This window comes from Podarcis bocagei, assembly GCF_964188305.1.
Source record: "Podarcis bocagei genome assembly, chromosome: W".
In the NCBI taxonomy this organism is placed as follows: Eukaryota; Metazoa; Chordata; class Lepidosauria; order Squamata; family Lacertidae; genus Podarcis; species Podarcis bocagei.
The window spans coordinates 23,147,822-23,219,681 of NC_138131.1; the positions used below are offsets into that span (position 1 = coordinate 23,147,822).

Genomic DNA, 71,860 nt, shown 5'->3' on the forward strand with positions numbered 1-71,860 from the left:
CGCAACCTTACAATCCTCTTTGGCATATTCAAAGGCCAATTGTTTGATAATTATTTGTTTGGCTTCAGGATTTTCAATTTGTCTACTCACTGCTGTAATCAGCCTGTCCATAAAGGAAGAATATGATTCTCTTGCCTCTTGCCTGATTGAACCCCACCTTGATTGAATACTGGTGGGTTCTGGGATTTTTCTCATTGCTTGTTGAGCAGCAAGAGCAGTATCCCTCAATAAAATCTGCAGCAGTGTGGCTTGTACTGAAGCCTGAGCAAAGGGCCCACGCCCCATCATAGCATCCATCACATCTGCGAGGGTAATATTAGGATTATTCCCTCTTGCTTGTTGCAGTAAGGCAGGAGCATAACCACGACAGGCGATTTCCCATTCATGAGCAAATAATACACCAGCTGATGGAGGTAAAACTGTACGTGCCAAAAGCTTGATGTCATCTGGAACCAACAGCTGGGCTAATGTGGCTTCCAAAAGAGCCTGTGTGAATGGTGCTTGCAGTCCATTTGTCCTGACTGACAATTGGAGCTCTTTCAAGATTTTAAAGTCAAAAGGTTGGTGCTGGGCTTGAGTTCCTGCTGGAGCACCAGCAGGGGGCACAATAACAGGGAATGCCATGGTATCCTGAGATAAGGAACAGGCAAGGGCTGCACGTTGAAAGGGGGTAGCTGGTTCTGCTGCTGAAAGAGCAGGGTCATTTCCAGCCAGACCACGATATTTTTGCAGGATTGGGTCCTCTAGTGAGGAACTATAATCTGGAGGCTTGGGTTCTGGAGCTGCTGGCAGGGCAAGGATTGGAACAAACTCTAACACAGCAGACTGGATTAAAGAAGCTGGAGGTTGTGATGGCAATGCAGCCAGGGAGATATTTTTTGGTGATAAAGAGCCCATAGCGTAATGAACCTTGCACCATGCATTTAAAATCCGAGTACTGATGCTGGGGAGCTCATGAAAATGTTCACCAATCTTGTCCCAAAGTTTCAGTTCCCAAGTCCCATTTGCAATTACACCCAAGTCCCAGGGAGAATGTTCATCAATGGCCAGAATGAGCTGTATCAAATCACCCTCGGGAACTTCCAGTTTGTTGGAGGAGAGGAGAAATTTTAAGTCTTTTAAAAATTTCTGTTGGGGAGTAGTCAAAGAGCTGCCCATTTTTCAAAAATCAATATAATAGAAGGGATCGAACTCACCGGGATCTTTTTTAAAGATGTAGAGCGCTTTGCAATCCTTGCCGGACGTAGTGAGTCGATGATAACCACTGCTTGGATCAAAAATCCTCTCACAGTTTCTTTTAAAATCCTCTTAGTCTGCCTCAGACTGTTTGCTTCCAGTTGCTTCTTTTTTCCCTTTTAAAAACCTCAGCCGTATCCTTTTATTCTGCCTCAGAGAGGGCACCACTTGTGGGAACCAGTTGACGGAAACCAGCCGTCATTTTGGGGTGCAAGGCAAAGAAAAAACACACACAAAGGCAAATGTCTCCATGGACGGAGGGCAAAAAAGCTCCTTCCTCTCTCTCCTCCGATTTTATTATCCTTTGTTCTCTCCAGCCGCATGGCTGCATTCCAATGTCTCACGTTACCTCATCCGGTCAAGCTTTAACCCACCCACAAACCATATAGGGTTACAGTGCCCAGAGGGGGGAACCTAACTCCTTATAGGGTCAATACATTCTAATACATTGTAAGCTCAGAGTGCTGGTCACCGAGGTCAGCAAGGCACCAGGTGGCACTACAAGCCTTTTCCATGACTTCCTGGCTCCCACAATTAAATAAGAAAAAAACCAAAGTAATGATTAAGAATATGGACCAAAGTGCAATAGAAGTAATGCAACGAGAATCAGGGATTGAAGTGGCGAAGAAGGTAAAATATCTGGGAATATGGTTAACTCCAAGAAATATTGATTTATTTCAAAACAACTATATACCGGTGTGGAACAGAATCAAAAAAGTTTTGTAAGTTTGGGGAAGGATGAAACTTTCTTTTGGGGGTAGAATCTCAACGATCAAAATGAGTGTGCTTCCAAAGATGTTATTTTTGTTCCAAATGATTCCTATAATTAGGGGGACAACGACTTTCAAAGAGTGGCAAATTCAAGATATATCTGGCAGGGCAAAAAGCCAAGAATACAATGTAAGTTATTGACAGATGCAAAGGAAAGAGGAGGCTTTGCGCTGCCAGATTTGAAATTATATTATGAAGCGTCTTGTCTCTGCTGGTTAAGGGAATGGATAAAATTAAAAAACAATAAACTGTTAGAGTTAGAAGGATTTGATAATAGATTTGGGTGGCACGTGTATTTGTGGTTGGAGAAGAAGAAAAGTCACAAGGGTTTTGAGAATCACATTTTCAGGAGCTCCATAATAGAAATATGGGATAGGTATAAAAATATATTAGAACCCAAAGTTCCACACTGGTTGTCTCCATTAGAGGTTATGAGTGTAAAGAAAATCAATATGAGAGGGAATTGGATCACTTACGGAGAGCTAATAATTAAAGAAGGGGGGAAATGGAAAATGAAGCCATATGAACAAGTAAAAGAACATGTGTTTGATTGGTTGCATTATTTTCAGGTAAATGAAATGTTTAAAAAGGATTTAAAAGAGTGGATATACGGAAAAAGAATCGAAATTTCAAATAGAGGTGATAAACAATGATTATAAGATATTGTCAAAAATGTATAAAATGTTGTTGGATTGGCAAACGATGGATGAGGAGGTAAAGTCGGTTATGATACATTGGGCCAGAGACTTTGGTTATAATATACAATTGGCTGACTGGGAAAAATATTATGAAAATGGAAAAAGGAAAATATTATGAAAATGGTATATAGATGGTACATAACACCGGTTAAGTTAGCAAAAATGTTCAAAACATGTAATAAGTGTTGGAAATGTAAAGAAAAAGAAGGATCTTTTTTCCATATGTGGTGGGAATGTAAGAAGGTAAAGGGTTTCTGGGAAATGATATATAATGAGTTGAAGAAGATGCTTAAATACACATTTGTAAGGAAACCAGAAGCCTTTTTGTTAGGAATAACTGGAAGAGAGATAAATAGAAAGGATTACAAACTTTTCCAATACGCAGTAACAGCGGCAAGAATATTAATGGCCCAAAAATGGAAACAAGAGGAGCTACCGACCCTTGAAGAGTGGAGAATGAAACTTATGGACTATGCAGAACTGGATAAACTGACTGGGAAGATTAGATATCAATGGGATCACAAGTTCATCGAGGACTCGGGAAAGTTTACAGATTATCGGAAAAGCATATGTGACGAACAGACAACGCTAGTGGGATTTAAAGAGGCTTTGTGAAAGTTAAAGATGTATTGTAAAAAAGAAATAGAACTGAAAGGATAATATTAAATGGCAATATAAATTTAGAGAATGCATAAAAATAGAAAATATGGATTGGTGGAAAAGCTCGTGGAAGTCCAAAAAGTTGAAATTTGTGAATACTGTTTGGGATGGCGAATTTGTAAATAGGAAAATTTAATAAAAATTATTATTATTATTTTAAAAAAGAACAATTTCAGGTTAAGAACAGACCTCCGGAACGAATTAAGTACTTAACCCAAGCTACCACTGTATAATTTTTTTTAGTTTTCACAAAAAACCAAATCATTAAATTAAATAATATTTTTTTAAAAAACAACTGTATACACAATCAATGTTAATCCCACATTATGGGATTATTTGACTTGCCTCCCCTGGTTCCTTTGTATTATCATCATTCATTATCATCACTGGAGAGCCAGTGTGGTGTAGTGGTTAAGAGCGGTAGACTCATAATCTGGGGAACCGGGTTCGCGTCTCCACTCCTCCACATGCAGCTGCTGGGTGACCTTGGGCCAGTCACACTTCTCTGACGTCTCTCAGCCCCACTCACCTCACAGAGTGTTTGTTGTGGGGAAGGAAGGGAAAGGAGAATGTTAGCCGCTTTGAGATTCCTTAAAGGGAGTGAAAGGCGGGATATCAAATCCAAACTCTTCTTCTTCTTCAATAAAATCATCATCACTAATTTAAGGTTATCAGATTTTTTTTCAATGAGTCCGGGGATACTTTTCAACTTAAATGGATTTTGTATGGGGACTGATTTGTAAATCCGGGGACTGTCCTTACTCCAGAGGAGGGCAACCAAAATGGTCAAAGGCCTGGAAACGATGCCTTATGAGGAACGGCTAAGGGAGCTGGGCATGTTTAGCCTGGAGAAGAGGAGGTTAAGGGGTGATATGATAGCCATGTTCAAATATAGAAAAGTATGTCACATAGAGGAGGGAGAAAGGTTGTTTTCTGCTGCTCCAGAGAAGCGGACACGGAGCAATGGATCCAAACTACAAGAAAGAAGATTCCACCTAAACATTAGGAAGAACTTCCTGACAGTAAGAGCTGTTTGACAGTGGAATTTGCTGCCAAGGAGTGTGGTGGAGTCTCCTACTTTGGAGGTCTTTAAGCAGAGGCTTGACAACCATATGTCAGGAGTGCTCTGATGGTGTTTCCTGCTTGGCAGGGGGTTGGACTCGATGGCCCTTGTGGTCTATTCCAGCTGTATGATTCTATGATTCTACTTTAAATTTAACCATTACAGGTGGGGTTTTTTAAAAAAATTAATCCTGCTAATGTATTAACCTGTGTGCACTGCTTTTGTCAATATGCAATAAACGTTTCCCATTCTTTTTTATATTAAAACTGGAGGCATTTTTTCAGCTGCAATGGGCCTCCGGTGTCCTGTTAGTACCATTAGTTGGTACCATTTCTCGTACAGTTGATATTCCTTGCATAGATAGATTAGATAGATGATAGATAGTTAGATTAGATTAGATTAGATAGATAGATTAGGTAGGTAGATTAGATAGATACATATATAAGAAAGGTTGGTAGATGGATAGATAGATTAGTTAGATTGATTGATTGAGTAGGTAGATAGATTCAGGCATGGCCAAACCTGGCCCTCCAGCTGTTTTGGGACTACAACTCACATTGTCCCTGACCACTGGTCCTGTTAGGTAGGGATGATGGGGGTTGGAGGGCCAAGTTGGGCCACACCTGGATTAGATGGTAGGTAGGTAGATAGATTTGATAGATAGGGTAGGTAGATAGATAGATAAGATAGGTAGGCAAGTAGATAGATAATAAGATAAAGTCGGTAGATTGATAAGGTAGGAAGGTAGGTAGGAGGCAGCCTAGGTCAAAGTTGACCCACTTATTTAAAAGTAACCATGCTGTTATACAGTGGTACCTCTGGATGCGAACGGGATCCGTTCCGGGGCCCCGTTCGCATCCTGAAGCGAACATGCTCGGGTCACAATTTGCTGCTTCCGTAGATGCGTGTGGCATCATTTTGAGTGTCTGCACGTGCGCAAGCTGCAGAACCCGGAAGTAACGCGCTCTGTTACTTCTAGGTCGCCACGGAGCACAACCCGAAAATGCTTAACCCGCAGCTACTTCAACCTGAGGTATGACTGTATTAGTAACAAAAATCTATTATCTTAAATATTTTCAGGCGGTGACCCTGGACCCCAACTTCCTGGATGCTTACATTAATCTGGGGAACGTCTTGAAGGAGGCGCGTATATTTGACAGGTAAGCAAATAGGCATAGAGCTTATATTCTCTTTTTTATATAAATGTTTTTTATTGGTTTTGCGTATAATCACATTACGTCTTATATTCTCAGTTTAGTGGTTGCACCCATACCCAAACTAACTCCCATTGTTGCCTAGAGGGTTGATTTTATTTAAAGCAAATTGATTTAAATCCCAAATCCATAAGACTTGATTTAAATCCCCCTTTTACCGGAAGGTTCAGCCTTGCTGGCATCCTCTTAATATTGACAATCGGAGGCAGGTTTCCTTTTTGGAATCCTAACTTCAGAGTCTTTTCTACAGTTATATCAAAATGATTTGGTTCTGCTATATACAGCCCGATTGTGACGAAATGATGGTGAGTTTTAATAAGTGAACACTTTTTATTTGAACAACTTTTCTGCTGTACTTGATTGGAAGGAGAAAAGAAACATTTGCGTGGACAGGCGGAGTCCCCAGATCTTGCACGGTCCCCCCGTCATGTGAATAACGACTCAAGACAACGTGCTATGGGATTAAATTGGCCACAACTTTATTAAATTTCAAATGTGGGTAGACCTTGGCTCAGGCATTGGGCGTTCTCCCTCCCCGGTCCCCAGCCGGGGACCTAGGGAGCATCAGGGTTATCCAGTGTGTGTGGGGGGGATGGGCCGGCTCTGGAGAACATATGTTCAAGCAGAGATGGCCGCCCCCGTAACGCCGCCGCAGGAGGGAGCAATGACGACCTTTCGGTGTACGGCCAAAGCCTCCCTCCAGAAAACCCCTTTAACGGGGAACCCTGGTATCGCCGCCGCAAGAGGAAGATGGACAAAAGGATTCCGCCCAAGGCCTGATACCGCCAAAGTTGTGACGTTTTGCTACGGGAAAGGCGAAACCTGCCAATGCAGGGAAATTCCTTTCCGGCCCTTTAACAGCGACCTTAACGTAGCAGCGCCCGCATACCTGTGAAGAAAAGTTAACCTGCAAAACCTGTGAAGAAAAGTTAACCTGCAAAATAAGACCTTAACTGAGGGTGGGTAGGGTGGGAGAAGCTCTGGAGCCAAGTGTGGATTCCTAGGTAAGATCCTCCCTCTATTGTGTGGGCAGGTAATCCCTCCCCTACCTGGCCTGGTCTCCTTGGCAACGCTTCCCCCAGGTGGGATTGGACAACTGACTGAGGTAGGTGGAGACCTCCAGGTATCCCACCTGAGGGAAGGCAAAGCCAAGCCTATGCTGTTGGAGCCGCTCCAGATCTAGGGGCTGCACGCGTCCACGCAAAGGGCGCCCCCCATTTTAAGCGGGGAGCGGTCATTCCTTCATAACAATTTAAGCAATTTATTTCACTAAAACAGTAACATGGTAGCATATGTATCCATGTTGCTTAACTGATGTGCTGAAACATTTTTTCCCCAAGAAAAACTTGGACTGAGTTTTCGCACACATGAAAAACTTAAAACAAATAATTCTTCCCCGAATTATTTATTTATTTATTTATTTCTACCCCGCTCTCACTGGCCAGGGCCGGGCTCAGGGCGGCTAACACCAAATATAAATTACAATAAAATAGAATAGAAAAAAACCCCAGTTAATTAAAATACAGCTTAAAATGCAGCCTCATCAAGACTACAAAGGGAGGAAACATCAGCTATTCACCCAAGCCAGCTATCCATGCTGGTGCTACATGGGCCAGCAAAAAAAGCCACGGGAAAATTTATATACCAAATCCCATATAGGGTGTCAGAGTGAGTCTAAGCATAGAGCGAGTTAAAATAATCAAGCCTGGAGGTGACCATCACATGGATCACTGGCCAGATCAGGGCGAGAAAGGTAAGGAACCAATTCCTTAATACGGCGGAGGTGGAAAAATGCCACCTTTGCTGTGGCTGCAACCTGTGCCTCCATGGAAAGAGAGGCATCGAAGGTTACACCCAAGCTCTTGACAGAAGGCTCTGGCACTAATTGCGCCCCCACAAGAGATGGGAGTTGGCCCCCCAACCCCATGTTGTCCTGACCCAGCCAGAGGACCTCTGTCTTCGAAGGATTTAACTTCAACTGGCTCCCACGCAGCCACCCAGCCACGGCTTCCAAGCATCTGGTCAGTGTGTCTGGGGCCGAGTCCATTGACAGATAAAGTTGGGTGTCATCAGCATATTGACGACAACTCAGCCCTAAACTCCGGACAATCTGGGCAAGGGGGCGCATAAAGATATTGAAAAGCATCTGGGAAAGGATTGTGCCCTGCGGCACTCCACACAACAAGGAGTGCCGCAGCGACAACTCCCTCCCTAGCGCCACCCTCTGTCCCCGACCTGAGATAAAGGAGCACAGCCATTGTCTGACTGTGCCCTGAATCCCCACGTTGGCAAGGCGGTGGTCCAAAAGTTTGTGATCGACCATGTCGAAGGCCGCTAACAAATCTAAAAGAATCAGCAGTCCCGGCCCGCCTCGATCCTCTTAATCGTCCTCCCAAAGCATTTTATTTTTTAAAAAACAGATTTTTATCCACCCTGGTGACAATGAAACTGAACCAGTCCTTGATCTCATTTCAGAGCCGTTGCAGCCTACCTACGGGCCCTGAGCCCGAGTCCCAACCACGCTGTTGTCCACGGCAACCTGGCATGTGTGTATTACGAACAGGGGCTGATCGATCTGGCAATCGATACCTACAAGAGGGCCATTGAGCTCCAGCCCCACTTCCCTGACGCCTACTGCAACCTGGCCAACGCGCTGAAAGAGAAAGGCAGCGTAAGAAACTGGTCCCTTTTGCCTTGGGGTGGGGGGAACATCTATATAAAAGATGTTTTATAGATGGTACTTAACACCTGCCAAAATAGCTAAAATGTATAAAACAAAAAAACTGTGCTGGAGGTGCAGTAAAGAAGAAGGGACACTTATACATTTCTGGTGGGCCTGTGAAAAAAAAATACAGAAACTTTCCTATTAGGCAGTGGTGTCCAAACTTTTTTCAAAGAGGGCCAGATTTGATGAAGTGAAGGGCCATAAGGGCCGACCAAAGTTGTTTACTTTTTTTAAGGATTGAAGTTGTTGAGCTCTTTTCTTAGGGTTTAAATTGTTGAACTTTTTTTAGGATTGAAGTTGTTTAGCTTTTTCTTAGGCTTTTACCCCATGCTGAATTGGCCAGATTAACAGAGACAATTAGGGCACAACCCAGACAAGAATTCCAAAAGGAATGGGGAAAATGCAGAGAATACTTTACCAAACAGTGCCCCAAAATATACACTTGGACTTGTTTCAATTAATTTCTACAGGAGACTTTGTGGTGTAAGTCATAATTAGGAAAAATTGTAATAATCCCATACAAAAGAAATAGTATACAAGAGGTAAATAAGGCGGCCATTTAACAGAATAAAGTCTTTTATTTTTATGTTATGTTTTCTTTGTGTAAGGGGATAGGAGTTTAATTTTGATAATTAGTCAATGGTGGTGGGTCTGTTTGTATGTATGAGTTGTTGTGGACTATGTTATAAATAAAATAAAAATTAAAAAAAGAAAATGAAACCGGTCCCTTTTGCTTTCTGTATGTCAGAGGGTTTGCTGAAAAAAGCCTTCCGGATGATGGTGACCTCGAAATTGGGCTCTTTGGGGGGGGATTTGGGGTACAGAACCTAGAAGAAGTCCTCTTTTATTTTTTCCTTTGTCATATCGTCACATACAACTTTGCTCATACCAAGCGTCGACTCCCCTCCCCCCTCCCCCGCTCCCACTCCCTGGCTTTCTTAAGCAGTCACGATCCTCTTAGCATTTCTATATCACCCTTTAAAAATTGTCCAGTAGCACCTGATGATGATGATGATGATGATGATGATGATGATGATAATAATAATAATAATAATAATAATAATAATAATAATAATAATAATAATAATAATAATAATAAATTTATACCCCGCCTATCTGGCTGGGTTTCCCCAGCCACTCTTGGCGACAAAATATTAAAATACAATAGTCCGTCAAACATTAAAAGCTTCCCTAAACAGGGCTTGCTAAACTTGGCTTCTTCTTGGTATAATTTTTTGTATGCAGGTCCACTTCTTCAGATACAAAAGCTTCTACCAAGACCAAACTGAGTTGGTCTGCAATGTGCTACTGGACAATTTATATATTTTTTATATATTTCAACTGCGTTAGACCACCACAGCTGCCTACCTGAACATATATCGCCCTATTTACCTTCTTACTCTACTTAAAACAATTTACTTTAGCATTTGTAAATCACTTTCAAAAATTAGCCTCTGGTTTTTTTAATAACAGTATATTTAAAGATCTTTTTCAATTCTTTGTAAATCATATCCCAGTAGACTTTGACTTTAGTGCACATCCACCACCTATGGACGAAATTCCCTTCCTTCTCCTTGCATTTCTAGCGTGCCTTATCTTGAGTTATATATATTTTAGCAAGTTTAGTCGGCGTCAAATACCACCTATACGTAAATCTTCATTAAATTTTTAATTAGTGCTGTACATTCAATAAATTGTTTTTGCCCATAATCTTTCCCACTTATCTAATTCAATGTTATGACCAAAATCTTGAGCCCATTTAATCATAACCGACTTAACTTCTTCATCCTTTGTATGCCATTCTTATACGTTTTTGGCAATGATTTTCTTTTACTATCTAGCAACTCTGTCTCTTAATTTTGATTTAGTATGACCAAAACCATTTCCCTTACTGTCTTCCTTAAATACATCTTGCAAAAGACGGTAAGTGTGCGGGAAAGAGAGTTTGAATCGGATTAGTCTGCTCTTGTATTTATGTTCCCCTAAACCAAGCATGTCCAAAGTCCACTTTGGGGGCCTTCCACCCATCTCTCCTAGATCTCAAAATGCATTGGTTTTGTCATATTTCCTGCTATCCTGCCAAAGAATTTAAATTTTCCCAATGTTCTTTTAGACCAGGCATGTCCAAAGTCCAGTTCAGGGGCCTAATCTGGCCCTCTGGTCGATTTAATCCGGCCCTCGTGGCGGTTTATTTACTAGGGCAAAACTTCCCCCCAAAAAGCTCAAGAACTTTAATCCTAAAAAAAGGTCAGCACCTCTGGGGTCAAATCCTTAAAAAAGGCTCAACAATTGTGGGGTTTTACTGTTAATATGCTTCTTCTTAATTGCATTTCACTATTAATATACTTCTTAATTGTATTTCAGTTCAACAATGACTTTGATAAAATACATCTTTTGTGACGTGCAGAAGGCTTGAGTTACCTATGAGGTGCAACAGTTACCATATAGCATATATTCAATATAAAAAACAGCAACAATTGGTTGTTGACAAAGGACAGCTGGCATATATATATAAAAGATATTAACTGATATGCATGCCATTCCAGATATAGCTATATAATCTCTACTGTTGGTAAGAGAAGAACTTTGGAGCAGGCATTTTCAAAAAAAGAGTTTTTTATGAACCGCTCTAATACCAAGTTACCGTCAGGAGCTGAGGGGCCGTATCAAACCTCAATCCAGCCATCACATCACAGAGCAGCCTTTTGGGCTCCTGTGAAAGACATACTAATATTCGTGTAAAAACTCTGTTTTGTGTTTCGAAGGTTGCCGAAGCCGAGGAATGCTACAATACAGCTCTCCGTTTATGTCCGACTCACGCGGATTCTCTTAATAACCTGGCGAACATCAAGCGAGAACAAGGGAATATCGAGAAGGCTGTCCGCCTCTACCGGAAAGCTCTTGAGGTACGTGCGTGGAGAATTACAACAATTAAATTGACATATAAGGGTTAGGCATGCGTACCCTGGACTCCTAGTCTGGGTCTTTTTAAAAATCGCCGATCAAATTTTTCTTGATCAATAACGGAAATAATGGTGAAGAAGTGAAAGTGAAGTAGCATTTTGAGGCTCGACAAAGCATGGTCCGATAAGTCCCTTTTGGAAGGAAGAGGGCCTGTCCCCCTTTTTATATTCCTAGGCCTCCTGGAATGACCAAAAATCTGCTTTTTCATCAGAAGAACAATGCAAGGTGTTAAGGAACGGTACAGAAATTGAAATAAAAGCTGGGCACATGCTGTTCTCTGTGTCGGCTGAGCTTGACCCCTGACAGTCTTATTTTCTAACAGTATTTCCTATGCATACGAAAAAGGCAGTTCATAGGCCCATTATTATTATTATTATTATTATTATTATTATTATTATTATTATCATTACCACAAATCATTCCAAACGGTGATTTATTTTGCAGCCAGCCCCTGCCACATTTGAGCATCAAAGAGGGGCTCTTTAAAATACGGCATTGGTCATTTGACAGTCTGATCTCCCAACAGTATTTCCTATGCATGCTAAAAAGGCAGTCCATAGGTTCCTCCTCCTCCTTAATTTTTGCAAGTCAATCCAAATGAGGATTTATTTCACGCCCACAACCTTTGAGCCTCAAAGAGCGGCCTCCGTCTCTTTAGAATGCTTCTCAGGGAAACTAAGAGTGAGCTTCTTCCCCGCAGGTCTTCCCGGAGTTTGCAGCTGCGCATTCAAATTTAGCCAGTGTTTTGCAACAGCAGGGGAAGCTCCAGGAGGCCCTCATGCACTACAAGGAGGCCATCAGGTGAGCTTCCAAAGCCATGGGGAAAATAGATTGAAAGAGCTCCTCCTTACTGTATTTTAATCTTTTGCTGGAAGCCGCCCAGAGTGGCTGGGTATAAATAATAAATTATTGTTGTTGTTAATAATAATTATTATTACTCCTCATGCGCTGGTCTGGTGCCTGTGGGAAAGCTCTCCTCTTGTGGATAAAGCACTTTCTCTTTTTCTTTTAGGTTTTTTATTTTTTATTTTTATTTTTATTTTATTTTTTGTCCCTTGAAGGACAGCCAAATTTAAATAACAATTCGACACACAGCTGCGAGGCATTTGCGAGCTTTTTTGCGGAGAAGGTCCTGTTGCTCCGCCATGACCTCCCTGCCAATTTGGATACAATAAAGGAACTGGAGGCCCCTCGACTGTCCTCGGGTCCAGTATTGGACCACTTTGACCGGATATCCCCAGCCGATGTGGACAGACTCCTCCGAGCTGGAAAGCCCACCACCTGTCCTCTTGACCCGTGCCCGTCCTGGCTGATTAGAGCGTGTCCAGACGAGGTGCGGGCCCCCCTGGGGGATATCATCAATTTGTCCCTTGGCACTGGGATATTCCCAGGGGAACTGAAGGAGGCAGTGGTGTGTCTGCTCTTAAAGAAAACATCATTAGATCCTTTAGATCTATCCAATTACCGCCCGGTTTCGAATCTTCCATTCCTGGGTAAGGTGATTGAGAGAGCGGTTGCTGAACAGCTTGGTAGGTTTCTGGATGAAACATCTGCTCTCGATCCATTCCAGTCCGGCTTCCGCGCTGGTCATGGGACCGAGACGGCTCTGGTCGCCCTAACAGATGATCTCCGCAGGCAGCTGGATCGAGGCGGGTCGGGGCTGCTGATTCTTCTAGACCTGTCAGCAGCCTTCGACATGGTCGATCACGAACTTCTCGACCACCGCCTTGCCGACGTGGGGATCCAGGGCACAGTCCTTCAATGGCTGCGCTCGTTTCTCTCCGGTCGGGGACAGAGGGTGGCGCTTGGGGGGGAATTGTCATCGCGCCACTCCTTGGTGTGTGGAGTGCCTCAGAGTGCGATACTCTCCCCGATGCTTTTTAACATCTTTATGCGCCCCCTCGCCCAGCTTGTCCGGAGTTTTGGGCTGGGTTGCCATCAGTATGCCGATGACACCCAACTCTATCTGTTGATGGATGGCCATCCTTACTCGGCCCCAGATACACTGACCAGATGTCTGGAAGCTGTGGCTGGATGGTTACGTGGGAGCCGGTTGAAGTTAAATCCTTCGAAGACAGAGGTCCTCTGGCTGGGACGGAGCGATATGGGATTGAGGGGGCAACTCCCATCTCTTGCATGGGTGCAATTAGTGCCAGCATCGTCCGTTAAGAGTTTGGGTGTAATCTTCGACACCTCCCTTTCCATGGAGGCGCAGATTACAGCTATAACAAAGGCGGCATTTTTTCATCTCCGCCAAGCTAAGCAGTTGGCTCCTTATCTCTCTCACCCTGACCTAGCCACTGTGATCCACGCGACGGTCACCTCCAGACTGGATTATTGTAACTCGCTCTACGTGGGGCTGCCCTTGAGACTGACCCAGAAACTCCAGCGGGTGCAGAATGCCGCGGCGAGACTCCTTACGGGGTCTTCGCTGCAAGATCATATCCATCCGGTGCTGTACCAGCTGCACTGGCTCCCGGTGGAGTACAGGATCAGGTTTAAGGTGCTGGTTTTAACCTTTAAAGCCCTATACGGCCTAGGACCCTCGTACCTATGGGACTGCCTCTCCTGGTATGTCCCACAGAGAAATTTACGGTCTGCAAATAAAAACACCCTAAAGATCCCAGGTCACAGAGAGGTTAGGTTGGCCTCAACTAGAGCCAGGGCCTTCTCGGCTGCGGCTCCAATCTGGTGGAACGCTCTGTCACAAGAGACTAGGGCCCTGTGGGACCTGACATCCTTCCGTAGGGCCTGCAAGACAGAGCTGTTCCACCAGGCCTTTGGTCAGGGCGCAGACTGACTCCCTCCTCTGGCAACCTGCACAGAATTTTGCTTGATGGTTGCCATTAATTTGATTTTAATTTGATTTAATTAATTTTATAATGAATGTTTTAAAATGTTGGACTATTTTGATTGTTGTTAGCCGCCCTGAGCCCGGCTTCGGCTGGGGAGGGCAGGATATAAATAAATTTTATTATTATTATTATTATTATTATTATTATTATTATTATTATTATTATTATTATTCAGTTTTTTTATTTTATCATTTTATTTCCATACACTCCAAACATTTTCAATATATACAATACTGGGATTATACAAACCCCTTGGACTCTCCCCCACCCCCACCCCCCGTTTCCATATTTTGCCATCTTTTCTTGCATGTAATTACAATGATTCGTTCTATTCCATTTCCTTATTTGCTACTTTGGCTTCATCAATGTTATATCAATCCTGCCTGTGGAAAACCATCTAATTCGATTTTAATTTGATCCCGATTTGTTTTTAGGAGGTAATTTAATTATTGTTTGATTTTATACTAATGTTATATATTTGATGTTAGCTGCCCTAAGACCGGTTTCGGCCAGGGAGGGCGGGATACAATTATTATTATTATTATTATTATTATTATTATTATTATTATTATTATTATTATTATTATTATTATTATTTCTAAATATGTATCTTTAAGGTATTCAATAAATTTTTCCCATTCTTGTTTAATTTTTTTATATATATAAATAGTTTTTATTAAGTTTTAGCATTTTATATTCAACACAAACATCATTCTTGCAGACAGCATAGATGAATCCCAATCTCCCCCAGCTTCCCTCTTCTGGTTTTTTAAATATTTACTTCTCCTGCCTATCTCATTTTCCCTTAATTTTGCCATCTTTGAACTAACGATGGTTATATCCTTAAGGTTTTTGCACCATGCTTTTTCACATTTCATCTTCATTATTTTCCCCATTTTGTCCTTTTAACTTTTTTCTTTGCTTAAATTTCCTATCATCTTGATGTCTGATCTTCACAGTCATTTTGATAATCCACTCTTCTTTTGTTGGGACCTTCTCTTCCTTCCACATCCGGGCTAAGAACATTCTGGCATAAATAGAATACACTGTCTTTTTAGGTCTCTTGGTATTTCTTCACCCGTTAAACCTATTAGAAAGGCTTCTGGTTTTTACACAAATGTTCTCTCCCCCCCCCCAGTTAATTATACAGTGGTACCTTGGTTCTCAAACTGAATGTGTTCCAAAACCAAGGTGCACTTTCCCATAGAAAGTCATGCAAAACGGATTAATCCGTACCAGACTTTGAAAAACAATCCCTAAAACAGCCATTTAACATGAATTTTACTATCTAACGAGACCACTGATCCCTAAAATGAAAGCAGTCATCCATGTACTGTACTCTAAAATAAATACAACAGTCTTGTAAATGATAAAAATGAAAATTATTTTTTTTCCTCACCTGCACTGATGATAGTCATTGTTCGGATGGGCTTCTATCCGTTTCTGCAATCACACAATCAATCAATCAATCAATCAATCAATCAGTAACTAAACTGGGATCCGCACAGTCGCAAAAACAAATGAACCAAAAAAGCCTCTGAAACAAAAACACCACATAAATTGCAAAAACCAAAGCACCAAACTTAATCTGTTCCCGAAGTCTGTTTGATTGGTGCAGGCGCCCCAGAAAGAATAGCTGACAGCCAAATTTGATGTTTGGCTTCCGAAAAACGCCTGGAAACTGGAACACTTTTTCTGGGTTTTCGGCATTTGGGAACCAAAGCGTTTGAGTAGTAGTAGTAATAATAATAATAATTTGTTTTTGTTTGTATCCCACCCTCGCCGGCCAAGGCTGGGCTCAGAGCAGCTAACATCATAAAAACAACACAACGAGCCTAAAAGCAGACATCAAGTAATTCAAATAAAAATTAATTCAGACAAGTTAAAATCCGGGCAGGTGGCAATTATTAGGGTGGAATTGAGAGTGATTAATAATTGCCAGAATTGAGGAGCATGGAATTTCCCAAAAGGAAAGTGCTGCTTGTCCGTATGAAGAGGATGCCACAATGCTGAACCTTTCTGTATAAAAAACCTTCTGTATAAAGAAACCTGTATAAAAAACATTTGAGAACCAAGGTCTCACTGTCTCACATGACCACTAGGGTGGTTCATAAAAAACACTTTTTTGAAGATGCCTGCTCCCAAGGTCTTATCTTACTACACTAGGGATTATATAGCTATATCTGAAATTTTGTGCATATCAGTTAATATCTCAACCCTCCATGAAAATAGCTGTTTTCTTGGACGTTTTCCTATTTTGTGAAGGCTTTGGAGAAGGCATTTTTTAAAAAAGTTTTTTTAATGAACTGCCCTAAAGACCACCGTATAGGATAGAAAGAGCCTTCTTGACCCTTACATTTCCAGCATAACTTCAGAGTATTTTTGTACCAAAATGACACTTTTTCTCTCGCCCTCCATGTCAGAATCAGCCCCACTTTTGCAGACGCCTATTCCAACATGGGGAACACCTTGAAGGAAATGCAAGACGTCCAGGGAGCTCTGCAATGCTACACAAGAGCAATCCAGATAAATCCTGCGTTTGCCGATGCCCACAGCAACCTCGCTTCCATCCATAAGGTAAGCTTTGTGTCTCTGCTAAATCTATTTTAAAAAAAAAAACTGGGGGGGGGCAGCAGGGGAATCTTAGTTTTTACAAAAGGAAAACAACTGGCAAAAGCCGTCCCAAACCGAGATGGGGCACAAAAAGAAAAAGGGGAGAATTGGAATTTATGCTGGAAGTGTGAGGAGGCAAAGGGCACGCCGATACGTTTATGGTGGGGCTACAGAAACGTTAAAAAATTCATGAGGAAATAAAAAAGATGATCAGAATTAATTTAGAGGGGAAAACCAGAGGCATATTTACTGAGTATAAGAGGTAAAGAAATACCACAAGATGGGAAGATATTATTCTTATACGCGACAGCTGCAGCAAGGCTACTCCTTGCACAAAACTGGAACAGGAAATATATACCCACAAAGGATGACTGGATAAAGAAACTAATTGAATTTATAGAACTGGCAAGGTCAAGTGCAGTAATAAGGTACTGGAGGGGTGAAGGTCAGAATGACCAGTTGAGAGCCAGGCCAGAGCCAGGTTTAACCTCTAAAAGCCATTTCATAAACGCAAGCAGCTAAAACTATTTTTCTCTCTCTTGCCTTGCAAACAGCAAGCTTTGCAAACAGCAAGTAGATTCTGCAGGTGCAGCTAGCTTGCCCCTGCAGGAAGTTTGCCAGTTGAGGTTAAGCCATTTCTGAGAAACGACCCCTGACAAAGGCAAGTAGCAGGATGTTTGCTGACCGCCAGGGTCCAGATATAACTCTTAGGTGTGAAGTGGCTAAACCACAAGTACATTTCTTGGAAGCAAGGGGTTCAGGGGTACTTCCTGGAATTAGTAAAGAGGTTAAGTAGATTATAAGCCAGTAGCGCCACCTAGTGGAATTAGCAACTTGGAACCGAAAGGACACACCAATTTATTAATTGGTTGGGCTTTAATGAATATGCATCAATGACCATAGGAAATTGTCAATCATTGGCTAAAGGGATGCCAAGGGGCTGAACTATGCTTTGCAGAAAGGTATATAGGTAAGCTGCCCCCAAGGAGAGGTGGGCATTTTCTCATTTTCCTAAATGCACCCACATTTGCTTTTGTCTGACAAAACCAAATAAAAAACTTTTTCTTTAAGAAACTTTGCTGCCTGATTTTTACATTCCTGGTCTGTATTTCTGAAGTCCCTTTCATTTCTGGTGCCGTGACTCGGATCAGAAGGACTTTAAGTGTCCTTAGAGACCAGGAGGCAGCTCCCTTGCCCTCTGGGCAGAGACGGCGGAGGGCCAACGGACCTCCTGGCTTCCAAGTGCACACCGAACTTTTTCTTCGGAGGGGGACAGAAGGCAACTTGACCCTCTTGCTGTATCCTGGGTCAGAGGACAACGGATTTGAAGAGCCGAGGTTGGGAGGACAGGGCAGAGAACAGCCGGCTGGGGTGAGTACATGGCAACAAGCCCTGAGGGGATAGGAAATCCTCCTTTTAATTAAGGAGAAGGGAGATCCTGATCAAATCTCCAGCGTGGATAGTGGCATTAAGGAGAAGGGTTGACCCCTGACAACCACCCACGCTTTAGTATTAGGAAGGAGAGAAAGGGGGGGCACAGGGTGGTTAGCGTATGGTACAACCGTCCAGCGAAAGAGGCATTTTGTGCATGTATGTGTGTTACCCCAGGGCATTCCCCTGGGGTCGTAGCAATAAGTACTCCTTGCGAAGTGAATGTGTGAGTGTTTGGTGTGGGGACGCTGTACAGGGCCATACTGAAAATGGGAGGGGGAGGCTCGAAAGCCTTGAAAGGTCCAGTAATTCCCCTTCAATGCATGTTAAACAACTTCAAGAAAGGATTCAGCGGAGACTATGGCATAGACCAGGGGGGACATTCTGACCAGATCCCCTATATAGACAACTGACTGAAGGTGGTAGATGACACCCCCCCCCCGGTTGAAGAAATGCAGGACTGAACATTGCAAAGTCATGGCCCTTAGGGCTGAAATTAGAGGAGGGCAGGCAGGAAGATGTCTCAAGAAGCCCATTTATCAGGGACCCGAGGCAGAAGTCCTGGCCCCAGCCCCATATGTTCCAGAGGCCGTGGTGCCCCCCCCCCTTGGGAGGACAGGGACAGCTCCCTCATGTCAACTTTTGGAGAGGGAAGACGTCCAGAAGAAGTGCAGTGTTTATGGAGAAGAGTGTACAGAACAGTAAGCAGTTATTACTGCATTAACAGAGGAAAATAAAAGAAAAGAGCATGAAACAGGATGCTGCTATAGAATTAATGTAACAGGATCTTGAACAGACAAATGAAGGACTTAATAGATTAAACACAAGTCATTTAGAAGAGAGGTCTCAACTAATTCAAGACCTCCAGAGGCATGGAAGAGAATTTGACAACCTCAGAGAGGTTTTAGCTGAGAAAGACAAAGAAATTTCTGCTATTATTTCAAATACAAATGTGTATTCTGAGCAGATTAATATTCTGAAATGTCAGATCAAGTGCAAAGAGGATGAAATGCAAGACAGGGAAATAGTGTTGTCTAAGGCTGAAAGGGAAGTCCAGTTACTGAAAGATCTACAAACCAAAGGTGTGAACAGTGGAGGCAGAAAGCTTTCAGAACTTTCTGAACAGTTAAGTGCAATAAAATCAGAACTGGCTGAGGGGAAAAAAAATTGAAAACGCTAGTAAAACAAAAGAGAATGAAGAATTTGTTAGGCAAATCAAAGAGACTAGCCAAATAGTTAAAGATCTTCATTCTGCAATTAAGACTTGTGATGTTACTTACAACAACAAACTCATGGAGTGTGACTCACAAATTAAATTGCTTAAAGAACAAATAAGTAAATCAGCTAAAAATTGCAAGAAACAGAAATAGAATGTAAGGAGGAACAGACCATCTTAAATCCCAGGTCGATGAACATATCTCTGTAAAGGAGAAATTGAACAAGTTACTAAAATTAAAAGAAAAACAAAGAACAAAGTTTTGTGAATGAACTGAAATCAGTGAAAGATTCACACAACCAGTTCACTTTACAAAATGCAAAAAAAGGGGATGAAGATTTAGCTAATTTATCCAGACAACTTGCTGAACATACTGACCATCTAGAAATTGTCAAAAGGTCACTGCAAGAAAAGGCAGAGATTGTGATATCCCTAAAAGAGCAAAACCTCTAAATGAAGTTACCAGAGGAAGGGAAAGAGACCCCTTTGAGTGGGGACCAGCCCAACAAGAAGCCTTTTAGACTATCAAGCAATTAGATTCCACAGTGAAAGGCTGGCCACCCTGTCTGTGGGCTGTCACTGCCACCGCCACACTAGTGGAAGAAGCAGACAAGTTCATGTCTGGCCAGGAGATGCATGTGAATGTTCCCCATTCGGTTCTCACCCTTATGGAATATAAGGAGGCTGAAACAGGCTTTGCCCAACCCATTGAGAAGTCTGCAGGCGCAGTGGAAGTTTGTGAAACAGACGTGCCTGATGGTCTAGAGAGACCAAAGGGTCCTAGCCATTTTAAGGGCCAGCCTTGATTCTTGGCTGTTGCCAATACTCCAAGGGAGGAAGCCCTGGGTCGCGTGGCAGGAACTGAAGACAGCATGTCAGGCCACAGTGGCAGCCAGCCCAGAGGGGGCTGGGCTGTAGGACGCCCAGAAAGCCCAGAGGGGACTAGAGGATGCCCAGAAAAAGTACCAAGCCCAGAGGGGGCTGAGGCTGTTTTGGGAAGCTGTTTCTACGCTTCAATAAATCTGTATGATGGACTGTGGGCTAGAGAGAGGCTGAGACCTGGGAAGAGGAAGGCAGTTACAAGTTGTTCCTCAGGCAGCAGAGCACCCAGAAGTGGGGGTGCAAGCCAGGCAAGCCAGGCAAGCTGTTCCAAGAGTTCTAAGAAAGCCAAAGTCTCCAAGAGTTGTTTGTGCTCTGAGGCGAAGTCCAACAGCAAAAGGCATTGCCCTGCAATTGGCAGCTAGATGCAAGGCTAACGTCCAGAAGTTGAGATGTTACTGGAAGCAGTATGGGGCCCCGAAGAGATTGCCGTGATGCACTGCAAAGGCCATGGGAGAGGCCGGGACATGGTCACTAGGAGCAACCGGAAGGCAGACAACGCAGCTCGTGAAGCAGCTTTGAAACCTCCACCAGCACTCAACGCAGCCCTCATCCCACAACTCACTCCAGACGATGTGGAACCACGCTACACACCGGAGGAGCAACAGTGGGCACGCCAGGAAGGAGCAACACTCCAGGAGGGATGGTTCCGTCTACCAGAAAACCGTGTTTTTGTGCCCCAACATCTGGCTACCGTGATTGTGAAGAATTACCACGAGTCCACTCATGTAGGGGGTCCAGCTGCCAGAGCACACCTTGGGAGACTTTTCTATATCACTAACCTTTCTCAACTAGTTGCTGCTATATCCCAGAGGTGTGTCCTGTGCGCCAAGAACACCCCCAGACAAGGCCACCTCCCTCCGCCGGGCGTACAACACGTGGGCTTCACCCCTATGGAGAGCCTGATTGTGGACTTCACTGAATTGCCTCCAGCTAGGGGTATCAAATACCTGCTTGTGTTTGTCTTCATGCTGACGGGCTGGACAGAGGCGTACCCCACTAGGATAGAGAAGGCTTGTGAGGTGACCAAGAAACTGCTGAATGAAGTCATACCCAACTGGAGGCTACACGCAGCCTACAGACCCCAGAGTTCGGGAAAACCTGAGCGTATGAATCGCACCTTGAAGACCCACTTGGGCAAGCTGACCCAGGAGTCGGGACTACACTGGATAGATGTTCTGCCCATTGCCTTGTTTCGGATTCGGAGCGCTCTAACCAAGAGACTGAGACTATCACCCTTTGAACTTTTGTATGGCAGACCAACCCCTTTCGTCCGAGACATCCCCGCCAGTTTGGGGCGGGTGGGAGATCACATCACTCAGGAACAAGTGCAATTCCTGTCCCCGTGTGTGTTTGCTTCCCTTTCCAGGTACTACCTCGAGGCTACACCGTGCAGTCTCGCTGAGCCGGTCCACCAGTTCCAGCCGGGTGACAGCGTGGAAGCGCAACCCCCTCATCCCTAAGTGGCGAGGCCCGTATACCGTCCTCCTCTCCATCCCAACTGCGGTGAGAGTAGCCGACGTGATTCCCTGGGTGCATCACACGCGTCTGATCATCACCTTGTGTCTGACGCTACCGGGAACGCGTTGGGCCACGGGCAACAAGATCCTGCGACTGATCATCACAAGGACTTTCACAAGGACTTTCCCCTTTTCTCTATTATGTTCTGTATTGATTTGCTCTATGTCCTACTGCCCTTTTTGCTCTATGTCCTATTGTCCTGACCCCACTGAGCCATACCGACCCTATTGGCCTGCGGACCTCTGCTATGACTGGATCGTCTTGCCAGTGGTAAGAAATGGCGTGCTCATTGGCTATTGGGAACAGGGCTTTGATGAGGTTGCCGTATTGAAACATCCCACTACCCCACTGTGGCTTCTCTTCCACACCACTGTCCAGCGCACATGGGTACTGCTCCTACGGGAAGTTGCAGAGACGGTCGAAATCTATCGAGTTCTGGACAGCTCTTGCTGTTGTGGGGGGGGGTAACCAACTGTCACTTGGGGGGGTAGAGCACTGTACCAACCCCATCTGGTAGACCAGGTCCTAATCTTAATCCAGGTGTTGCATGGGACAGAGCCTATCTTAATGCAAATATTGCAGGGGAGGGAGCCTGAACCAGGTGTGCATTGAAATTGCTGAACAAGTGCCAGTAAATCCTGCAGCCCCACCTGTGGTTGTCGTGGTGGCTCGAGCCTCCCATAATCCCAGAAGAATACCTGGCCTGGTAACTCCACACATAATACCCTTGAATGTGGTAGGGTATTCTTGTGGCTACATAAGGGTTGCCACCCCAGGCTTCAGCCTCCATTTGCCCTGGTCAGAGACCACGTAGGTGACCTCCACCCAGTAGGACCAGCCTTTGAACTTTACAGAGTCTATTGCCATCCCTATAGCTCCCGAGGCCTAACAGTGTATCAGTCCCAGACGGCCACTTTTCCATGTGTAGAGTGGGAACGTTTTGTGTGTAGACGCTGTTCACGCCTCAGTAGGGCCAGGAGTTAGAGGCCCACATGACCTGGCCTTCGTGGGCCCCCATCCCTTTGGCTTGTGGTATTACCCTTTTTGTGGTATTTCTGTGTTGGTGGTACAGTTCTTTGTTCTGGGGCACCGAACATCCCTCGCATCAGGATGTGGATCATACCCTGCCTCCTGATGGTTCTCACCTCTCAAATGGCCACAGGGTGGAAGGAAAACACCTTCCTGAATATGACAACAGCTGTAGCTAAGAGCCTGAACAGGTCTGAGTGTTACAGGCTGATTTGTACCACAAAATTAGTCTAGATGGTGCAGGTCTCCCCAGTGTATGTAGTTGAATTAGTTCTTAGCTCCCAGGTTGGTCATGGTTAAAAGAGATTTTGCTTGTGATTTTACTTCTCTTCGTTACCGTATTACTCTTATCATGCTTTTTGCCTTGCCTTATTCAGATTGTACGCCAAATGGTAAGCCGCTCAGTTAATGCAGCAACACGTACCTATATCCTGGCTCTCTATGATATTGTACCTATAGGTCCATCAAGCGAAAATGGAGAACCGTGACCGGTCAGCATTTTCGTGATGGAAAGGGGGGAATGGAGGGGTGAAGGTCAGAATGACCAGTTGAGAGCCAGGCCAGAGCCAGGTTTAACCTCTAAAAGCCATTTCATAAACGCAAGCAGCTAAAACTATTTTTCTCTCTCTTGCCTTGCAAACAGCAAGCTTTGCAAACAGCAAGTAGATTCTGCAGGTGCAGCTAGCTTGCCCCTGCAGGAAGTTTGCCAGTTGAGGTTAAGCCATTTTCGAGAAACGACCCCTGACAAAGGCAAGTAGCAGGATGTTTGCTGACCGCCAGGGTCCAGATATAACTCTTAGGTGTGAAGTGGCTAAACCACAAGTACATTTCTTGGAAGCAAGGGGTTCAGGGGTACTTCCTGGAATTAGTAAAGAGGTTAAGTAGATTATAAGCCAGTAGCGCCACCTAGTGGAATAGGCAACTTGGAACCGAAAGGACACACCAATTTATTAATTGGTTGGGCTTTAATGAATATGCATCAATGACCATAGGAAATTGTCAATCATTGGCTAAAGGGATGCCAAGGGGCTGAACTATGCTTTGCAGAAAGGTATATAGGTAAGCTGCCCCCAAGGAGAGGTGGGCATTTTCTCATTTTCCTAAATGCACCCACATTTGCTTTTGTCTGACAAAACCAAATAAAAAACTTTTTCTTTAAGAAACTTTGCTGCCTGATTTTTACATTCCTGGTCTGTATTTCTGAAGTCCCTTTCAGTACCAATCAAACTGGAAAATAAAAATATAATGGAAATGGTTTGAAGATTATGTGTTCAAGTACTGCTCAAAAACTAACATGTTGATATGTTTGGTTTAATGTTTGTAAATCTGGTTTATAATAATAATAAATAGTAAGTTAAAAGAGTTAAGAAATATAAATTTAGATAAAAATTGCAATGTGAATGTGAGTGAAGGAAGTCACGTGGGTATTTGGGTAAATGCTGAGTTGTGTATAGGGTTAGATGTGGGGAATCCATATAAGTAATGTATAGTGTTGAAAATGTACGGCAACTAGCATGTAAAATGAAATCAAAAATAAATAAATAAATAGGGGGGAAATAAAAATGGCAATGTGAAATATTATATAGGAGGGTGAGGGGCGGTGGAGGGAAGCCACAAGGGTGGTTTTAATGTCTGAAATTTTGGGTGGTAGGGTAATACGAATTTTGTTTTGTGTCTATGTGTTTGTTTGTAAATAATTTTTTTAAAAGGAAAATGAAAAAAATTGCTATTTTTACTTTGAAATAAAAATGGGGGGGGGGAAGGTCTTATACGGGTGATTGGGTGGGTGAATGGCTCATTTTCTTAAATTTGAGCCCCCCCAAATAGAGGGTGGCTTATATAGACGGAAAGTATGGTGGAGTTCCACACCCAAAAATCTCATTGTGACTTCCAATCACCCCTACGTCACATTTCCGATGGCGCCCTTTTGCTCGTCTCTCCTAGATCTCAAAATGCATTGGTTTTGTCATATTTCCTGCTGTCCTTTGTCAATCCACACCTGCCAAAGAATTTAAATTTTCCCAACATTTTTTTTTAGACCACACATGTCCAGCGTGTGGCCGGGGAGCGTAACCTGGTTTACTTACTGGGGCAACCCCCCCCCCCAAATGCTCAACAACTTCAATCCTAAAAAGAGCTCAACAACCTTGGGGTTAAATCCTAAAACAGCTCAACAAATTTGCCCCGCCCTCATGTCAAATCTGGCCCTCTTTGGGAAAATTTGGGCACCCCTGTAAATTTAGACAATACAGTCCTATCTCGGGTTAAATATGCTTCAGGATGAATATTTTTGGGTTGCGCTCCGCAGTGACCCAGAAGTAACGGAGCACGTTACTTGCGGGTTTCGCCGCATGCACAGACCCTCAAAATGATGTCATGCGCAGAAGCGGCGAATTGCGACGTGCAGATGCGGGTTGCATTCGCTTCAGGATGCGAACGGGGCTCCGGAACGGATCCCATTCACATCCAGAGGTACCACTGTACTCTGCAAGTGTCCTGTTCTCTATGAAATGTTTCTTCCAAAACCTCTCGTAATTCTGCCTGTATTATAATCTTGCTAATTCTGCGTATTTTAGCCTTTTTGCTAGCTACGCCAACTTAGTAGGGATGGGATTCTCCTTTCCATCCTTTGTCTGTTAAGATTCTCGCTGCGGCTATTGTAGACACTGTGACTTGCCATTGTTTTATAACCATTTATTGTAACATTTATTCTATGATCAATTACAATAATCATTCATTGTAATATTCATTTATTGTACGATTAATTACAATTTATTGTAATTGTTAAGAGTAGGTTTCTATTGAATTTTTACATGCTGATACTCAATATTATTCTATAGCATGGGGAGGCAAACTACGGCCCCATGGCCTTCTCAATCTAGCCGGGAGTTGGCATGTTTTGACACGAGTATAATGTGTCCTTTTATTTAAAATGCACCTCTGGGTTATTTGTGGGACATAGGAATGCGTTCCTTTTTCCCCCTCCCCAAAATCTAGTCTGGCCCCCACAAGGTCTAAGGGACAGTGGACGGCCCCCTGCTGAAAAAGTTTGCCGACCCCTGTTCTATTCCAATGATTGTTGAATGTTACTTTATAAGTCTACCAGGTGTGGATCATCGTGCCTTCTGTCTGTTCTTCATCTTTGGTTTTGATGGTTGAGAAAAAAAGCTAGTGGCAATTGCTGAAATATCCCTCCCTTTCTAGGATTCCGGAAACATCCCAGAGGCAATTGCTTCGTATCGCACCGCCTTGAAACTGAAGCCGGATTTTCCTGACGCTTACTGCAACCTGGCGCACTGTTTGCAGGTGAGGAAGAGTTTTAAGGGCCAACACTCCCAGGGTTCCGGCATTTGGGAACCGAGGCGTTTGAGTCCCAAGGTACCACGGTAATGGTAAAAGCGTCACCTAATTCAGGAATTGTCCAATGTCACTTTAGAGACCAACTCAGTTTGTTCTGTGTCTAAGCTTTCATGTGCAGGCAGACTTATTCAGATACACTGAAGCGGAAGTCCCCACACCCTGATATTTAGAGGGAGGGTGGGGCGGGGTATTTCTCTGAACGGTAGTAGGACTCAATCGGTATGGTCAACCTGTGGACGACTGTGTCTCATTACATATCCTAAAACTATTTCAGGTCATCTGTGTACCATCCCTTGTTTTTTCAGTCATTCACAGTTGCCAGCAGGTGGACCATACCATACATTGACTCCTACTACCCTTCGGAGAAAAACCCCAACTCACCCTCCCACTATATATCAGGGTCTGGGGGCTTCTCCTTACTCTTATATAGCAGGGTCTGGGGACTTCTCCCTCTGTATATCAGGGTCTGGGGACTTCCGCTTCAGTGTATCTGAAGAAGTGTGCATGCACACAAAAGCTTATATCAGGCATCCCCAACCTGCCCCCCCCCCGATGTTTTGGCCTACAACTCCCATGATCCCTAGCTAACAGGACCAGTGGTCGGGGATGATGGGAATTGTAGTCTAAAACATCTGGAGGGCCGAAGGCTTGGGGTGCCTGGCTTATACCAAGAACAAACTTTGTTGGTCTCTAAGGCACTACTGGACAATTTATATATATATATTGACTTCATCAGACCAATACGGCTACCTACCTGAATCTAGAACCCTGGTTTTCTTTGCCCCCTTTCAGATCGTCTGTGATTGGACCGATTACGACGAGAGAATGAAGAAGCTTGTCAGTATTGTGGCTGACCAGCTGGAGAAGAACCGGCTCCCTTCGGTGCACCCCCATCACAGCATGCTGTATCCACTGTCTCACGGCTTCCGAAAGGCTATTGCCGAGAGACATGGGAACCTTTGCCTGGACAAGGTGGGTCTATGCTGTGAAGAGGTGTGCGCCGCTCCGTTCCGTCAGAGTTTGAATGCTTTCATGTTGGCTTTGGATATATAATAATATATAATAATTTATTATTTCTACCCTGCCCATCTGTCTGGGTATCCTCAGCCACTCTGGGTGGCTGCCAACCAAATATTAAAAACACAAGACAGCATTAAATATTTAAAAACTTCCCTAAACAGGGCTGCCTTCAGATGTCTTTTAAAAGTGAGATAATTGCTTATTTCTTTGACATCTGATGGAAGGGCGTTCCACAGGGCGGCCGTCACCACGAGAAGGCCCTCTGCCTGCTTCCCTGTAACTTGGCTTCTTGCAGGGAGGGAAGCGCCAGAAGGCCCTCGGGAGAGGGACCCCGGTGTCCGGGGTGGAGATGCTCCTTCAGGTCTACTGGGCCGAGGCCATTGAGGGCTTTCAAGGTCAGCACCGACACTATGAATTGTGCTTGGAAACGTACTGGGAGCCAAAGCAGATCTCTTGGGACCGGTGGTATGTGGTCTCAGTCAGACTGGATTTAAATCCTTTATTTTACAGAAAGGTTTGATCTTGCTGGCATCCTCTTAATATTGACAACCAGAGGAAAGTTTCATCTGCTGGGCTGTTTAGGGCTTTCAAGGTCAGCACCAACACTTTGAATTGTGCCCGGAAACGTACTGGGAGTCAATGCGGGTCTTTCAAGACTGGTGTTATGTGGTCTCTGCGGCTGTTCACGGCCCCCAGTCTGGCTACCACATTCTGGATTAATTGCAGTAAGGTAGCCCCACATAGAGCGCATTGCAGTCGTCCAAGCTGGAGATAACAAGAGCATGCGCCACTCTGGCAAGAGAGTCCGTGGGCAGGGAGGGTCTTATCCTGCATCCCAGATAGAGCTGCCCTGGACACAGAACAGACCTGTGCCTCCATGGGTCCAAAATGACCCCCAGACTGTGCAGCTGGTCCTTCAGGGGCACAGTTGCCCCGTTCAGGACCAGGGAGTCCCCCCCACCCGCCCACACACCACAGAACTTCAGTCTTGTCAGGATTCAACCTCAACCAGTTAGCTGCCATCCATCCTCCAACCGCCTCGAGGCATCCGCGCAGGAAATCCACCGCCTTTGCCGGCTCTGATTTGAAAGAGAGGTAGAGCTCTCTATCAGGCTTCCCCAACCTTGGCCCTCCTGATGCTTTTGGCCTACAGCTCCATGGTCCCTAGCTAGCAGGTCTAGTGGTCAGGGATGATGGGCACTGTAGTTTGAAAACTGCTGGAGGGCCAAGGTTTAGGAAGCCTGCTCTGTATTGGCGCCAATGGCTGTTAAGCGAAAAAATTCCAGGGTGAGTGACTCCTTGACAGCCTAGCTCACCGGGGCACTTGTCCCCCATGGGTCCATGCTGTCAGTAAAAGGAGGAAGTCCCAGCCCGGTAATTTGGAGCAAAACAGTGGTCAGTAGACCATGATTCTTACTGTTGCACTACAGGTCTGCCCAGGAGTAAGAACCCCGAGCATGGGGCAATGTCAACTTTTAAAACTTCCTTCTTCCCCCCAGAATACACTTCAAGCAGCATCGTTGATACATCATCACTACATCACTAGCACATCACAAATGAGGAGGGGTATACAAGGGTTATGCATTCACTATGAGGTCCCTTTATCAGACCCCTTAAATCTCCATCACTGAAAGAACAATAAAACTCTTGACACGTCCTTTCCCACTGGACTTGTCTGGAGATGGGCATTCAGAACACCTGCCTTGCTAAACTGCCTTGGCAGATGTCTATGGTTGCCCCCTTGGTCCCTCCCTCGGTGGGGTGCCGTGTATGTGCTCTCAGGCTTGGGGAATTCTGGCGGGATGCCCTGTTCCTGCTGCCTACATGACTTCCTGCTTCTTGGCTCATGGAGGGAGGTGGAGCCCAAATTCGTTCAAATGGCGGAATGAGGAGAGTCGGTTAAAGCATAGATTTTCTGCGTGTCTTTCTTGGGCTGTCAAGTCAAAGGTATGTATATTTGTAACATTGGAACAACTTCAAAGATGTGGCCTCATGTCCCCCACCCCCATGTCATTTCCGTAACCCGGCTTTCTTGAATCACCTTGCTAGATCAACGTACTCCACAAGCCGCCTTACGAGCACCCCAAGGACCTGAAAGGCAGTGAGGGCCGGCTCCGCATTGGCTACGTGAGCTCTGACTTTGGGAACCACCCCACCTCCCATCTCATGCAGTGAATCCCAGGCATGCACAATTCGGACAAATTTGAGGTGAGGTGCACAAGAGGGCAGCTGTGTGAGTAGCTCAGGCGGCAGAGCGCTGAGACTCTGAATCTTGGGGTCATGGGTACGAGCCCCACGTTGGGCCAAACGAATGAATACAGCCTAGGACCGCCTCTCCACGGAGGATCTAACAGTCTGCAAATAAAAAAATGTTAGAGGTCCTGGGCTTCAGGGAGATTAGGCTGGCCTCGACCAGGGCCAGGGCTTTTTCAGCCTTGGCCCCGGCCTGGTGGAACTCTCTGCCACAAGAGATCAGGACCCTGTGGGATCTGACATCTTTCTGCAGGGCCTGTAAGATGGAGTTGTTCCGCCGGGCCTTTGGTTCAACCTGACTCCCCTTCTCTTTTTGTGTAAGGACTAGTATGAAAGAGGCCTCCCAGTGTTCTCACAGGCCCATATAAGAGTTGGGCCTGATGAGCGTTTACTGTTCCCAACCCTAATCCTGCGGAAAGCCATCTAATTGGATTTGAATTTGATCCTGGCTTGTTTTCAGGAGGTAATTTCGTTATTGCTTGATTTTATACCAGTGTTACATATTTGGTGTTAGCCTCCCTGAGCCCGGTTTCGGACGGGGAGGGCAGGATACAAATAAAAGTAGTTGTTGTTATTATTATTATTATTATTATTATTATTATTATTATTATTATTATTATTATCATCATCATCATCATCATCATTATCCTCTTAATTTCCATCAGCCCTTGGTTGTAGCAATAAAACAACGAGATGATCTGCAAGGAATAGAAATGAAAAATCAATGATATCAAATACATTTGAGGGTTTTGAATCGAGAGTGGACCTTATTCTGACTGCCCCAGCTCAAAACCCGGCCGCCTTTGCCGTCACCTGCTCCTCTTGATCTGCCAAGAGAGGACTCTGGGGTAGTGGTTGGGCAACCCGGAACAGGCAATAAAGGAGGGGTAATCATCTCACGACAAACCTAGACAGCATCTTAAAAAGCAGAGACACCACCTTGCCAACAAGGTCAGTATAGTAAAAGCTATGTTTTCCCAGTAGTGATGTATGGAAGTGAGAGCTGGACCATAAAGAAGGCTGATCGCCGAAGAATTGATGCTTTTGAATTATGATGCTGGAGGAGACTCTTGAGAGTCCCATGGACTGCAAGAAGATCAAACCTATCCATTCTGAAGGAAATCAGCCCAGAGTGCTCACTGGAAGGACACATCCTGAAGCTGAGGCTCCAAGACTTTGGCCACCTCATGAGAAGAGAATCATAGAATCATAGAGTTGGAATAGACCACAAGGGCCATCGAGTCCAACCCCCTGCCAAGCAGGAAACACCATCAGAGCACTCCTGACATATGGTTGTCAAGCCTCTGCTTAAAGACCTCCAAAGAAGGAGACTCCACCACACTCCTTGGCAGCAAATTCCACTGTCAAACAGCTCTTACTGTCAGGAAGTTCTTCCTAATGTTTAGGTGGAATCTTCTTTCTTGTAGTTTGGATCCATTGCTCCGTGTCCGCTTCTCTGGAGCAGCAGAAAACAACCTTTCTCCCTCCTCTATGTGACATCCTTTTATATATTTGAACATGGCTATCATATCACCCCTTAACCTCCTCTTCTCCAGGCTAAACATGCCCAGCTCCCTTAGCCGTTCCTCATAAGGCATCGTTTCCAGGCCTTTGACCATTTTGGTTGCCCTCCTCTGGACACGTTCCAGTTTGTCAGTGTCCTTCTTGAATTGTGGTGCCCAGAACTGGACACAATACTCTAGGTGAGGTCTGACCAGAGCAGAATACAGTGGCACTATTACTTCCCTTGATCTAGATGCTATACTCCTATTGATGCAGCCCAGAATTGCATTGGCTTTTTTAGCTGCTGCGTCACACTGTTGGCTCATGTCAAGTTTATGGTCAACCAAGACTCCTAGATCCTTTTCACATGTACTGCTCTCAAGCCAGGTGTCCCCCATCTTGTTTTTGTGCCTCTCATTTTTTTTGCCCAAGTGTAATACTTTACATTTCTCCCTGTTAAAATTCATCTTGTTTGTTTTTGCCCAGTTCTCTAATCTTTCAAGGTCGTTTTGAAGTGTGATGCTGTCCTCTGGGGTGTTAGCCACCCCTCCCAGTTTGGTGTCATCTGCAAATTTGATCAGGATGCCCTTGAATCCATCATCCAAGTCGTTGATAAAGATGTTGAATAAGACCGGGCCCAAGACAGAACCCTGTGGCACCCCACTAGTCGCTCTTCTCCAGGATGAAGAGGAACCATTGATGAGAACCCTTTGGGTTCGGTCAGTCAGCCAGTTACAAATCCACTGAGTGGTAGCATAGTCAAGACCGCATTTTACCAGCTTCTTTACAAGAATATCATGGGGCACCTTGTCAAATGCCTTGCTGAAATCAAGGTAGGCTACATCCACTGTGTTCCCTTCATCTACCAGGCTTGTAATTCTGTCAAAAAAGGAGATCAGGTTAGTCTGACATGACTTATTTTTCAGAAATCCATGCTGACTATTGGTATCACAGCATTCCTTTCTAGGTGCTCACAGACTGTTTGCTTAATGATCTGCTCCAGAATCTTCCCTGGTATTGATGTCAGACTGACTGGGCAATAATTATTTGGGTCCTCTCTTTTCCCCTTTTTGAAAATGAGGACAACATTTGCCCTCCTCCAGTCTGCCGGGACTTTGCCTGTTCTCCAGGAATTCTCAAAGATGACTGCCAGTGGTTCTGAGATCACATCTGCCAGTTCTTTTAATACTCTTGGATGAAGTTCATCTGGCCCTGGAGACTTGAATACATCTAAACTAGCCAAGTATTCTTGTACTATCTCCTTAGTTATTCTGGGCTGTGTTTCCTTTGCTGAATCATTTGCTCCAAATTCTTCAGGTCGGGCATTGTTTTCTTTATCGGAGAAGACTGAGGCAAAGAAGGCATTGAGGAGTTCAGCCCTTTCTGTGTCCCCTGTTTGCATTTCACCATCTTCTCCTCTGAGTGACCCCACTGTTTCTTTGTTCTTCCTTTTGCTACGAACATACCCATAAAAGCCTTTTTTGTTGCTTTTAACCTCTCTAGCCAGCCTGAGTTCATTCTGTGCTTTAGCTTTTCTGACTTTGTGTCTACACGTGCTGGCTATTTGTTTGAATTCCTCTTTGGTGGTTTCCCCCCTTTTCCAGTTTTTGTACACATCCTTTTTTAATCTTAACTCAGTTAAAAGTTCTTTAGATAGCCACCCTGGCTTCTTTAGGCACCTTCCATGTTTCCGTCTCATTGGTATTGCCTGACGTTGTGCTTTTACTATCTCCCTCTTAACAAACTCCCAGCCATCATGAACTCCCTTTCCTTTTAGTATTACTGTCCAGCATTTCCTGGATTTCCTGGAAAAGACCCTGTTGTTGGGAAAGATGGAGGGCACAAGGAGAAGGGGACAACGGAGGACGAGATGGTGGGACAGTGTTCTCGAAGCTACCAGCATGAGTTGGACCAAACTGCGGGAGGCAGTGGAAGACAGAAGTGCCTGGCATGCTCTGGTCCAGGGGGTCACGAAGAGTTGGACACGACTAAACAACAACACAATCATCTCCTCAAGGCTTTTTATAAAGCACATGCACTACTGATTTGGTGCTACATGGGACATGAGCGTTTCCCATGTGGAATATGTCGGAATCGTCCCTCGAGTCCAGTCCAGGGCGAGACATTTGATCTTGCAAGGTTCAAAGCTGTCGGCATTTTGGGATTGCTTGGTGATGCAGATCAGGTGCTGGAGAGTCGAAATGGGACGGTGGGAAATTTCCTGATGGCAGTCAAGTTGTTCTGACACTTGAGATCATTTAGGCACTGACAGATTAGACCAGGCATCCCCAGCCGTCGGCCCTTCAGATGTTTTGGACTACAATTCCCATGATCCCTGACCACTGGTCCTGTGAGGTAGGGATCATGGGAGTTGTAGGACAAAAACATCTGGAGGGCCGCAGGTTGGGAATGCCTGGATTAGACTGTTTGCTTGACTAAAACCCAAAGTCAGTATCTGTTGTGGGGATAAGCCACAAGAGGGAAGCTCTTTGGCAAAGATTCCCACATTGCAGGGGGTAAGCCTAGATGAGCCTCGTGGCCCTTTCAAACTCCCTAGTTCTATGATTATATATTAGCAATTGCTTCATCATTGAGGAAAGCTGTGATGGTTCATGCGCTTCGTAAATTCTGGCCTTTTCCTGCGATGTTTGGGAAAGATGGGCTTTGTCTACTGTTTATCGGCCTGTGTTTTGCTGCGCCTCACGTGCTTCCTGCTCAAGTGACCCTCAAATGTATTTTATACAATGGACTTTTTATTTCCATTCTTGATTGATATTTATTACGGCCATTGGCCCGTCACACGACAGTTTCCCACCAACATATATATACTTAAACCTCCAAATTTAAAACAGCTAAAAACTTACAAGAACAGACAAGAACCAAAGCAAAATAAGCAAAAGACCCAACAACATACATTACAATAAATTTGCAACATAGACATCGTCTTCTGCTCATAAATTAATAAAAGACATCAGTGGTGATATCACCTAGTTACATCCTAAAACATATATCATGGTTTAAAAGGGTCATCCGAGCCACACAGGAGTCCGTTTTTCTTCTTTAGGGATAGGACGCTGATCAAGAATCTGGCAACCGTGAGTGATCTTAGGGGATCTTCATCATTTAGTAGATATCTCAGTTTGGCTTCATTCCAATCATCGGCGATTCCCTTTAGATATGGATCAAGAAACTTGCTCCTGGCCGATGAGTGAGAAGCACAATCAAAGATTATGTGATGCAACGATTCCGGTGCCCCACAATTACAATCACATAAGAGCGATATCTGTCCATTGGAAAATCTATTTCTCAGCACGTTCGATGGGAAGGCGTTGAATCTTGCCTTTATAAAGGCATATCTATGAGTCGAAGAAGTTAAGGAATTCAAATAGTTTGGGAGCCTTAAGAGGGGTAATAAACCAAGGTTTTGAGGTGAGCAGGTACCATTGCCCAACACCATTTTCTGCTGCAAATCCATCTCCTCTAGTTTACAGGTTACTGTTCTTTTAGCTGGAACTATGTCCTGCTCTAGTAATTTAGATGGGGAGATTCCCATTGCCGTAATTTTCAGTTGTAAATTTTTTACCCATGGGCTCTGGAAATCATCTCTCCACATACATTGTATCAAATACAAGTTTGGGAGATTGTGCCATAGAGATAACCAGTGACAGAGTATGTGCTTCCACAGGGCGTTTTCCAGGGATACAATATTAAGTTCCATGTGTAACGCTGTATTACTTACACAGTTGGGCAGTTTCAATATCCCTCTTAAAAACTGATTTTGAATAACCTGTAGGTGAGATAGGTTGACAAAAGTCCCCCAAGTTGAGATGGCATAAGCAATTGTCGGGATCACCTTGGCCTTGAACACTTTCAACGCCGATGGGATGTGGAGGGCTCCATCGGTGAAGAAGAATCGCAAGATCGCCAAGGAGATAGCTTTGGCTCTGTTTGTAACATAAGCTACATGGGCCTTCCATCTAAGGTTATGTTGTAACCAAACTCCCAAGTATTGGAATCTATAAACTGGTTCGATGACTCTCCCATCAATTCTCCAATTATGGAGTTTCCGGCTCTTTGAGAAAACTAGGATCTTAGATTTTCCATAATTAATTGTAAGGGAATTTGTGTTACAATATGATCCAAAAAATTTTAAGGCCCTCCTGAGACCTACTCTAGAAAAGGAGAGGATGATTGCGTCATCCGCATATAGTAACAGAGGGCAACGATAAAGTGCTAGGCGGGGTGCGTGAATCCTTTCTTGAGCCTCTGTTAGGGGAGTCCTCATGTCGCTTATGAATAAATTAAACAGGAATGGAGCCAATATACAGCCCTGTCGGACACCTCTGTTAATGGGAATTGAATTGGTGAGATCGCCCTCCGGAGTGAGTCTCACTCTGGCCACTGAGTTCTCATGGAGTTTAATTATTAGCCAGAGAAGCCTTCTGTCGATGCCCCAGCGGGTGAGTTTTTCCCAGAGGATGTTCCTGGGGATACTATCAAATGTTGCCTTTAGATCAATGAATGCCACACAGAGTTGGCCACTCTTTGGGGTGGAATATTTCCAGGCAAGATGCTGTAAAATTAGAATATGATTAATTGTTGACTGTTTTGGGCGAAATCCAGCTTGTTCGGGCCCAATTAATTTTTTCTCTTCGGCCCATTGGGTAAGTCTGTTCAACAGGAAGCGGGCATACAGTTTCCCCACTATTGAGAGCAGACTGATATTTCTATAATTCCCTGGGTCGTCTGGTGAGCCCTTTTTGTGGATTGGAACGATAATAGCGTCCTTCCATACTTCCGGGATCATTCCAGAGTTGTTAACGGCATCAAAAATGGTCGCCAGGACTTAAGCCCACCAGTCCGCATGGTATTTTATAGCTTCTGCCGGGATCAGGTCTGGCCCAGGCGCTTTCCCTGTTTTGAGTTTAACGATCAAATCATGGATGTCCTCCGGATCAGTGGGGGGCCAGAGGGGAAGCTGTTCTTGAAATTCATCTCTTGTGTTAGCAGTACAGTCAGTTGTGGCAAAATAATTTTTTAAGTATGATTCCCAAACCGGGGCAGGAATAATAGTTAAAGGGTATCTTTTAGTTCTTTTATTTACCAGGAGCCAAAATTGTCTGGAGTTCCGTAATGATGAGGCTTCTATGATTGCCCGCCATTGATTCACTTGCCATTCCTGTCTAGCTCCCTTTTGAATTTGCTTGTAGGCCGATTTTGCTTGGAAATATTCTTTTGGCAGGACCGTTGCTTTATATTCTTTGTAGATGTTACCAAGAAGTTGTCTAGCCTGTTTACAAGCACTATTGAACCACAATGCACCTATCTTCCTTTGTGTTCGATTTATTTTATGCGTCGGAACAGAGAAAAAGGACGATAGATCTTCTGACAGATTCGAGAATAGTCTTAGAGTTTGGTCATAATCGTAGTAGTCCTCAATTAAGCCTGAATATGCTTGTTTTAGCCCTTGTTGGAAATATGCTGAGTATTTTTGGGCCTGTAATTCGGACCATTTAACACTTTTGATTTGCAATACTGAGTTCGTAATCAGATGTGTTGGGTGCCTGTCTCCATCTGGGGTCCAGTCTATAGTCATTGTGGCGACCAACGGTAGGTGGTCGCTCAGTTGAATATTTTCAACTTTAAAATGGGAAAATTTGGGGAAAATGTCATGAGATACTAACATATAATCCAGGACACTGTTTGCAGAGGAGCTTATGTGTGTAAAATCACCCGGTACGTCTGGCGGGCAGTTCCCGTTTAGAATCACTAAGTTTAGACGTAGTACCAATTGGTAAAGAAGGGTTCCTGCTTCATTTACCCTTTTGTCTTTGGAAAGTCTTTGAGTATGGAGGGCGAGGTCATTAATGAATTCTGGAGTTATCCACCATTTGGCTTTGATTAAAGACTCCCAGTTTGTTGCAATGCGAGCATTGAAGTCCCCTGCTATAACATTGGGTATATTGGGGTATTTGGAGAGACAAAGAGTAAGATGTTCCTCCAAAATTCCCCATTTATTGTATAAGTCTGCAGTGTTGCCTCCAGGAGGAAGATAGACATTTGTTATAACAAGTTCAAAATTTTTCCCCGTAATCAGGGCTGTAATTGCAAAGGTGGAAGCATTTACAAGCGTGAGTTTTGCCTGTATTTTCAAGGAAATTGCTATAACTAATCCTCCACTAGGCCGGCCTCCTTTAGTAGACGGGCATGCCGGTAATGATGTAACATCAAAACCATTAATATCTACTCTCCCCTCTTCCCATGTTTCTTGTAAAAGAATTACTTGGTGTAAGTTTATTAGTTTTACAAGGTCCGGGTCAGATTTTTTCCCCTTCCAACCTGCTATGTTCCAGCTTAAAAAGGAGAACGGGGGGGGGGGGGGGGAGAGATTTGACTGGGGTTTGGGTAGTCACAATGGAGAAGGGGGGAACGCTGATCTTGGGTTGTCAGATTTAAAGAAGTCAGTAATTTTCCTTTGACTAATAGTAGATGACTTCTCTCCTTTTGACGCAGGTGTGCCACTTGAGCTGTTTATAATTATGCTCTGCTCGCTCGGTCCTATAGGGGTAGTGTCCTGGTTTGGTCTGATCTCCTCTCTGAAATCCCTTGTTTTATCAGAGAGCTTATCACCTAGGGGGGCAGAGATTAGGTCGGTACAAGTTTTAGCTATTATTAGATTTTCCTTCCATGGGTATATCATCTTATTTATATGGCCCAAGGGGTCTTCTGTCCAGTCCGTATCGATAACAGATTGAACTTCTAGATCATCAGCTAGGGATTCTCCGTCCGATAATGATGACTCCAGGTCAGGCATTGAGGAATGTGTCGAAATTTTGTTTACATTTTGCTGTTCTTTAGTAGATATATCCATTCCGGTTGGTACAGGATGAGCTGGTTCCAAATTAACTAATGAAGGTGGCGGGACGATTGTCTGTATCGTTGCCTTGGATTTTATAGACCTATTTTGGGGCTGTGGGCTAAATTGGAGAAGGTCCACCGAGCCTTCAATGGCCCTGTTTGTTTGAATTTCTTTGTTTCCTATTTTACTTTTGGCCTGAAACATCTTCTCTCTTAATTTGTCTAATTTATTTATTATTTTTTCTTTTTCTTGTGATTGTAATTCATCAAATGAATTCATAAGGGCGCTTTCACCACTGGATATTCTGGAACTACCCAAATTCATTCCTAGTTGTGGGCTGCAGACGATCTCCTCCGTTCTCTGTGGGGAGAGCAAGATCTCTTTGTCTGGCGATTTTATAGAGCTTGTTTCTGAATCTAATGTCTCTTTCCCTTTTTCCACAAGTAGTGGATTTAATATGCTGTCCGCAAAAACCCTTGTGGGTATGATTTTTGTTTTTATGAATTTCCATTTTTCTCTTATTATTAATAAGGGTAATCTCAGCGAATGGAAGGCTAAAATAACTTTGTAAGGGCCATTTGATTGAGTTAGCGGAAGTAAAGCACGAAGATCGATATGAACTGTGCTTATTCTCAGGATTTTACTTAGGGCAATTTTAGCTCCTTCTAAGCTTGACCAGTCCCATATCTCTGACCTTATCGTTAGGCACACCTTCTTTGGTTGCAGTGTTAGATTTTGCTTACACATGAGATTGTTTAGTTTGTATTTTCTCATCCCCTTTGCCCCAGATTTTGGTGGGGCTATCCGTGGAGGTCCCCTCTGGTAGTTATTTTTGAGTGCAATTTTGGCATCCATATCCATCACTTTTTCAGTTAGCTTGGAAATTGAGCACGTCAGAAAGTCTATCTTTTTAAATATACAGTCCAGTGTCCTAATGACTAATTGTAAATGGGAGGACTCATTTCCCAGCTGGTTCTCTTTATCCTGGATCTTTTTTCCATCCACGTCGGACCCACCTTTAATGGGAGTGCTCGTTAGATTACAAGTGTGTAAGATGGTATTTTGGGGCTTGGGAATGGCTACATCCAAGTCACTTAGTGGAAGAAATCTATTGTGTGTAGTAACTGCTGCTTGAGGATTTGACTGGACTCTTCTTCCCTTAGCTTGTAGCTTGGGGCTAGGGAGAAGCAGTAATTCCTCTGCTTCTCTGAGGCGTTTCCTCTTGCCCATAGCCACAGTAGATATGAACTAAATAATATAAATAATACAGGAGAGAAGAAGGGAACTTCCTACCACAGTCAGTGATTTAGCTGTGCAGCTGAGTATTTAACTCCAGGGATTTCTCCACAGTTCGTTGAAGAGCTATAATAAGAGTAAAATTCCGATAGAGATTTACTCCTGTTGAGGGCTCTAGTAAATCTTCTCCAGCTCAGCCCTCTTCACGGTTAATTATACAAGTCAAGGGCTCTCAATTTAAATCTTTATCCGGTCCCCCGTCCCTCCCCTATTCGGTCTCTGGGGTAAGTGAAGGCAGGCTTTACTTAAAACAGAAGGGTCTCACCGCTTTGCGAACTTCCAGGCTTTTGTTTTGTTTAATTGGAACTTCCGTCTCCTTTCTTCTCACCTCTCTCTGCCGTAGACTTCTTCTTCGCCTCTCAAAGTGTAATTTCAGCAACCCGAAGCCTCACAGCCTCACAGCTTTCCACACTAGCTGGTAGGATGACGAAGTGCAGCTGGAGAAAGCGGCTCGGGAGGGAGGCTGGGTCCTCAAGCCCGTCGGGTTCAGCTGCTTGTCCAGGCACCTGAGGACTCCTATGGTCTCCTCTGGTCCTCCCCTGGCCTGGCTTCAAAACTTCGGCTTGGCTTCTTTCCCTTCCCCAAGTATTGAGACTCCGCTCAGACCCTGTCTCCAGGCTACAGCTACAGCAGCGGTGATCCAGTGCCCGGGAGTAATTTTAACCAACGCTTGCCTTCTAGTTCCTTGTGTAGCCAGTGATTCAGTGTCCTTCCAACAAGGGAGACAAATTGCTGTGTCACTTGTAGGTTTAAATGCCTTAGCTAGCAATTAAAACAGGTAAAAAGAAATTAATAAAACTGTTAAAAACTAATAAAAAACTGCACGACTAGCATGGAGCTTAGAGCAGGGCTGCCCTTGCCGGCGCCATCTTGGAAGCTCTCCCCCCACCTCTCGGGCGTGGAATTGGCATTTCTCCAGTTTGACCCACAGCTGATGCTCCTGCAGCCTTTTCAGCACTTTCTTGACATCTTTCAGATGCTGCTCCTCGTTCTCTGAGTAGATAAGTACGTCGTCCAGGAAGGCCACACAATTCTTGTACAGCAGGGACCCCAACACGTGGTTCATGAAAGCTTGAAATGTGCTGGAACCCGATTGTAATCCGAAGGGCATCACGAGGTACTCAAAGGCCCCCAGAGGGGTGAACATCGTGGTTTTCCATTCATCCCCCTCCCTCATCCTTATCAAATTGTACGCCCCTTGAAGGTCCAACTTGGTAAAAACCTTCCCTTTCCTTACCCTGGCCAAAATGTCATCAATTCTGGGCATAGGAAAGGTCACTGGTTCCGATACCCGGTTGACCGACCTATAATCTACGACCAAGCGGGGCTCCTTGGAGTCTCTTTTGTCCACAAAGAACACTGGACTGCCCCCCACCGCCCTTGATTCTCGTATAAAGCCCCTCTTCAGGTTCTTGTCAATGAACTTCCGCAACTCCTGCATCTCCCTGTCTGACATGGCGTACAGCTTACCCACTGGTAACTGAGCCCCTGGGAGTAGGTTGATCTGACAGTCAAAGGGCCTGTGAGGGGGTAGTCTATCCGCCTCTTTCTCACTGAAAACTTCTTCCAGGTCTGCATACTGAGGTGGTACTTATGGCAACGGAGAGGCCAAAGTTGCCATGAGTTCCAAGAAAAACAAACATGGAGTCCAGCACGCTTCCCTTTGCGCAGGTCTGCTGTCTGTCCGTGCTGATCCAAAAATCCTTCCTGCCTCTCCCTCTTGCCGGTAGCAGAGATAAACACAGCGGTGAAGCAATTGCAGTAATAAATTCAGACACAAAGGCGTTCCTTATCTTCTTAGCCTTTAATCATGAAGTTTAACAGCATAACTTCAAACCTGGTGAAAGCTCACCCATCTTGCGTCCTCTCTCCGCAAAAGCGAAACCAGACTGAAACTCTCAGAGTCAATCCACTCCCATAAGAGTTTCTAACCACGCCTCAGGTAAGAGACGTCACACAGAACTCCTTAACCCTGTGAGTTCTGAAACCAATAACACCCCCTCTCGTCTCGAACCCTGAGGGAAACTGTGAACCCCTATTTACAGACCTCTTTGAGTTCAACTCACCTCCCATTGCCTTTTGCCTCCCACTGGCATCTATCCCAGGCAATTGTTGAATCCCTTCCACACTCCCAGAATCACACTGTGCGAAACCAACCCACGCACTGGTGACCTGAAACCTCTCAGGTGGAATCCCCTTTGTGGTCCGAGTTGACCGCCGGAGTACAACCTCGGGCGCTCCTCCTGACCCACTGGGGTCAGCAAGTGTGTCTCCAGCAAGCTCAGAAGATTCCCCCTCTGACTTGCTGCGTCTTCGGGCCTCCTGCACATGGCTAACAGGAGATGAAGGCTCGCTCTTGGGTTCCATCTTAACCTGTGGAGAAACCCACCCCTGTGCTTGACCATCATCAGCAACCTGGTCTTCAGCAACAGGCTCCGCCTTTGCCTCTCCTTCCTCCCTTTCTTCCTCCCCCTCAGAATCGGACAGACATTCTGAGAGAAAATCAGAACCAACCTTAGGCCGTGACCAACCACCCTGCTCAAAGAACTCAGCATGCTTGCTGACCAGCAGCTTGGTCTGATCACCCTCTGGGTATGCAAACTTCCACCCATTTGTCGCAGGATCATACCCACAGAAGATCATGTCCTGGCACCTAGGACCACCCTCCTTCCGTTGTGCTGTTGGTATCGGCACTGAAGCCCTAGAACCAAACGAACGGAAGAAATGCACCTGTGGCTTCCTCTTGTGCAACAGAAAATACGGTGTGTCACCTACATCGTGATTGTAGGACCTGTTAAAAACAAAGCTGGCAAACTTCCAAGCCTCACTCCAAAAGCTCTGAGGCAGCCCAGAGTCACACAGCAAAACCCTGACAGCTTCAGCCAGTGTTTCACTCCTGTGCTCTGCCACGCCTCTCTCTTGAGGAGACTTTGCACCCGTCACCTGGTGACGAATTCCCTTTTCCTTGAAGAATTCCTTCAGAGCAGACCCAGTGAACTGTGACCCACGGTCGCTCCTGAACTCTTGCACCTTGGTGGAGAACCTTAGTTCCACCTCCGCAACCCAATCCTGGATCAGTTGCGCTGCCTCCCTCTGTGACCTGAGAGAGAAACACCATAAATTCTGAGAAAAATCATCTGCCATTGTTAGCAGAAACCTGGCCCCACCCAGACTCTCACACTTCATGGGTCCTGTAAGGTCTGTGTGAACCAACTCAAAAGGTTTTGTGGTTACCCTCTTTACCCCGGGAAACCTGCACCTTTGAACCTTGCTGCATGCCCTGCACACTAGGGATCCCTCACATGGTGTGATTTTACAACCTTTGGTGCAGCCGGGCAACCTTTTAACATCTTCCGAACAAGCATGAGACATTCTCTTGTGCCATACATGAACACATGAATCATGACTGGAAACACTACCACACTGCGCCTGTGCTTTTCCTGCATTCCCCCCACCCTCCAGAGGTGTCTCCAGAACAAAGAGATTGTCCTTGCCTTCCACGTTGACAAGCAGCTTCCCCCCTCTGGAAATAGAACAGGTGTTATTTTCAAAACAAATTTTGTACCCTTCTTTTACAAGAGCTGGTACAGATAACAGACAACAATACATTCCCGGCACAACGTAGATCTCCAGCTGCGCCTGCAAAAAAGGAACATACACGTCAACAATGTCAGAAACTTGCTTTTGGGAACCGTTTGCAAACTGCACAATTTTCCCATCCAAAACAGCCCTGCAGTCCCGCAGCCCCCCAGCAGGTGTCTCTCCAATCAGGTGATGACTCGCTCCACTGTCGATTATAAACTTCACAGCTGTGTCCCTGCTGGAATTGTTCTGTAGTGTTGCCATGCCAACAAACGTCCCGCTGCACCCCCTGTCCTTGGCAGCGTCCGAAACCGCAACTTCTCTCGTTGCTCCGAAGACTGGACTTATCTCAGAGTTCCCAGACAACTCTGCAGCCGTTATCTCCCTCTGCAGCAGATGGCTGACCTTGACGCATCTAGCTCTGTCCTGTTTCCCAGGCTTCGACTTACGACGCAAACAACTCTTGGCAGCCTTTGGAAAAAGAGGCTTTTCTGTGCTTTTACTGCTCACCGCCCCCCCACTGCTCACAGGGCTCCCAGGACGCTTTCCTGCACCCCCAGTGGTGGGTAAAGGGCCCCCAGCAGCTTGCCTCTCTCCAAGCTCCTCACGCAGACATGTTGCATCACCTGCGCAGCTTTGAGACCCTGCGAAACTGGCAGCAACAGCAGCAGTGGCAATAGTCCCTTTGTCCCCCTCAGGGGTCCCACAGCCTTTCCCAGCTGTGCACCGGCTTCCACGAAGGTGGTCAGTGCCCTCTTGCCTCTCCTGTTCTGATGCAGCCATCTCCCGGCCCTTGCTTCCGCCCCCAGCTTTGCACACTTCCTGTAGAGCTAGCCAAGCGACCGCAGGTTTCCTTGCATCCAGAACTATAGGCCTTAAATCAGCACTTACATTCTCAGCCAGAAAAGCCAGAACACGCTCCTCAGCTTCACGTTGGCTTGCAACAGCCCCAGCTGACGAAGACATCGGCTTCACCAATTCCCAGAGCTTGGCTCCAACTAAGGACAACTCTGCTAAATAACTCCACTCCAACCACGTTTTAGTGGTTAACTTCTCACATGGCAGCTTAAGCTCAAAGCCATGTTCCTGGGACTGAGCCATCTCCTTCTCCCCCGGGGTAAGCTTACTCACGACTGGTATCAGCTTCCTCCGGCCTCTGGCAGATCGGCTTCTCCTCCCAGCGAGCTCCTTCCGGCCTCAGAGAAACAGCTCCAGAGCTCCAGCTGGACCCAGCAACTCTCCTGCTGGCTTCCCCCACACACACGTGGGACGTTCCTGCAATGCTTCAAAGCGTTGGCAAGCACCCATAACCTATGGCAACGGAGAGGCCAAAGTTGCCATGAGTTCCAAGAAAAACAAACATGGAGTCCAGCACGCTTCCCTTTGCGCAGCTCTGCTGTCTGTCCGTGCTGATCCAAAAATCCTTCCTGCCTCTCCCTCTTGCCGGTAGCAGAGATAAACACAGCGGTGAAGCAATTGCAGTAATAAATTCAGACACAAAGGCGTTCCTTATCTTCTTAGCCTTTAATCATGAAGTTTAACAGCATAACTTCAAACCTGGTGAAAGCTCACCCATCTTGCGTCCTCTCTCCGCAAAAGCGAAACCAGACTGAAACTCTCAGAGTCAATCCACTCCCATAAGAGTTTCTAACCACGCCTCAGGTAAGAGACGTCACACAGAACTCCTTAACCCTGTGAGTTCTGAAACCAATAACAGTACTCTCACCTTTTCTCCCACCGCTATCCCTGCCACCCTGGCTACTGCCATCCTCGGGGCTTCCCCTTCGTGGCAGTGCTCTACGCAGTGAGCTGACCCAAAGGTGACTGTCCGCTGGTGCCACCCCACTACTGGATCGTGCAGTGCCAGCCAGCTGATTCCCAGTATGATTGGTGGCCCTGCTAATGTGGCAACGTGAAAGGCAATTGTCTCAGTGTGTCTGGAGACCCTCGTTTTCATGGGAGGGGTCTAGTGGGTCACTCCCCCCCAAGAGTTCTCTCCCATCAATGGTTGTTACTTGCAGGGGGTGTTCGAGAGGCACCACCTGGAGTTGGTGTTCTAGTGCAAAATCCCTGCTAAAGAAGTTGTAAGAGCTGCCAGAATCCAGCAATGCCTTCACCTTAATAGGGTGTCCGTTGGGGAGTTCTAACACCACCTCTATGGCTATTGCTGCCCGGGGGGGGGGGTCTGGTTTGGGCACCTTCACTGGTTGCTCGCCTGGCTGCTGTGCCCGCTCTCCTGCAGCCAAGCCTTGCCGTTTCCCTGCTCCTGCTCTCCCCCCGCGGCCCCCACCATTCCTTACCACGCTTTTCTCTGAGGGCAGACTCTGGCAAAATGTCCCGGCTGTAGGCAGAGAAAACACTTCCTGGTCGTTTTCCCCTCTTTCTTGCGAACCTCGCCGGAGTTTGAAACCCCGCGCACGCGCGCTCCTCCAATTTCCATTGGTTCCGCGGGCAGCACGGGCGGTGCAGGTGGCCCAGGCACGTCTGGAATGCGATTGTCATGCCAACGCTCCACTCTCCCTTCCCGCCTTTCCAGAGCGCGCGCCTCTTGGCGTACTCCCACAGCAAGCGCCATTTTAGTCAGCTGGTCCATCGATTGCGGGCGGGGCGAGCGGGAAAGTTCATCTTTTACCCAAGAGGCTAAGCCTTCCTCAAATAGCATTTGCACTGGTTCTGAACCCAGTTCCCACCCGAGTTTGTGGATTAGCATTGCAAATCGTGACCAGTACTCTCTCACTGATTGGTTCCCTTGTTTGCACCCCATCAGCTGCTGGCGTGTCACGCTTTGCTCCACATCACTTGAGAACATATGGTCCATGGCGCTAAAAAAATTCCTCAAGTTCTTTAAGGCGGCATTCTCCGATGCCATTAAGGGCCTAATCCATTCTCTGGCCTCGCCTTCCAGGTGCCCTATCACAAAAGCGACCCTCCCCCCATCGTCTGCAAAGTCCTCATACTGCAGGTCCAGCGCATATTGCACATCTGTCTTAAAAGCATTATAGTCTCTGGGGTTGCCTGAAAACTTCTGCACTAGTCCCGGTACCTTCCTTGCGATGGGGTTGGGCTTCCCCTGGGCATCCTGAGTCCGCCTTTCATCCAGCCGTGCCGCTACTATAGCCAGTTGCTGCTCCAACTCTCTGTTTCTCTCTTCGAGCGTTGGTTCCTTCCTGGCCCCCTCTCCGGCGCCTGCTCCTCCAGCTTGACTCATGACACTGCCTCTGCTGCTCTCCGCACAAGCAACAAGGGACTGACGGATTGCTGTAATGGGAATTGGGGTTGCTTGTGCGTAAACTGCAAACTGCTGCAAGCTAGTCGTATAGCTAAAACTTTCCCTGGTTTGACAGCCCTTGAAACGCGACTGTCTTAGTCACTGGCAGAATCCGTCAGTGGGTGTGACCTAAATTTCTTCCAACATAAAAGTTGCTTGACTCCAAGTCTCCTCCTAGATTCTCTGCGTGGAAGCCTTCTGCGCAGCGTGGGCGTGCCAAGCGGAGGTCCTGTGCTCTCTCCGCTGATTTCACTGGAAGCGTTATATGTCAGGGATGTGTATACCTGTGAAGAGATCCAAGATTTAGAACCTCAAAGCCAAAGTGAGAGCATTTGGGTCAAAATTAAGGGAGAGAAACATAACAGAGACCTCATTGTGGGAGTTTAGTATAGATCCCCAAGCCAAACGGAGGACATAGATGATGCCTTCCTGGAACAGATGGCCAAGCATGCAAAAGGAAGGGAGATAGTAGTAATGGGGGACTTCAGTTACCCAGATATTTGTTGGATTTCAAACCCGGCCAAGAGCATAAGGTCAAACAGATTCCTCACTGGCCTTGCAGACAACTTCATTGTCCAGAAAGTGGGAGAAGCAACAAGAGGAACAGCCATTTTAGATCTGGTCCTAACCAATGTTGATGACCTGGTTAGTGGGGTAGAAGTGGAAGGATCATTAGGCGCGAGTGATCATGCTCTTCTGAAGTTTACTATACAGCGGAAAGGAGCAGCCAAGCATACTAGGACTCAATTTCTTGACTTTAAGAAAGCCGACTTCATAAAACTTAGGGAAGTGCTGGGTGAGATCCCATGGACAGTAATACTAAAAGGAAAGGGAGTTCATGATGGCTGGGAGTTTGTTAAGAGGGAGATAGTAAAAGCACAACGTCAGGCAATACCAATGAGATGGAAACATGGAAGGTGACCTAAAGAAGCCAGGGTGGCTATCTAAATAACTTTTAACTGAGTTAAGATTAAAAAAGGATGTGTACAAAAAATGGAAAAGGGGGAGAACCACCAAAGAGGAATTCAAACAAATAGCCAGCACGTGTAGACACAAAGTCAGAAAAGCTAAAGCACAGAATGAACTCAGGCTTGCTAGAGAGGTTAAAAGCAACAAAAAAGGCTTTTATGGGTATGTTCGTAGCAAAAGGAAGAACAAAGAAACAGTGGGGTCACTCAGAGGAGAAGATGGTGACACAGAAAGGGCTGAACTCCTCAATGCCTTCTTTGCCTCAGTCTTCTCCAATAAAGAAAACAATGCCCGACCTGAAGAATTTGGAGCAAATGATTCAGCAAAGGAAACACAGCCCAGAATAACTAAGGAGATAGTACAAGAATACTTGGCTAGTTTAGATGTATTCAAGTCTCCAGGGCCAGATGAACTGCATCCAAGAGTATTAAAAGAACTGGCAGATGCGATCTCAGAACCACTGGCAGTCATCTTTGAGAATTCCTGGAGAACAGGCAAAGTCCCGGCAGACTGGTGGAGGGCAAATGTTGTCCCTATTTTCAAAAAGGGGAAACGAGAGGACCCAAATAATTACAGCCCAGTCAGTCTGACATCAATACCAGGGAAGATTATGGAGCAGATCATTAAGCAAACAGTCTGTGAGCACCTAGAAAGGAAAGCTGTGATCACCAATAGTCAGCATGGATTTCTGAAAAATAAGTCATGTCAGACTAACCTGATCTCGTTTTTTGACAGAATTACAAACCTGGTAGATGAAGGGAACGCAGTGGATGTAGCCTACCTTGATTTCAGCAAGGCATTTGACAAGGTGCCCCATGATATTCTTATAAAGAAGCTGGTAAAATGCGGTCTTGACTATGCTACCACTCAGTGGATTTTTAACTGGCTGACTGACCGAAACCAAAGGGTGCTCATCAATGCTTCCTCTTCATCCCGGAGAAGAGTGACTAGTGGGGTGCCACAGGGTTCTGTCTTGGGCCCGGTCTTATTCAACATCTTTATCAACAACTTGGATGATGGATTCAAGGGCATCCTGATCAAATTTGCAGATGACACCAAAGTGGGAGGGGTGGCTAACACCCCAGAGGACAGGATCACACTTCAAAACGACCTTGACAGATTAGAGAACTGGGTCAAAACAAACAAGATGAATTTTAACAGGGAGAAATGTAAAGTATTGCACTTGGGCCAAAAAAATGAGAGGCACAAATACAAGATGGGTGACACCTGGCTTGAGAGCAGTACATGTGAAAAGGATCTAGGAGTCTTGGTTGACCACAAACTTGACATGAGCCAACAGTGTGACGCGGCAGCTAAAAAAGCCAATGCAATTCTGGGCTGCATCAATAGGAGTATAGCATCTAGATCAAGGGAAGTAATAGTGCCACTGTATTCTGCTCTGGTCAGACCTCACCTGGAGTACTGTGTCCAGTTCTGGGCACCACAGTACAAGAAGGACACTGACAAACTGGAACGTGTCCAGAGGAGGGCAACCAAAATGGTCAAAGGCCTGGAAACGATGCCTTATGAGGAACGGCTAAGGGAGCTGGGCATGTTTAGCTTGGAGAAGAGGAGGTTAAGGGGTTATATGATAGCCATGTTCAAATATAGAAAAGGATGTCATATAGAGGAGAGAGAAAGGTTGTTTTCTGCTGCTCCAGAGAAGCGGACACGGAGCAATGGATCCAAACTACAAGAAAGAAGATTCCACCTAAACATTAGGAAGAACTTCCTGACAGTGAGAGCTGTTCGACAGTGGAATTTGCTGCGAAGGAGTGTGGTGGAGTCTCCTACTTTGGAGGTCTTTAAGCAGAGGCTTGACAACCATATGTCAGGAGTGCTCTGATGGTGTTTCCTGCTTGGCAGGGGGTTGGACTCGATGGCCCTTGTGGTCTCTTCCAATTCTATGATTCTATGATTCAAAGATGATAAAGCTCTGATTGGGCTTTTTTCAAATTGGTGTTTTTGGGGTTAGAATGCACATTCAACCAAAAATCGCAGGTGACATGTTTGTTACCAGCCCAAATCAAGCATAGGTGTTTTGGTTCCATCTCAATAGTAAAAGGACGAATAAGCTTCGATTGCTCTTTCGGTGTTCATTCACCCACAAATAGCAAAGCGGTGCAATAAGCCTAAACAAAGCCAAACAGGTTGTTTTGTTTTCCAACTACATAGAAAAAAGAATTTTGGATTGCGTTTACTTCATTTCGTGTTTTTTGCTTTTAATGCACATTGACACAGAAATCGCAAAGTGTGTGTAATGAGACCAAAATAACACAACACCATCTTTTCGCTTCCATATTGTGAGGGTTTGATTAGCTGCTTGTGCGTGAAAACGTGCTCCCTCAGAGTTTGTGCGCCCCCACAAACCTCCGTGTGTGACGGAGCTCCTCAGACATGTCTGCTCTAGTCACTAGTAGAGTCCGACAGTGGCTGTCTGCGGAAGCGTTTCCAGCAAAGAAGTTCCTTAACGGAAACGCGTCTCCTGGACTCACGGCGTGACAGTTTCCTGCGAGGTATGGGTCTCCCTATGGGAGACTCCGATACCTCACCACTGTTCTCGCTGGAAGCCTCCCTGAGCCCTCCCTCCTGCTCGCATTCCCTCAGAGACCCACTCCTCCCCCTGCTGGTCCCTGCTTCAGCAGTTGAGTCTCTTTCATCCTGCCTGAGTCCCTCCACCACCTGATGCTCTGATGGCAGTTCCCTGACATCCACCTCCCCTCCAGGGCCCCCCTCACCCCCTCCCAATTCCTCCCCCCTGGGAGGTGAAGGGCTAAAACCCCGAAACGAATCTTCCTCATCTTCTGACGTCTCGAACAATTCTCTCCATCGATCGTCGTCCTGGCCAGCTGAATCCTCCTCCTCTTCAGAATCTGGGAACCCCTCCAACTCCTCTTCCTCGTCGGTGGTGGCAAAGTATTCCCTTCGGAACCTCGCTACAGGCTGAGGTTTACGTGGGAACCTCTGATGAAAAGTCTCTATTAAAACCTCGTCATTGACATCCTCTGCCCTAACCCAGGTGTTTTCCGACTCCGGTTCCCCTTCCCACATTACCAAATACTCTACTTGATCTCCCTTCCACCTGGAATCGAGGATCTCCGCTACATGGTAGCTGTGTTCCTTCTCCTCCATTGCTGGTCCCCTAGTGACCCTCCCCTCACTGTCTCCTCTATACGGTGACAGCAACGACCTGTGAAAAACTGGGTGCAGCTTCATGTGGTTCGGTAACCGGAGCCTGAAAGCCACTGGATTGACCTGCTGTATGACTTCAAACGGACCCAGCCTTTTGGGTCTTAATTTCTTACAACCTCCTTTGAATGGCAACCCTTGGGTTGACAGCCACACCTGGTCCCCCACCCTGATGCTTTCACCTTCCCTTCTGTTTTTGTCTGCTTGCCTCTTATATTCCTCCTTAGCCCTGTTTAAGTTGAGTTGGAGCTGGCGATGGATCGCTTCCATTTCTTCCACGAACTGTTCCGCAGCTGGAACGCTCCAGTTCTCCCCCTCCCCCCCTGGGAAGGCTCTGGGATGGCACCCGTGATTAGCCAAAAAGGGGCTCATCCCCGTGGACACGTTCTCTGCATTGTTGTAGGCAAATTCTGCCAACGCCAGCTTCTCCACCCAATCATTCTCTCTGTCATTAACATAACACCTCAAATATTGTTGGAGAACCCCATTTGCTCTTTCCGCCTGCCCGTTAGTTTCAGGATGACGGGCCGTCGAGAAATTAACCTCTACATGCAGTAAGCTCATGAGCTTCCTCCAGAACCTGGAAGTAAATTGTTTCCCTCGGTCTGAAACCACCCTCAAGGGGGCGCCATGCAACCTAAACACATTCTCTACAAACAATTTGGCGGTTTCTTCTGCTGTAACCGCATGTGAGCAGGCTATGAAGTGGGCCATTTTAGTTAACAGGTCTACTACAACCATGATGGCTGTTTTCCCTCTAGACCTTGGCAGATCAGTCATGAAATCTATTGCCACTGCTTCCCACGGTCTCTCAGGTGTGGGCAGTGGTTCTAATAAACCAGCCGGCGCCTGCCTCTCCCCCTTGGCTCTTTGGCATTGTTCACACCCTCTCACATACTCCCGCACATCTTCCCTGACCTTGGGCCACCAAAATTCCCTGGTAACCAGCCACATGGTTTTGTGTTGCCCAAAGTGCCCTGCTGTGGGGCTATCGTGCAGCTGCTTGAGTACTTTCTCCCTCAATTCCCCTTCAGGTATATATAACGCTCCCTTATAATACAATGCCCCATTTCTCTCCTCAAAACCACCGGGTTTGTCTTCCTCCCCTCTGAGATCCCTGAGTTTCCCCTGGGCGTATGCATCCTGCACCGTACCCTCTACCAATTCCCTTTGCCCCACCAAAGTCGCCCCACACACCCAGCGGTCCTCTGGAATGATATGGGTTTCTTCGGGTGCTCCCTCCCCCTCCAAATATTCAGGTTTGCGTGAGAGAGCGTCCGCCCTAACATTCTCTGGGCCTGGCACATAACAAATCTCAAAGTTAAATTTGGAGAACTCTTGGGCCCATCTCAACTGCCTTTGGTTGAGCACTCGCGCCGTTCTCCAGTACTCTAGATTTTTATGGTCCGTGCACACTTGCACTTTATGTTGTGCACCAACTAGCAGATGCCTCCATCTCCGGAACGCCTCATGAATAGCAAGCAGTTCTCGGTCGTACACCGTGTAGTTCCTCTCGGATTTGTTCAGCTTCCGCGAGAAGAAGGCACACGGACGCCACTCCGACTCCTCCTTCCCCGGCTGCAGAAGAAGCACCGCCCCTATGGCTCTGTCAGATGCGTCTGTTTCAACCCTTAGCTTCTTTCGTAAATCCACATGCAGAAGTTGTTCTTCAGAGGCGAAGGCCCTTTTCAGTTCCTCAAACGCTCGCTCCGCCTCCGCCGTCCATACAAACTTCTTCTTACTGCTGAGACAGTCAGTGATGGGCGCCGTCAGATGGGCGAAGTTGCGGATGAACTTACGATAAAAGTTTCCAAACCCTAGGAACCTCTGCACATCCTTCTTGGTTTTGGGTGTTTTCCATTCCAGCACTGCCTGTACCTTGCCGGGATCCATGGCCAATCCCTTGTCTGACAGGCGGTACCCCAGGAATTCCACCTCCTTGGTATGGAACCGACACTTCTCCAGTTTGACCCACAGCCTGTTGGCTTGCAGTCTGCTCAACACTTCCCTGACGTCTCTCACATGTTGCTCCTCATTCTCAGAATACACCAACACATCATCTAGAAAGGCAACGCAATTCTTGTAGAGCAAAGGGCCCAGCACGTGGTTCATAAAAGATTGAAAACACGCGGAGCCTGCTTGTAATCCAAATGGCATAACGAGGTATTCAAACGCCCCCAAAGGGGTAAACATGGTGGTTTTCCATTCATCCCCTTTCCTTATGCGTATCAGGTTGTACGCCCCCCTTAGATCCAGCTTTGTGAAAATCTTTCCCTTCCTCACCATGGTCAAAATATCATCAATTCTGGGCATAGGGAACGCCACCGGTTCAGTCACTGCATTCAGCCGCCTAAAATCACATACAAGTCTCGGCTTGTCCGCATTTTTTTTGTCCACAAAGAACACTGGGCTCCCCCCTGCTGCTTTGGACTCTCTGATGAAGCCTCTCTTCAGGTTCTTGTCAATGAACCCTCGCAACTCCTGCATTTCCCTGTCTGACATGGCATACAACTTGCCCACGGGAAGCTGTGCTCCAGGGAGTAAATTGATCTGACAATCAAAGGGTCTATGAGGTGGTAGTTGGTCAGCTTCCTTCTCGCTGAACACGTCGCTGAGATCTGCATACTGTGGTGGTACCTTCACCTTCCCCATTACTTCAGTCCCTGCTAGGGTGGCTTGGGCCCCTACTGAACCCTTCTCCCCTTTGCAGTGTTCTAGGCAATGTGCTGAACCAAAGGACACCACTCTTTGATGCCAACCAACCAGCGGATCATGTAGAGCTAGCCAGCTCATTCCCAAAATAATGGGAGCGCCTCCCAGGGTGGCCACATTAAACGCTATCAGTTCTGTGTGCCTTGCCACCCTCATTATCATTGGGACAGTCTGCAAGCGGACTCCTCCTCCCAACAACTCCCTGCCATCAATCGTGGTCACCTGCAGGGGGTTGCTTAAAGGGATGGTCTGTATCTGGTGTTCAGCAGCAAACTCCTTGCTCATAAAATTGCAGGAGCTGCCTGAGTCCAATAGCGCCTTTATTTTTAGGGGATGCCCATTCTGCAGCTCTAGCGACACTTCAATCACTAGAGCAGGTCGAGGAGCTTCTGGCACGGGCACTTTCACTGCTCTTTGGCCTGGCTGCAGTGCCCCAATTGTGGCAACCAGGCGTTGGCTTTTACCTGCTCCGCTCCCCCTTCTTCTCCCCCCTCAACAGCTCCCACCATCCCTTGCCATTCCTTCCTCTGGGGGCAGACTCTGGCAAAGTGGCCTGGCTGTTGGCAGAGATAGCATTTCCGGGGGCCCTTTCCCTCCTTCTTAGCTCCCTCGCTGGTTTTTGAAAATGCGCGCGCGCGCGCTGTTCCGATTTCCATCGGCTCTGCCGGCGGGAAAGCTGGCTCAGGAATGTCTGGAATGCGGAACTCCTTCCAACGTTCCCCTCTCCCTTCCCGCCTCTCCAAGGCTCTTGCCTCCTGCCGCGCTCCTATGGTCAGCGCAGATTTGGTCAGCTGATCCATAGACTCCGCCCTGGGGCTCCGTGCCAGCTCGTCTTTCACCCCCGAAGAAAGACCTTCTTCAAATAGCATTTGAACGGGTGCCGCCGATAAATCCCAACTCAGTCTGTGAATCAGCATGGTAAACTCAGTCCAATATTCACGGACAGATCGACTCCCCTGCTTACAAGCCATTAGCTGTCTGCGCACCACCCCTTCCTCAATATCGCTGGAAAACATGATATCCATTGCACGAAAGAACTTCATTGTGTCCTTTAGTATGTCATTGTGCGTTGCCATTAGGGGTCGAACCCAGTCTCTAGCCCCTTTCTCAAGATGCCCAATTACAAAAGCAACTCGCGATTCCTCATCAGGGAACTCATCGAACTGCACATTAAGGGCATATTGCATCTCTGTCCTAAAAGCATGGTAGTCCTTGGGGTCCCCCCCAAATTTCTGCACCAATCCTGGTACCTTTCTGGGGAATTGAGTGGCTCTCCCCTTCTTGTCTGCATCCTGAGCCCTTCTCTCCTCCAGCCTCGCCGTCTGCAGGGCCAGTTGAACCTCCAACGCTCGGTATCTATCTTCCAAGCTTGGACCAGCTCCAGCCCCTGCTCCTCCGGTTCCGGTTGGTTCGCTCATGATGCCTTCTCTTGCACAGGCAGCGTACAAAGACTGTCGGACTGCTGTGAGGGTTTGATTAGCTGCTTGTGCGTGAAAACGTGCTCCCTCAGAGTTTGTGCGCCCCCACAAACCTCCGTGTGTGACGGAGCTCCTCAGACATGTCTGCTCTAGTCACTAGTAGAGTCCGACAGTGGCTGTCTGCGGAAGCGTTTCCAGCAAAGAAGTTCCTTAACGGAAACGCGTCTCCTGGACTCACGGCGTGACAGTTTCCTGCGAGGTATGGGTCTCCCTATGGGAGACTCCGATACCTCACCACTGTTCTCGCTGGAAGCCTCCCTGAGCCCTCCCTCCTGCTCGCATTCCCTCAGAGACCCACTCCTCCCCCTGCTGGTCCCTGCTTCAGCAGTTGAGTCTCTTTCATCCTGCCTGAGTCCCTCCACCACCTGATGCTCTGATGGCAGTTCCCTGACACATATGCATAGAGAGAAGACATATAAGCTTTGATTGGGCTTTTTTCAATTCGCATGGTGTTATTTGGGTGTGCGCCAGAATCACCCCAAACCAATGGAAAAAGGTATTTTGGGTTCCATCTACATAAAAAGAAGATGATAAAGCTCTGATTGGGCTTATTTCAAATTGGTGTTTTTGTTTGTTTTTTATGTTTTTTTTTAAAGATATTTTATTAAATTTTCACAGTAAAAGACAAAAAAAGTACGAAATCACACAAAACAAAAAACAATACGATACAAAAATACAGACATAAAACATACAACATAGTTAAACCAAACTTCCATAACCCTCTTTCTTGACCCCCCCTCGCCTCTCCCTTTCCTGTGTTCCCATTTACCAAATCATGTTCAGCAATGCTTCACCTTCTCTCAGAATTTGTTTTAAATTAAACATTTCAGCTATTATGTCTCCAATTTTACCCTTTGTTATCAAATATTTAGATATTTAAACTTGACATAATATTATTCAAATTTCATCTTTGTTCTTATAGTTCAGTTATTTTCATATTTCGTTCAACTAGGTTACTAATGCCATGTTGTCTTTATATCCTGCATCATTCTAACATTCATACATTTTACAGTACTTTTGCAAATAGTCCTTAAATTTTTTCCAGTCCTCTTCCACTGTCTCTTCTCCCAGGTCTCGCATTCTGCCAGTCATTTCTGCCAATTCCACGTAGTCAATCAGTTGCATCTGCCATTCTTCCAGAGTGGGCAAATCTTCTGTCTTCCAGTACTTTGCGATGAGTATTCTTGCTGCTGTTGTCGCATACATAAATAAAATTCTGTCCTTCTTTAGCACCCTCTGGCCAACAATGCCCAAAAGGAAGGCCTCTGGTTTCTTAGGGAAGGTATATTTAAATACCTTTTTTAGTTCATTATTGTAAGAGCTGCCCAGGGTCCCAGCTCACAAAGGACCAACGCCAGTCCGTTGTTATATACAAAAGTCTTTATTGAAGTTCAGTTTGTCTTTCACATCAGGAGCGTGCAGCTCTACGTCTGAGACTCTAGACCGCCGAAGCTCCGTCTGAGTCTCCTCCCTCCAGACACCAGTTTAAGACCCTAGCCTTGCTCCACCTCTTCCTTTGCTCTTTCCTCCTCTGGGTCCGCCTGTCAGCTGGGGTCTCGCCCTTCCTAGACTCTTCTGACGCTGAGTCCCCTGAGTCTTCCCCCTGCCTCCGGCGGGCTTTAGGACCTGGTTCCCCATCCGCGTTTTCTGCTGTCCCGCGCGCCTGTACATTCGAACTTGGCGCGCGCGCCCAGCCGGCAACCCTCCTCCTGACCGTTACACTGCTCCTGTCACTGCTTCCCCCTTCGGGGAGGCCAGCTGGACCTGACCTCCCCTCTGTTCCCCCACTCTCCGACAGAGGCGTGGTCAGTCCCGACTCTTCTTCTCTCCCTGCTGGAGGAGACGCTGCCCCTGACACCTGGGACTCTTCCCCCCCACTATGCTCTGGTGGGGAAGCTGGTCCTGATCTCCAGCTGCTGCTTTGGGAGTCCCCGCTGGCCCCTTGTTTCTGGTGTGTCTCCCCTGGGACCCCCCCCCTTGCCCCCTACGCTGCCCTCAGATCCTTCCCCTTCGCTCTCCATCTCCTCTCTCCCCTGTACCTCTGCTCCTGAGCCCCTGACATCCATCCCACCCTCGAAGCCCCCCTTCCCCCCTTCCCCTCTTCTGGGGCGGGTTCCGGGTGCTCCAGTGCTGTGGGGGTGAGTGCGGGATACAGTTCCTTCCCCCTGGCGTGCAGCCGACCAGTTGGATCTGGCCAGCCCGTAATGGGCTCGCCGACGTCGATGTCCTCTGCTTCCATCTCTCTGCATTCGTGTTCGAACCCAAGGTCCTCCCCCAACACGTCCATGTCCGTCTCTCCCCCTGTTACCTCGGGTGATGCTGCGTGCCAGGGCCCCCTTAGCAGTTCCCTGCTCCACCCCACCTCCGGTTGAGTGTCCCACCAATAAGAGCGGTCCGTGGCAGACCCCAAGAGTGATCCCTCCGGGGAGCTTGTGTCTGGCGCCGTTTCCTCAGCAGATGAGAACCCCTGGAACGTGCTGGTTGAAAGTGTGGGTGTGAAAATCTGCCAGCATAGGTCTGTGTGGGAAGAGTGCATGGAACTCGTCTTTGAGGTAGTGCTCCTCCAAGGCATAGTCCGGCACCCACCTGTTGGCGCTGGCCGGGGTACCTTCCCTGGCGTGGAGATATTCAACTCCCTCTTTCCCCCATCTTGAGTCTAAAATCTCCGTGACCTCGTTGAGTGGCGCCGCCCTCGGTGACCCCTCCCCCGTTGGCGACTTTCTAAGTGGGCGAGGTGCGGTCCCTGGCGCCTGAAACCTGTGGGGTTCCTTGTAGGGTGTGAGGACTGACCTATGAAATACCGGGTGCATTCTGGAGCCCTCCGGGAGTGTCAACCGGAAGGCCACTGGGTTGATTTGTGCCTCGACTTGGTAAGGCCCTAACTGCTTGTGTTTGAGCTTCTTCTTAGCTAACGTTCTGGCCGGCACTGCCTGGGCCGCTAACCAGACCCAGTCCCCCACCTGGATGTCTTCCCCGACTCTCCTGTGCCTGTCTGCCTGCACTTTGTAGGCGTGTTTTGCTAGTTCCAAGGTCCTTCGGAGTTGCTCGTGGACCTCCTGTAACTCTGCTGCCAAGTGCTCTGCTCCCCGTGGCTCCCCCTCCCCCTTCGTCTCTAACCCCGGGAAGGTTCTGGGATGCCGTCCATTGTTGGCGAAGAACGGTGTCACCCCTGTAGACCCGTGCTTCGTGTTGTTGTAGGCAAACTCGGCCAGCGGTAGGTAGTCCACCCAGGTCGAGGGCTGTTGATTCGCGTAGCATCGCAGGTACTGCTGCATGATGGCGTTGACCCACTCCGCTTGTCCGTTGGTCTGCGGGTGTCGTGCCGACGCTAAGTTGATCTTGACGTTCAGGATGCCCAGCAGCTTCTGCCAGAAGCTCGAGACGAATTGGCGCCCCCGGTCGGACAGGATGGACCGTGGTAAGCCGTGAACTTTGAACACGTGGTCTATGAACAGTTTGGCAGTGTGTTCCACTGTGGCCACCTTCGCGCAAGGAATGAAGTGCGCCATCTTGGTGAACAGGTCTACGACCACGAGTACCGCTGTTTTGCCTCGCGAGCTGGGCAGATCTGTGACAAAGTCCAGGGCCACTTTCTCCCACGGTTCGAGCGGCGTCTGTAGCGGTTCCAGCAGTCCCGCCGGCTTCTTGTGCACTGGTTTGGCCCTTTGGCATGTGTCACACCTAGAGACGTAATCCGCGACTTCTCCCCTCATCTGGGGCCACCAAAAGTCTCTGGCCACCAATTCCGCCGTCTTGTCCTTGCCGAAGTGCCCAGCACTGGGCGCGTCGTGTAACTGCTGCAGGACTTTAGCTCGGAGGTCGTCCCCAGGCACGTAGAGAGCTCCTTTGCGGGTGAGCAGTCCGTCGCGTATTTGCGGGTGAGCAGTCCTTCGCTGTGCCTCTTCGCACCTCCTCCATCTTGGATTGTGCGAAGGCATCCGTCTGCAGTGCGCGACGCACTGCGTCCAGGTCCACGGTGGCTGAAGCGCATGCCCACGCTTTCGGTGCAAAAATGTGTTTGGCCGCCACCAGTGCCGCTTCCTCAAGATACTGCGATTTCCTGGATAGTGCATCTGCCATGACGTTGTTGTCTCCCGGGATGTATTCTATCCGGAAGTCGAAATACGCAAAGAACTCCGCCCAGCGGATGTGTCTCTGGTTCAGGAACCGCGCCGTGCGCCAGTACTCCAGGTTCTTATGGTCCGTGCGGACCTGCACAGTGTGTCTGGCTCTGATGAGGAAGTGCCGCCACGCCTTGAAGGCTGCATGAATGGCCAGCAACTCCCTGTCCCAGATGGTGTAGTTCTGTTCCGACTTGCTGAGTTTCCTGGAGTAGAATGCGCAGGGCCTCCAGTTCCCTTGCGGATCTTGCTGCAACAGGACCGCCACCACCGCTCTGTCTGATGCGTCAGTCTCAACCCTCATTGGTTTGCCGGGGTTTACGTGTAGCAGCTGTTCTTCGGACGCGAAGAGATGCTTGAGTCTCCGAAAAGACTGTTCCGCCTGGTCCGTCCAGGTGAACTTCTTCTTCTTGGAGCTGAGGGTGTCCGTGATAGCCACCGTCTCCTTCGCGAACCCCTTGATGAACTTGCGGTAAAAGTTGGCGAAGCCAACGAACTTCTGGACCTCCTTCCGATTGCGCGGGCTCTTCCAGTCCAACACTGAGCGGACCTTGGCGCTGTCCATGGCAAGTCCCTTGTCGGACAGCTTGTAGCCCAGGAAATCCACCTCCGTCACGTCGAACTGGCACTTCTCCAGTTTGGCGTAAAGTCTGTGCTCCCGTAGTCTCTGCAGGACCTCCTTGACATCTCCCTCGTGAGCCTCCTGCGATTCCGAGAAGATCAGGATGTCGTCTAGGAAGCATACGCACTTCTTGTAGAGGAGGCCCGCTAACACGTGGTGCATGAAGGCTTGGAAACAATGGGAGCCATTTTGCAGACCAAACGGCATAACTCTATATTCATAGGTGCCTAAAGGCGTAAACATGGCCGTCTTCCACTCATCGCCCTCCCGCATGCGTATAAGGTTGTACGCCCCTCGTAGATCCAACTTGGTGAAGATCCGTCCCTTCCTCACCGTCGCAAGCAGGTCGTCGATCTTGGGCATGGGGAATGCTGTGGGCTTTGTCCTGGAATTTATGATCCTGGAATCAACTACGATTCTCCGTTGGGGCGTGTCTTTCTTCTTCACGAAAAACAGGGGACTGCCCCCCACTGCTTTGGATTCAAGTTGTGATCTATGAACTCCCTGAGTTCTTGCAGTTCGTCCTCAGACATGGAATATAGTTTTCCAGTCGGCAGTGTCGCCCCCGGTAGGAGGTCAATCGCACAGTTGTAGGGCCGGTGGGGAGGCAGCTTGTCCGCTTCCTTCTCGCAGAAGACCTCCAAAATTGCCTTGTACTTGTTGGGCACCGCCTGCACCATGCCTAGGTGTAGCTGCTGTTCATCTTCCTGTCCCTCCTCTTCCTGGCCGGTTCGGATGCAGTGTTCTGCGCAGTAGGAGGAGCAGAAGGTCAATTGCCGCTGGTACCATGCTAATGCCGGGCTGTGCCTATCCAGCCAACTCATGCCCAACACTATGGGCGTGTCCGACAGGTGGGTGACATTGAAGCTGATGACTTCGCAGTGATTTCCAATTTGCAGTACCATAGGCGGCGTTTGCTGTACCACCTGTCCACCCAGTAGCTCCCTGCCATCGACCGTGACAACGTTTAGGGGCATCGTGGCTGGTAGGAGCGCTATGCGATGTCGCCTGATGAAGTCCACCCCCACAAAGTCTGCATTACTACCAGAGTCAATGGTAATAGGGACTTCCAGGGTGAATCCATTTGGCAGCTGGAGTGATGCGGTGAGTTGCACCACTGGTTTGGGTGGGAGGGGGTCTGTGGGCTGCAAAATCTCTGGGGACTGCTTCACTGACTCGCCTGGCTGGGCCCCAGTGCCTCTGCCTGCAGCCAGGCTTCGTCGTTTCCCTGCAGCTGTTCCCCCTGCTGAACTGCTCCTCTTACTGTTGCTGAGGCTGCAGTGTGCTTCTGGATCCTCTGGGGACACTCTTTGGCCATGTGCTGTGCACTGTCGCAGATGTAACACTTCCTGCTCCCTCTAGGAGCCTTCGTCTTGACTGCTCCTGGTGTTTGGGCTCTGGTCGCTGTCTGAGCCTTGGCACCACCGATCTCCATCGGCTCTTCTCCCTCCCCCAGTGGAGGCGTGGAGTGCGCGTGCCCTGTTTCTCTGGGTATGAAGGGAGGTGTTTTGGCCGGTGTGCGTGCCAGACGACCCTCATCCCTGCCCCAAGGGCGTTCTTCCAGGCGTACCCCTATCGTCAGCGCTCTCTGGACGACTTCTGTGGTAGTGGTAGGTCTCTCGCCCCTTGCCAGCTCATTTTTCACGGGTCCATTTAGCCCCTCCCAGAACAGATCCCTCACGGCATCAGAGTCCTTCTCCCAGCCCAGCACATTTACCAACGCAAAAAAGCGGGAGTGATATTGTCTCACCATGGCTTTGCCCTGCTGCAGCCCGTGCGTTTCCCTCCTGGCCACATCCACATCTACCGTTGATTTAAAACAAGCGTCCATAGCCTCGATAAATGCGTTTGAATCCTGGAAGGCGGGGTCATTTTCGCGCCTGTCAGGGCTACCTCAGGTCCCAGCTCACAAAGGACCAACGCCAGTCTCTCTTTATATACAGAAACGTTTATTGCAGTTCATTTTTCGTTTCACAGCCGAGGCGCGCAGCCCCACGTCCGTAACGCTAGACCGCTGAAGTCCCCTCTGAACCAGTCCCTCCCCTGCACCAGTTTAAGATTCTTGCTTTGCTCCACCTCCTCCTGTCTTTCCTTTTCCGCAGGGTCTTTCTGCCCGCTGGAGTTTCGCCCCTCCTGGATTCCTCTGACACTGAATCCCCAGATGGCTCTCCCTCCCTCCTGCGGGCTTTGGGACTTGGCTCCTCCCCCGGGCTCTCCGTTTCCCCTCGCGCTTGCACATTTGAACTTGGCGCGCGCGCCCAGCTTCCAACCTTTCTCCTGATCGTTACATCACTCCTCTCACTGCTCCCCTCCCCTTCCGGGAGGATAGCTTGTTCTGACCTCCCCTCCGTTCCTGCCGACGGAGCTGCTTCCCCTGACACACTGGAACCTCCCCCCCTTCGCTACGCTCTGGAGGGGAAGCCGCTCCCGATCTCCAGCTGCTGCTTCGGGATTCCCTATTTGCTCCTCCCCCCTGATGAGTCCCCCCTGGGGCTCCTCTTGTCTTGGCTACAGGCGCCCCCTCCTGGGAATCCCCCGATTCGCTGGAAAGGCTCATGGAATCCCTCGGGCCACCGTCCTCCTCTTCCTCGCTGTCCTCGGACTCTTCCCAATAGTCCTCCCTCTCCTGCCTCCCATGTGCCTCTGCTCCTGAACCCCTGACATCCATCCCCCCTCGAAGCCCCCCCTTCCCCCCTCCCGCTGCTCGGGTGCTGGTTCCGGGTGCTCCATTGCCGTGGGGGGTAATGCTGGAAACAGTTCATTTCCCCCGGTCTGCCGCCCCCCAACTGGATCCGGCCAGTCCTTGACGACCTCGTCTACGTCGATCTCCTCTGCTTCCAATTCAGTGTATGTGTGCTCGAACCCGGGCTCCTCCCCCAACACGTCCATGTCCGCCTCTCCCCCTGTTACCTCGGGCGATGCTGTTTGCCAAGGCCACCTTAGCCACCTCCTGCTCCACCCCACTTCTGGCTGATCGTCCCACCAGTAAGAGCGGTCCGTGTCCACCCCCGAGCACGATCCCCCCCTTGGAGACTTCCAGTCGGCGCCAGCGTTTAATGGCGGTCCTTTCTCCGAGCTCCGGAGAAGGACTGCTCCGTGAGTTCGGGTCTGACCCGCTACGGCAAGCGGGGGACCCCTAAAATCACAGGCGCAGAAGCCTGTGAACAAGGAGACTTGGTGGGAACCAGAAGCGCCCCCCTTTACTGCGAAAGAGCCTTTTTAAAGGCTCCGGAACGGCATCGGGAGTGAGCGTGGTGCTGAGAGTCGCAACCCAGCCCGCGGAGTGAAGCCGCGTTGCCATGAACGGAGAGCGCCGATTCCTTCCTGTAAATTGAAATTCGACTGAAAAACCCGTGAGTAGGACTGAAAGATTATTTGGGACTTTAAAACTAAAATTTAAAATTCAGCCGGAAACAGGAAAGGCAAAAAATAAGGAAGTCTGCCTTCCCCCAACTGCATGACAGACTAAGCAACGAAAACACAAAGCTGCATCTGAAGGAAAATAATCTTATGACTGCTTAACCTTGGCATTGGACATGATCTCCTCTCTAGCAGGCAGGGGCAGAGGGGAGAAAAAGTGACTTTATAACCTGCATGACTTTTTAAAAGAGAAAAGTTTTCCGCTGCCTTAATCCCCTGAGACGGACTGCCAAAATAAGATACCAGGAACTGTATTTAGAACTTGATACAACTTGTTACAAAGTTATACTGTGGAAGCTCTGCTTGTTACAGTGTTGGGACTTTGCTGCAACAACTCTTTGGATAGTGTGGACAGAGTAATTATATAGAAAAAGTGTTGCAGCACTTATATTGAGGAATCCTGGTCTCTTTGTTCTTTGTTCTTTGTTTCCTTCACTTGGACATTTTGGGTTGCTCCCTCTAGAGGGTTGAGAAGTAACAGTTGCAGAGCAACGGATTAAGACAGTGGGATTTTCCATCAGGAAACTGCTCCTGTGAGAACGTCCTTGGGACATGAGCGGCCCAGCAGATGAGATAACTACCAGAGCTAAAGCAAAACAACAACAAAAGAAAAGAGGCTCAATATCAAGCCTAACACCGACAGGAGCAGCTGGGCAAGAAAAAGTGACAGCTGTTTCAATGGATTCAATGACACAGGCGTTACTCAAGTTAAATCAATCTTTAGAAGCTTTGACAAAGCAGAGTACAGAAAATTCACAAAAATTAACAGAATTAACAGCAAGGTTGGACTTGAATACGAAAAGTGTGACATCTAACACAGAATCTATAAATAAGCTGATTGAAGAAAACTCTGCAACACGTAAAATCGCAGAGGACGCCAGACATATTGCTGAAGAGACACAGGAAAAACTAGAACCAATCTCCAGAAAAGTGTATGAACATGATGCGACCTTGTCTTTGCTGGAATTACAGAGAAAGGAGAGAAACCTGAAATTAAGACTAGTTCCCGAAAGTGAAGGGGACAGCCTTGTGGAGTTCCTCACACAAGAGTTTTCTGACTTTTGGCAGGAAGAATTGCAGGAGGAAGAATTTAAGATAACAACAGCATTCAGATTGGGCAGGAGACAGAACAGAAAGACTCCGAGGGATTGCCTGATTACTTTTAGATCCAAGGAAGAAAGGGACAAAATATTAAAACTACATTACCAAAAGGCCTTGGAAATTGAAAACTCTCATATACAAATCTTCAAGGACATCCCTAAATATATTCTTGAGGTGAGAACCTTCTATAAAGATCTGGTCTACCTGCTGAAAAGGAACAACATACTTTTTAGGTGGGAGTTCCCACAAGGACTGTCCTTTAACTACAAGGGAAAGAAGGTGAAAATAAAAACAATTCAAGACAAAGAGAAGTTTTTGGAGAAAAACCACGAGGATTTGCAGAAGGGAACGGTAGACCCAATTCCAGAGGTAAAAGGGGCGGTAGATATCTTGAATCTATCGTTTGGACTTAAACCACCATCAGAGGAAGAGCAGCAACTTGGAGCGGTAGGAGGAGTAAATGACAAATAACAAGATGGCCCTGCAATTCCTTAGCTGGAATTGTAATGGGCTGAACATGCCCACGAAAAGACGTCAAGTTTTTCATATTCTGAAAAGAGAAAAATTGGATTTGATTTGCTTACAAGAAACCCATGTGACAAGGGTACACAGGAAATTACTTATAAATAAAAGACTAGGACAAGAATTCATCTCATCGGATAAAGTTAAGAAAAGAGGAGTGGTGATTTATGCAAAAGAGAAATTGGCCCCAAGAATGATGTTTAAAGATGAACAAGGAAGATATTTGGCAATTGAAATACAAATACAAGGAGAAAAACTGTTAATTGTTGGAATTTATGCACCAAATGAAGGGAAGGCGGAATTTTTTAAGAAGCTGCATGGAACTCTGATGGACTATTTGGACTATAATGTAGTAATCATGGGAGATATGAATGGTGTGGTTTCTACAAATATGGACAAGGCACAAAGACAGACAATCTCTAAGGAAGGGAGACTTCCGAAGACCTTCTTTGAAATGACTGAAAATATGGACTTGATAGATATTTGGAGAACAAGGAAGCCACTCGAAAGAGAGGGAACTTTCTTTTCTCAAGCAATGATGACCTGGACCAGAATCGATCAAATCTGGATTACTAGTGGGCTGGCTCCAAAGATCAAGAATATAGAAATCTGCCCCAAGACTTGCTCTGACCATAACGCCGTGAAGATGGAAATGAAATTTATAACAACTGGTCAATTTAGATGGAGGATGAATGACACCCTGTTTCGAGATGAGGAGATCCACAGAAAGGCCCAAAAAACCTTAAAGGACTATTTTGAATTAAACCTAAAAACTGATGTAGAAAAAAGAGTGATCTGGGACGCAAGTAAAGCTGTGATGCGAGGATTCCTAATCCAACAAAATTCAGTAAAAAAGAGAAAGCAAAATGAGAAGAAGGAAAAGATCCTGGAAAAGATAAAAGAAGGAGAGAAGAAATTGAGATCAAAACCAAAGTCCCAGGAGATTTTGAGAGAGATCAAGTTATACCAGACACAATATATGGAACTGATGAACCAAGAGATTGAATGGAAGATAAAGCAAATGAGACAAAAGACATTCGAATCTGCAGATAAATGTGGTAAGCTTCTGGCTTGGCAATTGAAGAAAAGACAGAAACTAAATACAGTTACAAACCTAGAAGTGGATGGAAAGAATATATCCAAACCCAATGAGATTAGAAACTGTTTTTTGAGCTACTTAAAAAAATTATATTCACAAGGACCGCAGAAGGAAGAGGATATAGATGAATTCCTTAAAAAATATGGACTACAAAAAATCTCTCATCAAAGCAAGGTGGATCTAAACCAGAGAATAACAGAACAAGAGATAGAGGGTGCCATTCAGAACATGCAACTGGGCAAATCTCCAGGACCAGATGGACTGACTTCCAGATACTATAAAGCTTTGAAGGAGTGGTTGGTACAACCGTTAAAGGAAGTCTGTAACGAGATTCTAGAGGGGAAAAAGGCGCCAGAATCGTGGAAAGAAGCTTATATTACACTCATACCAAAGACAGAGACTGAAAAGACTCAGCTTAAGAACTACCGCCCAATATCATTACTCAATGTGGATTACAAAATCTTTGCAGACATTTTGGCAAAAAGATTGAAAAGAGTGTTGATGGAGAAGATTCACAAGGACCAAGCAGGCTTTCTCCCAAAAAGGCACTTATCAGACAACGTGAGGAACATAATATACATTTTGGAACTATTGGAGGTGAATATAAACACTAAAGCAGTGCTGATATTTGTGGATGCGGAGAAAGCCTTCGACAATATTTCTTGGAGTTTTATGAAAAAGAATCTTCATGGGATGGGGGTAGGCCAAGGATTTGAGAATGGTATGGGTGCGATATATTCTGAACAAAAAGCTAAGTTGATTGTAAATAATGTGATAACTGAAGAATTTAAGATAGAAAAAGGGACACGACAAGGGTGCCCAATTTCCCCATTGCTTTTTATATCAGTCCTGGAGGTTTTGCTAAATATGATTAGAGATGACCAGCAGGTTAAAGATGTACAGGTCGGAGCAAAACATTATAAGTTAAGAGCCTTTGCAGATGATTTGGTACTTACTTTACAAGAGCCAGATACTAGTACAAAGAGGGTGTTGGAGATAATTCAAGAATTTGGTCAGGTGGCCGGATTCAAACTGAACAAACAAAAGACTAAAGTTTTGGAGAAAAATTTAACAGGTATGGAGAGGGAGAAATTCCAGAATGAAACAGGTTTGACAGTGGTTAAGAAGGTGAAATACCTAGGGGTTCATCTGACATCTAAAAATCTGAATTTGTATAAAGACAATTATGAAAAATGTTGGTCAGAAATCAAAAAAGATCTAGAAATATGGTCAAATTTGAAACTGTCAATGTTAGGCCGAATTGCAGTTATTAAGATGAATGTATTGCCTAGAATGTTATTCTTGTTTCAAACTTTGCAGGTTCTTGACAAGATGGACTGTTTCAAGAGGTGGCAGAAAGACATTTCAAAATTTGTCTGGCAGGGCAAAAAGCCCAGAATAAAATTTAAAATATTGACAGATGTAAAAGAAAGAGGGGGATTTGCCCTGCCGGATTTAAAATTGTATTAAGAAGCAGCAGCGTTTTGCTGGCTGAAAGAGTGGATGCTCCTCGAGAATACAGATATCTTGGATTTAGAAGGTTTCAATAATGCATTTGGTTGGCATGCATACTTATGGTATGATAAAATTAAAGTGCATAGGGCCTTTAAAAACCAGATTGTCAGAAAAGCATTATATAATGTCTGGATAAGATATAAAGACTTGCTGGAAAACAAAACCCCTAGATGGTTGTCACCCTTGGAGGCTAAGGCATTGAAAAAGCTCAATATGGAGGCCGAATGGCCAAAGTATTGGGAAATCTTGGAACAAGACGGAGATAAATTGAAGTTACAGAGTCATGAGAAATTGAAACCCAAAGTACGAGATTGGCTCCATTATTATCAAATAATGGAGGTGTACAAACAAGATAGGAAAATTGGCTTCCAGGTGGAGAAATCAAAATTAGAAGCTGAATTGTTAGAACCCAATACTAAGAACTTATCAAGAATGTATAATTTGCTGCTGAAATGGAATACACAAGATGAAACAGTTAAATCAGCTATGATTAAGTGGGCACAGGACATTGGCCATAATATTATGTTTGCTGACTGGGAATGGTTGTGGAACACCGGGATAAAATTTACGGCATGTAATGCTTTAAAGGAAAATATTATGAAAATGATCTATAGGTGGTACATGACCCCAGTCAAGCTAGCAAAGATTTATCATTTGCCTGATAACAAGTGCTGGAAATGTAAAGAATCTGAAGGTACTTTCTACCACCTTTGGTGGACGTGCCCAAAGATTAAGGCCTTCTGGGAAATGATATATAATGAAATGAAAAAAGTACTTAAATGTACATTCCTTAAGAAACCAGAGGCCTTTCTCTTCCGGAGGCGGCGCGAAACGGCAATGGCGGTCCTCTTCAGCTGCTGAAGAGGGGCTCCGCGGAAAAGGGTCGTGCGCTGCGGCACAGTGACGACCCATCCAGAAAACCACGGGTAGAGTGAGCCCGTGGCTGTGGGGTTCGGCGGGCACCAGGAGCGACCTCGGAAACGAAGAAGGGACCCCGTAAGGGCTCCGGAACGTGGAGGGGGTAGCGGTGCTGTGAATCCATCGCTCTTTCCGCGGAAGTGAAGCCGCGCGGCTGCTGCTGATGAGCGCTGACCTTTCTTCTTTGAACATCTGATTTGAAACAACATACTCGTGAGTAAGAATTCCGAGACTTTATTGGAACTTAAATTGGTGAATTTCGGCTGAAAGCGGGAGACGCTAAAAAGGAAGTCAGTCTTCCGGCTCTGTTTAAAGTATTGAGCAAAGACTTACTAAAGCGGAAGCGTTGAAAGGAGTTTAAAAGAAGTTGGAATATACCTTGCAAATTCGGATTTGACTCTTTAAAAATTAAAGAAAAGTTAAAACTGTATTATAAGCGGACAGAGACTGTGATTTCTCTCTCTACCCTTTGTGGATTATAAAGTTACGAAACCCAGCTCTCGGCTGTCTGGATACAAAGTAACATCAGACTGCGGCAACTGTATATAAAAGCATAAAGTCACATCGGGCTACTTTGTAAGTTATAAAAAAGGAACTGTTGAATGCACCTTTGCAAAGAACTTTTACTCTCTGCAGTTAAAGTGTGAATTTAGAGGGTTCCCCCCCCCCCTGTTTTGGATCTTGACTAACCTTTTTTTTTGGGGGGGGAACTTAAGGGTGGAAATTTTCTGTCCTTCTCCTTAATCTCTGGGGAGCTCCCCCTGCTGGATTGTGGAATTATTAGTCTCTGAGAACTGCTGGTTGTTTTGGAACTTTTATGTCTGGATGTTTACTTTTTGGATTGCTTTTCCCATGGGATTTACAATTTGACCTTGACACTTGGACAGCTGTGGAATGAGTGGTGCAGCAAAAACAAGGGCTGCCAAGAAAGCAAAACAAACTGAACTGTTGCAATCAACCTTGCCTGTGCAGCCACGTAGATCATCTGTCCCAATTGTGACAGGTCTGCAAGAAGGACAACCCAAACTGCCAGCTCTTGGGGATATGGCCGCAGGAGGGCTAGACCCTGTCTCTAAAGAAATATTGGACCAGCTGGCAGCATTAAATAAGAAAGCTGATGAACAAGCGGCCAAATTTGATGAACAAGCGGCTAAATTTGACCAGGTGACAGCTACAATTAATAGACTGACAGACCAAGTCGCTCAAAATACACAGGCAATAGGTAACATTGAAAAGACTACAACAGAAAATCGAAAATTAGCCGAGGAAGCAAATACAAAAGCAGACCAAAATAAAAAGAGGATAGAGGAATTAAGAGGGGAAGTAAGACCACTGAGTAGACAGGTTACTGAACAGCAAGCGTACCTGTCCATGGCGGAACTGAAAAACAGGGAAAGTAATCTCAGGCTTAGAAATATCCCAGAACTAGAAAAAGAAGATCTGATTGGCTTTTTGACAACAGAAATATCCAAGTTCTGGGGTCTGGCAGAAGAAAAGGACTTTAAAATTGTCACCGCCTTTAGATTGGGAAGAGTGGCCAAGAAAGACAAACCAAGAGACTGCTTGATCATTTTGAGATCCAAGCAAGAAAAAGATAATATATTCGGCCTGCATTTTAAAAATTCATTGGTGATTCAGGGAAAGACAGCAGAAATCTTCAGAGATATACCAAAACAGTTGCTGGATTTAAGAACTACATATAAAGACCTGGCAAGCTTACTGAGAAACAACACAATCCCTTACAGGTGGGAATTTCCTCAAGGACTATCTTTTACTTTGAAAGGGAAGAAGGTAAGAATCAGAACAGCAGAGGAGCAAGAAAAGTTCCTAAACGATCACGGGGAGGACCTTCGGAAAGGAATAGCAGGTACTTGGCCACCTCCTACGCCTGGTGCAAAACCAGATCCACTTCCAGGCATAGACGACAAGGAAGACAACCCTATTGGTTGACAAATTGGTCCAGGATGTCTCTGCAGCTTTTTAGTTGGAACATTCATGGCGCAAATTCTCCTGAAAAAAGGAAAAGGATTTTTCATATATTGAGGAAGGAACAATTAGACGTCATTTGCCTTCAAGAAACACATGTGACTAGGCTCCACAGGAGAGTGTTAATCAACAAGAGACTAGGCCAAGAATTTATTTCATCAGACAAGGTCAAAAAAAGAGGAGTAGTGATATATGCAAAGGAGAGCCTAGCACCAAAGTTTGTGTTTAAAGATGAACAAGGAAGAATTTTGGCGATCGAAATAAAATCACAAGGAGAAAAATTTTTGATAGTAGGAATCTACGCACCAAACGAGGGGAAATCGGAATTTTATAAGAAGCTGCATGAGATAATGCTGGACCATATTGACTATACTAACATCATTCTGATGGGAGATATGAATGGGGTTGTCTCCACATACATGGATAAGTCACAAAATCAAAACTTGACTAAAGATGGCAGACTACCAAAGACTTTTTTTGAACTTACAGACAATATGGACTTGATTGATATTTGGAGGACAAAGAACCCTCTAGGTAAAGAGGGAACATTCTTTTCTGAGGCCCACCTATCTTGGACAAGAATCGACCAAATCTGGATGTCTAGAGGACTGGCACCTAAGACTAAAAAAATAGAGATCTGCCCCAAAACTTGCTCCGACCATAACGCTCTGAAAATAGACTTGAGACTTACACCAGCTGGATCCTTCAGATGGAGAATGAATGACTCTTTGTTTAGAGATCAGGAGATTGTGAAGAAGGCCCAAAAAACGTTGAAAGATTACTTTGAAATAAATTTGAATACTTCGGTGGAAAAGAAAATAATCTGGGACGCGAGTAAAGCTGTTATGAGAGGGTTCCTGATACAACAGAATACCATCAAGAAAAAACTCTGGAATGGTAAAAAGGACAAGATTTTGGAGAAGATAAGAGACGGAGAGAAAAAGTTGAGACTAAATCCAAAATCAAAAGAAGTTCTAAGAGAAATAAAATTCCATCAAGCACAATATGCGAAATTGATAAATCAAGAAGTTGAATGGAAAATTAAACAGATGAAACAAAGATCATTCGAATCGGCAAATAAATGTGGGAAGCTGCTGGCATGGCAGCTGAAAAAGAGACAAAAATTGAACTTTGTTACCAATCTGGAGGTTGAAGGAGAATGTATTCAGAAACCAGAAGAAATTAGAAAGTGTTTCCAGAGATACTTTAAAAAATTGTTTACTCAAGGACCCCAAGTAGAGACCGAGATAAACAAATTTTTAAAAAGCCATGGCCTGCAAAAACTAACACAAGATAAACAAACAGCCCTGAATTACAAAATAACACAACAGGAAATTGAAAGTGCCATTCAGAATATGCAATTGGGCAAATCCCCAGGCCCAGATGGACTTACCTCCAAATATTATAAGACATTGAAGGAATATTTGGCCCAGCCACTAATGGAGGTATGCAACCAAATTATGGAAGGGAAGGGGGCACCAGAATCGTGGAAAGAGGCATTCATCACTTTGATACCAAAATTGGAATCTGAAAAGACCCAACTTAAGAACTACCGTCCCATCTCACTCCTAAACGTGGATTACAAAATTTTTGCTGATATTTTGGCAAATAGACTGAAAAAAGTTTTAAACGAAGTAATTCATAAGGACCAAGCAGGCTTTCTCCCTGGTAGGCATTTGTCTGACAACACCAGGAATATTGTTGATGTTTTGGAGTTACTACAGACAAATTTGAGCACGAAAGCAGTTTTGATTTTCATAGACGCTGAGAAGGCCTTTGACAATATATCCTGGAAATTTATGAAGAAAAACTTGGAAGGGATGGGAGTGGGAAGGGCGTTCCAAAATGGTATTGAAGCAATCTATTCAGAACAAAAAGCTAAATTGATAGTAAACAATGTGGTGACAGAGGAGTTCAAAATTGAAAAAGGGACACGACAGGGGTGCCCCTTATCACCCTTGTTATTTATTTCTGTCCTGGAGGTGTTGCTGAACTTGATTAGGAAGGATCAGCGGGTGGAAGGAATACAGGTCGGAGGAAAACAATATAAACTGAAGGCTTTTGCAGATGATTTGGTTTTGACATTACAGGAGCCAGAACCTAGTACAAAAAGAGCTTTAGAACTAATTTCTGAGTTTGGTCGGGTGGCGGGATTCAAGTTGAATAGACAAAAAACTAAGGTCTTGGCAAAA

The 71,860-nt window shown here is 46.2% G+C and overlaps 1 protein-coding gene across 1 annotated transcript; it reads left to right on the forward strand.

The window, feature by feature from the left end:
* The first annotated feature begins 4,965 nt into the window (after positions 1 to 4,965).
* LOC308577834 (uncharacterized protein) lies at positions 4,966 to 29,459 on the forward strand. Its single transcript, XM_081178232.1, has 9 exons — positions 4,966 to 5,118; positions 5,462 to 5,588; positions 8,118 to 8,313; positions 11,133 to 11,273; positions 12,032 to 12,132; positions 16,610 to 16,763; positions 26,080 to 26,181; positions 27,028 to 27,207; positions 29,305 to 29,459. Exons 2-9 carry the CDS (start codon positions 5,464 to 5,466, stop codon positions 29,428 to 29,430), a joined length of 1,125 nt encoding a protein of 374 aa, XP_081034358.1. The 5' UTR covers positions 4,966 to 5,118; positions 5,462 to 5,463; the 3' UTR covers positions 29,431 to 29,459.
* The last annotated feature ends 42,401 nt before the right edge of the window (positions 29,460 to 71,860 follow it).

Bases quoted from the DNA above. Each gene is read 5' to 3' on its own strand.
- LOC308577834 (XM_081178232.1), top strand. From the start codon at position 5,464: ATGACTGTATTAGTAACAAAAATCTATTATCTTAAATATTTTCAGGCG. The intron at 8,314-11,132 runs GTAAGAAACTGG...TGTGTTTCGAAG, and splicing joins CGCTGAAAGAGAAAGGCAGC to GTTGCCGAAGCCGAGGAATG. The intron at 26,182-27,027 runs GTGAGGAAGAGT...GCCCCCTTTCAG, and splicing joins ACCTGGCGCACTGTTTGCAG to ATCGTCTGTGATTGGACCGA.